This window comes from Miscanthus floridulus, unplaced genomic scaffold (genome assembly GCF_019320115.1).
Source record: "Miscanthus floridulus cultivar M001 unplaced genomic scaffold, ASM1932011v1 fs_784_1_2, whole genome shotgun sequence".
Lineage (NCBI taxonomy): Eukaryota > Viridiplantae > Streptophyta > Magnoliopsida > Poales > Poaceae > Miscanthus > Miscanthus floridulus.
In genome coordinates, this window is record NW_027097266.1 from 1 (window position 1) to 60,000 (window position 60,000).

At 43.4% G+C, this 60,000-nt stretch overlaps 1 protein-coding gene, 1 long non-coding RNA gene and 1 pseudogene across 6 annotated transcripts; 1 reads left to right on the forward strand and 2 right to left on the reverse strand.

The window, feature by feature from the left end:
- Positions 1 to 602: 602 nt before the first annotated feature.
- LOC136533082 (uncharacterized) lies at positions 603 to 7,764 on the reverse strand. 5 transcript variants are annotated; one of them, XR_010778371.1, is made up of 6 exons: positions 4,024 to 7,763; positions 3,446 to 3,582; positions 2,904 to 3,145; positions 1,482 to 1,621; positions 1,286 to 1,363; positions 603 to 936 (listed from the first exon to the last, which is right to left on the reverse strand). It is a non-coding gene; the product is annotated as an uncharacterized lncRNA (long non-coding RNA). The 5 variants fall into 5 exon arrangements; XR_010778372.1 differs by lacking the exons at positions 603 to 936; positions 1,286 to 1,363; positions 1,482 to 1,621 and adding an exon at positions 1,670 to 1,926 and having other exon boundaries at positions 4,024 to 5,845; positions 7,016 to 7,764; XR_010778374.1 differs by lacking the exons at positions 603 to 936; positions 1,286 to 1,363; positions 1,482 to 1,621 and adding an exon at positions 1,672 to 1,926 and having other exon boundaries at positions 4,024 to 4,726; positions 7,016 to 7,763.
- Positions 7,765 to 31,821: 24,057 nt separating this feature from the next.
- Positions 31,822 to 37,404, forward strand: LOC136533081 (protein DETOXIFICATION 16-like). The gene is made up of 8 exons (XM_066525652.1): positions 31,822 to 32,143; positions 35,283 to 35,812; positions 35,908 to 35,994; positions 36,081 to 36,137; positions 36,233 to 36,471; positions 36,605 to 36,723; positions 36,845 to 36,931; positions 37,223 to 37,404. Exons 1-8 carry the CDS (start codon positions 31,904 to 31,906, stop codon positions 37,280 to 37,282), a joined length of 1,419 nt encoding a protein of 472 aa, XP_066381749.1. The 5' UTR covers positions 31,822 to 31,903; the 3' UTR covers positions 37,283 to 37,404.
- A 4,111-nt stretch (positions 37,405 to 41,515) lies between these two features.
- Positions 41,516 to 47,308, reverse strand: LOC136533080 (serine/threonine-protein kinase TIO-like; annotated as a pseudogene).
- Positions 47,309 to 60,000: the final 12,692 nt, after the last annotated feature.

Sequence of the window (60,000 nt, forward strand, 5' to 3'; positions counted from 1 at the left end):
CGGTGTTGTCGATCTACTTCCCTTTGTAGCGGGGAAGCGGACGACGGGTTGTCGGCGTGGCTGGAGATGATGCGGGCGTGGTCGGAGCCAGATGTACCGTGGTCGGAGCCAGATCCACCGTGGTCGGAGCCGTATCCACCGTGGTCGGAGTCGTATCCACCGTGGTCGAAGCCGTATCCACCGTGGTCAGAGCCGTAGCCGATGCAGGTGAAGCAGCGGTCGACGCAGATTGAATCCACGCCTCCTCCGTGGTCATGTCGATGAAGTCGTCGGAGCCGGTGGTCTAGGTGATCTGACCGACGGTGAACGTGAGGCCGTTCGGTGTAGCCATGGAGCCAGGGATGATGACCATCTTGTTCGCTTGGAGAGCAGTACGCACACCCCCTACCTGGCGCGCCTCTATCGATGAAATATGATCAGCAGTCTACCTAGGGGTATGCCCAAGATAGTAGATTGTCGGTAGACAGATGCGCAAGCCACAAACAAGACGGTAACGCAAGACAGACACGAAGTTTTATCCAGGTTCGGCTGCCAAGAAGGCGTAATACCTACGTCCTGCGTCTGGTTGTATTGCTGTATGTCAATGAGAGATGTTTTTTAGAGGGGTCCCCTGCCCGCCTTATATAGTCCGGGGGACAGGGTTACAGATCTGAAAACTAATCCTAGCCAGTTACAATTACCATAGGTAGCCGGATAAGGACTCCTATTCTAACCAACCAAGATCTTGCTTGATCTCCAAATCTACCTTGACTCCTTGCGCAGGACTCCGAACAGGTTGGTCAGGCCGCGCGTCGTCTTCCAGTGGACCGGACCCCCTGATCCAGGCTGGCCCAAGCCTAGCCGTAAGGGTATAGGGGTCAATACCCCCACAAGCGGTAACAACCTTTTGCCGCTGAGACCTCATGGTTTGCCTAATCCCTCCGATGCACTCTTGTTCTTTTTTTTTATTATGAAAGGACAAGGACAACATTAGACAATATGATTTGTAGAAATACCATATATCTATCGTAACAACTGCACGCACGTGGTAACTAGTCAAAATAATACACAATACGGTTTGTAAAAATTTAACTTATTGCATATTATAACAACTACAATTGCAGTACTACATACTTGTAATTTACACTATTCCTAATTGCAACTATGATATTTGTGTTTTATTTATTTGTTTGTCATGAACAGGATAGTTCAAGAGCACTAGTGAACTACAACTGCTATGGACAAGAACAACAAAGAAAAGAAATGAATGTGAGTATCCAAAATTCTATGGACAAGTTTGGCTTACTTTGTCTTGCTTGAATATATCATTCCACTACTTTGTCTTTCTCTTTAACTCCTTGGCAAAATTCATTATAGGAAAGATCTATGTGCCACAATAAAGGAAGAAGCTTGTGACCATAATGAAGTGGCTGCAAAGTTGCATCCTTACACGGAACTAAGAGTTCATAGCACTAGGTAATAGATAAAATGGGTCTCCTTACAGTGTGTCCAAGCTCACAATGTGACCAAGCTCGGAGGGAATCTGGCCTTTGAAATTATTCGAATGAAGGTTCCTATAGTTTTTTAAGACGGAAGATGGAGTATCCAGAACACGAACTGCTCTCTTCAGAGCAGCAAGACCCTAATGTCATTGAAAATCAAAGTCACAATAAGTAAGCATTTTACAAAGAGTGACAAACACATCATACCTCAAAAGGATTTTTTCTCATATTTAGTATATATCCAGGGCACTTAGAAGTGTTGGTTTAACATCACTAATATCTGTAGGATGGTTTAACTCAAGAAAGAACATGATCTGGCGACTATCATATCATAACATATTAAAATAATAGAACAAGACAATGACATGTGCCCAATTTGTTTTGTAGTAGCATTTCTTGTTACAGCAAGGCTAAGGCCGATGTCTTTGGGAAAATCAATCAGGCCCTAGAACAACAAAGACATATAAAAATGGTCAACATAGGATAGTCTTGGACAAGCACAAAAAACATAGGATAGTCCCAGCAAATCGCTTGTGAGCATGAAAGTTTGCAACTCTTGTTCTACATCCAACATCCTTCATCTAACACAATCCCAAGCTAATCTTCTACCTCTAGCCTACTTCATATAACACAAACGTAGATTACATGAGACAATTACAATAGACAATTTTTCTATGAAAGAACAATAGACAAAATTTTCTCCCTAGACTAGCACAAGTACAAGCAAAGACGGGGAGGAGCAGCAATAACAAATACAATAGACAATTTTTTTTATGGAAGGACAATAGACAACATTTTCTCCCCAAACTAGCACAATTATAAGCAAAGATGGGGAGCAACAGCACAAAAACAATTACAATAGACAATTTTTTTCTATGGAAGGACAATAGACAAATATTGTGAAGAAATCAACACAATCACAAACATATATGGATAGGTAACCCACCATAGGTGGAGTTAAAAACTTTTAACAAACGAATAAACAATATAATATATGCATGCATATAAAAAACAATTTATTACAAAGCACCCATAAGTCCATAAGTAGCATGAAGAAGGTATAATAAAAGATTAAAGGCCTAAATATGGTCAGAAGAGATTGCCCAAAAATATAGAAAAACAAAAGTAAAAGTCAAATAATTGACCTGGACCCAAAAAAGACAGACTTTCCACTCATGGCCCAAATTTGCACAATAGACACATCAAAATTGCAGTTGTTTAACTTTGCAATTTAATGGTAACAAGTTTGAAATCAAGAAAATGGTGACTATGATGGACTACTCAAGCAACCTCATAATCACAAGTTTACACAAAGATTTGCTTAAGTTCACAAAAAAGTATTTCATAACAATATATAAGGCATTTCCATCAACTAACATATAAGGAGTGGTCATTAGGCAGTTAGGGGCTGCAACAACTCACCATAGAAAGAAAAACCCATGCATCCTCTTTACAACATCAGTAGCTTATGTGACATATTCAAAGACAACCCAAAGCTTGACCTTTATGCTTCAAAGTCTTGAAAGCAAGAACTTCAAGACTCTTCCAAAACTGGCAGAAAAAGGTGAAAAATAATAAACTCTTCTCCTTTGCTAGAATCAATTTTCCAAGCCATGATAGTACCATCAGAGTACATAATGTGTCTCCCTACCACGAACTGCAAACTATGAAGTAGACAATAAACAGAATTCAGTTATAAGCCTTGAAAAAGGGGAAAAAGAAACGACATTCATCCTAGCCCCGCATGCAATGCCCATTTGCTCTCAAAGATGTGATGTACAACATTAGAAACTACAACTAAAAGTTTATGCAATGCACAAAGATGTCATTACACTATTTGTAGATTAGATTTCATCTTTAAGAAGAGCGTGCACAGATTATTCTTGTATTCAATATTATATATAGTTACTTGAATATTCTTAAACTACTAAATTATGAATTAGGATAGGGGATCATACACATACCCACGAATTGTGTTGTGGACGTTGGTCACTGCTTACCGACTCATAGTGATACCGATCAGTAGGCCACCATTCTGATTCTTGGCAACAATGGAAAACGTTGTCCTCGCGCCTTTTGCATTTTCAATCACCTATGGTTTCTGCATAGCAAATTCATCCATCACTTACTAACTAACACCATCATAACTAACTACTAACTGAACGTGCACTCAAACTGCACCAATGCTAAGACATGACATTAAGTATATATTGATATACAACAGTTGAACTGAACCAAGTTTAGGATTTAGGCTTGATATCTACTATAGATGGATACAACAACCAATTTACAAATAACAGACTATGGCAAATTTCAGAGTGGACAAAAAATATGGCAACACACCTCAGGATCCTAATTTTCTGAGAACGAGTTACTGCTCCAATATAGGAGAACAGAGGTGGTCGCAAAAGCAGAGAACAGATCATCACATTGGATCAACCCAAACATCAAGCGCAACACCATAAGTTGGGCTTGACCAAGGGGCACGAACTACATGTAAAGATCAGGGCATCAGGCACATGGGAAAAGAAGTGACACAAACCTGAGCAACGACGGATGCGATGGTGTGGCCGGACCTGGCCTGCCTCCACGCGACGGACACGGAGGTTGGACGGCTCAACCTGATGTCTGAAGAGCCGGTTTCAGTACTGCTGCAGATTCTCCATAGCTTCATTGGCTTGACAGAGGAAGGCTTAGAGAACGCCACAAGCTGGACCTCCGCCTATTGGAGCCATCAGGACACGCATCGCTGATTTAAGCGGTGTCGCACGTCAAGTAGAATGTAGCATTGTCACATAATCCACCCCCCCTCCCCAAAAAACTGCACAAGGGAATTCCAGAAAGTTACATTCATGCATGAACTGGCTACAACAATGATCTGCAAAAAGTGACCAATGTCTAGTGAATCGAAATAAAAACTGGTTGCACATATTCTTGACCCAATATTTAAAACTGGACGTACTTTCACTACATAGTGTTAATGATTGACAATGACATAGCAGGAAGCAAATTACATCTATAGCATGATATTTTCTTTAGAATTAATAATTTGCAAATAAATAATGACACTTTAAATACTATAGTTTCCTAAATTGAGTGGCCTAAGCACAGGTTGGCTCAGAACTTGGCCATGGGATACTGTATCTGAAAATAATTTGTTAATAAAAGTATGTCCGCAACAAGAAACTACGTCCTACAATCCAATACTTGGCAAGGCACATGTCATCGAATTCCCCTTCCTGTTACTGCAGAAAATGCAAAACAAGCAGCCACTTAGATCATCTAGAAGAAAAAGACAAAACGACAAGTAAAATGGTCCAACACCAGCATATTGCATATATTCAAAACTAAAATTACGTGGTTGGATACTTGCAATTTACATTATTGCTTATTGCAATTATCTAACTAAACCTTCTATTTGATGAGTTTTCATGAAAGGTTAATAGGAACAAAGCAACACAACTACTATGAAGAAGAAATGAAGGAACACAAATTTTATTAGAGAACTAAATGAATAAGAGCACCTAAACTTACTCTGTTATGTTCAAATATCTAAATCTTTAGACTGATGAAATTAACACAACTACAAAAGAATAGTATACTGAACAGGAGTACAGGACAATCATGCCATGTTCAGATATAGTCAGAAATGATCCATTTTATAATCACACATGAGGTTCACAAAAAAAGGTATATAACAAATCATAAAAGCATTCAGCAGTTCAGCTTGACTAAGAGCATGTATTTTTCTAGCTCTACACTAGAACCACAAACAATCAGCCTACTCAGATTTATGAAAATCATGAAAAAAATCAGCATCAAGAAATGTTGCTTATCTCACACAACTTTTCCTTTGTACTAGAAAAATTCCATGGCTTTGATTTTTTCATCTGAATGCACACTTGTTTACTGAAATATACAGCTATATTGCCCTTATATGAAACTGTCGGATAGCTTGTTTAGTTCTCTGACTTGCTGCTAGAAACACCTTAATCATGGTTACTGATCCACACCCTGGGCTCAGTGGGCTAAATGCTCTAGTGCTTTATTGGAAGGGTACCTAAAAACTTCAGAGTAATGCCACATGGAATGTACCACAGATGCATAATCACACTTGTGTAAAAGAAAAGAGACAACTGCATCTCAACAGAAAATAGGAAATGTCACTAATATCGCTAGATTAAGTTAGCACAAACGTCACTCATATCGCTAGACTTTGAGTTGGTGGCCACAAATTATTCATATGCTAATCAGACTAAAAAACACATGTCTTCCAATAGTTCTACTAGATGTTACCTTGACAAAAACATGTCCCGGTCTCCAATATAGGCTTACAACAGAAAAACGTATATGCAATACTGACCCTGCTGACAACAACTATAATCTGAGTATATTTTGAGAAAGAACGGTAATTGGATGCTTGTTCAACAAAGGGGACTTTCTACCACTCAATCTGACTATGGCCAGACAACAAAACCATACTGACAAAAGACACAGCTCCAACATTTTCTATCAACCTAAACAATCGAAATGCAAGGACAAGGCAAATTTTATAATACTAAAAAGAAAACCTGAAGAATAGAAAAGCATTGTCAGAACATGCATGTGTCTGCATAGCATCAGGATATTTGGCACTAATTTATTTAATGAACCTTTGAAATCTAAACACCTGCCTTCCCAGTGCGTTAACAGACTTCTGAAAAAACAGGCCCAAGTATCCCATGTGTTCTTTGCATATGGTTTCTTTCTTTTTTCCACGGATACACTACCATACTCAAAGAAAGTCTACCCAAAATAAAGAACAACAAGCACCTCTACAATACAGAAAGGGGGTGAGAGGGGGGGAGTAACGCTCTCACCTCTCCCGGAGCAAACAGCAAGGAAACACATTAAAATAAGGGAATGCTTAATTTGCAGGCAACAACTTGATTTAGATCAGCTGAACAGTTAGCTATTCTTCAGCTTCGATCAAATGCCTTAGCTGTGAACGAAAATTAATTTACTAGCTATATACAGTAGCCACTCATCTTAATAGCACATTAGCATTCCCTTTTGTAATAGATTCAATACGAACACGCTTGTTTGAATGGAAACTACAATTTTAATCAAAGAAAATGAGGCACAACCATTTTAACTGTACAGCTCCACCTCTCTGCACAACATCAATCGGAGAAGCAAGCAAGGTAAATCAGGTCTAAACATGTACAAGCACCAAAATGAAAATATTTTGACATTTTAATGCACATGTCAGTGTTGCATATGTCTCTAGTGTGTGGCTCATACTTGCCTTGGGTTCCCGATAACAGTGGTGCGTTAGGATTCAAATCAAAGATACAATCCCTAACACGATGTTCATCACCATATCCTGTTTTCAGGCTACGCCCTGACCTTACCTTTTCCCACAAATCCCCACCCAGTCCTCAAATCAATCACAAAAATAATCCCAAATGAACTAGAAATCGAACACAAAACCCATCAATACTCACACAAAAGCATATCCTAAACAAATAGAGTCACGCAACAACAGAAATTACCTCAAAACGCCATGGGGGACAGATCGACGCCGTCAACAGCAGTAGTCATTCCGACGCCTAGAAGAGGTTCCCACCGCCAAAAGTGAGTGTATCCAGTAGCAAGGTCGACACCAGCACTTCATCTTCCCTCTACCTTGTCTCTCTCAGCAACAACATCCAAGACAATCCGGAGCCAAATACACTCAGAGTTAGGGGAGAGATGCAAGTTTCCACTCTACATTACCACTAGGCTCCCACGCCATTGTCCCCAATAGAAACATCACGCCACAGAATGCCGCCGACGTAGTAGCAGCTCCACTGCTAACACACACTCACCTCAGCGGCGCCGAGAGCAGCACAGGCCCGTTCCCCTGTCGCACCGGAGCTTGAATTTGGGCAAATCCAGCGGCGCGCGCACCTGGCCGAGACAGACGAGGGGAGCCACACGCAGGGCGCCCGCCATAGCACAGTACCAACAGCCGGTGGGTCGGCTCCCGGCTAGGGTTTAGCTCGCGGTGCGCGCCAGACTCAGAGGTCGCCGCGGCTCGCCCTCGTTCCCCACCATACAGAGAAGAGTAACGGGAGGAAACAATGGAAAACAACTATAGAAGGGCGGTGCGGGAGGGGACGGGGAGGGAGATGGCGGCGGCGGCGGAGGGGAATGAGGTGGAGCGGTGGGGCGTGAGGTGTGGGAGTGAGGTGGAGAACGCGGTGGCCGTCGCCATGGTGGTGGTGTGGGCGAGACGACGACGGACAGAGACGGGGAAATGGAGAATCAGGACAGAAGTGATTCCCAAATTGAAACAGTGACTCCCAGAGTGGGCCCAACAAATCAGCGGAAAAGGAAGCTGGACGCGAGGAGACGTCAATTGTTCATCCAACGGACACAAAATTCGTGTGATAAGAAGGAAAAAAACACACGTATGACATATAGCAATTCCCTTTCTGATTACATTGGCGTTTGCGTTACCGTTCCTAAACCAAACAGCACCTTAATGTTAATTAAATCTTCATAATTAATTTGTCTACGGGTTTATCCATACCCGCGTTGAGTCCAGCCCATGTACACAAAAATATTCTGGACCCAATCTACTACTGTCGTTTCGCCTATTCTTTCGCACGCGTGTTGAGCGATGTTGTAGCGCCATTTCATCCAACCAGATGGAGACAACCGAGGATGCACAGCGGTGCAAGCGGCAGGTGTGGCGGCAATTGCAGACGGAGCGTGCTGCGTGCGAGCAGCGCCCAGCAGCACGTCGCGGCGCTGAACCCGATCGGCCGCTGCGCGCGGCGCGCTCGCACCCTGCTATGGTCCGGTGTCTCCTAGCCGTGTGGCATGCCTACTACATACTCCCTCCATCCCACAAATCAGTTCGTTTTGGACATGATTTAGGATACCAAGGAGCAATTAAGTAGAGTGTATTTTTCCCTGTATGCCCTTATTAAATAGGGCTGTGGGTATCATTTATACACTAACCGTGCGTAGCTGGGGTGGTATGCACGCTGCCTCCTGATCTAGGAGGCCTCAGTTCGATCCCTACCACGCTCGGCATTTTTGCAAAGGTCACGAATTTTGCATGGCAATTGTGCACTCGGCCGCGTTTTTCGCCTTTGCACCGTCTTCTCCGACGCGACCTCCGCCGTCATCTTTTCCAGCGCGATGGACTCCGGCGCCGACGCGATCGAGGCGCGAGCTGCATCTGTTCAATGCACGTCCTCGTCTTGCATGCAGTCATGCGCTAGCGCCGCTCCGCGTTAATAACCCGTGCGGTAACCGAAGAGGCCGGGGCAAACTCGTCTACTTTAGCCGTGGTCCACTCAAAACGAACAGATATGTGAAAACTGATCTACAGCCCAGAACGAACTGATTTGTGGGATGGAGGGAGTAAGTTAACTTTAGGGCGGCTGCGTCAGCCATCCTTTTTAGGATGTTCCTACAGAGGGTGTCTCTGTAGGGGCGGTTTTTTGACCGCTCCTACAGTGTCCTCTGTAGGGACGGCTGGTATTTTTAGCCGCCCCTACAGTGCCCTCTGTTGGGGTGGCTGGTAATATCAGCCGCCCCTGTAGTGGACTTCTGTAAAGGCGACTGTATCACCAGTTACCCTTGTTGTATGTATTTGTAAGGGCGGTTCAATCAAGAACCGCCCCTACTGTGGATTTTTCAGCAAAAATAAATAAATAATTCAAATTCAAATCTGACCACATATATATATATATATATATATATATATATATATATATATATATATAAAATTCAAATTCGAATCTGACTGCCACAAATATACATATATACATCCACAAACACAAGACCATTATTTAGAACATCATCACAAGTCATAATTCACAAAAGTTCATCATTACAACATAGTCTATTATGAAGTCCATCATTATAACATAGTCGATTAAGAAATCCACAAGTCCACATGCAAAACAAAGTCCAAACTGTTCCAAAGTCTGATCCAAACCATACCACAAGTCTACATTTTTATCAATGGCCTAGGACTAGCCTATCAGTCTCACAAAGGTGTTGGTATAGAGGATTACTACCTAAGTCAGAAAGAAGATGATGGTAAGTGCCTTTATGGTACACAATCTGGTCCATTATGAAGTTGCAAAGGTCGCCGACCATCTCTAAGAGCTCGTCATCCTTATATGGGTTCCTTCTCGTGTCTTTATCTTTCTTCAACTACAAGAGAATAAGTTTAGGTTTACTATATCACAACATATGCGAACTTTTTATACTACGAGTGAAGAAGTTCAAACTTACTAGATTAGGGTTTCTGTTGTAGCCACCGATGGTACTCATCATAATACATGTGTAGTATCCACAATGTAGACTCCTAGGCTTCTGCTTAGGGCACTGTGTGTTTTGCATATGGAGATGTTAAGTAATGCTATTGACAGACACGTAATATATGGAGTACCAAAGTAAATGACACTTACCACACATAGAGTTTTGACATACAACTTTTTCTTCCTATTTGGATAATGCCTCCCCTTATTTTCTTAGACATAGTGTCTGAATGTCCTGTTTTAATGGTTTTAGTAAATGCAACTTGTTAGTATCCCACATTGAACCTTACAAGTATGTATACAAACATAGTAGCTAAAATAAGGATTGTCGATATGTATACGTCTTGACAATCGCTATGAAGTCTTTGTATGTCTCGACTGGAAAATCCGCTGAATCAAAGACCCATGCCATGCTATGTGAGAGCCAGACGCCTATGCAAATCCAGTGATCGCTGCATGAATTTAGTCATAGAAGGAACACATAAGCTCTTTTGCACCGAACAAAGTATATTGAACAAAGCTAAGTATACAGTCGAACTTACTTGAAGTGGTATGTTATCCATATATTATTGTGTTGTTGGAGATTTTTAAAACATAGGGCAATGTATGCCGCAACCTTGAGGGACTCTTCCAATATTTTCTTGTTCCTGATGTCCTCTTTCTCCTTAAGTGTCTTTCCACCTCTTAGTTCTTTGCAATCTAGTTTCCACTCTTTAGGGTAATTAAAATTTATTGATGCTATAGGTGAAGGGTCTATATACCCGTGTTTCAGAGCTTGCCTCTTTCTCACAAAGTCCGCTTGCATTCTACAAATCACGGCACGGGTTAGTTACAACAAAATTAAAAGATTACATTCATATCATATCGAGAGGGCAAGAACTTACAGGCACCACATGCGAATTAGATTTATTTCCATTCGTCCGAGGTGGAAGCATGCCTGGATATCCTTAAACTCAACGGCAATTTGCCCACCTAGGGCTCCAAATGTGCCGGCAGGGATTCATGCTTGTAAGATTTTTAGTTTTGTTATTTAAGCACGCAAGTACCAATCGTGGAACATTCTCATTCCACGTGGCAAGACTGTATGACTCGGTTTGGTAGGAAGTTCTTGCCTTTTTCATATTTATCCGGGCAATTATTTGACCATTTGAGGTTATCAACAGCTAGATACTAGTTAAACCCTTTGTGCAGTTTGCTAGTGGTGCCCTCCTCAGAAGCTGGTGCTCTGAATTCTTTTACTTGGTTCTTAGGCTTGAACTGGTCATGGGTCATCCACTTGTGCACTGACGAGACGTCATTAATGCCCATATACGATGGCCTTATCTTGATTGGGATTTTGTTTTGAGCTTCCCATTCGGGCACATCCTTGTCAACTTGTGCATCACCTGCTCCAGGGGCCACTTGTTCTTCACGTATTGGCTATTCACGAGGTAATTACTGTTCATGAGACACTTGTTGTTCATGTATCGGCTGCGCTTGTTGAGAAAGATGTTGCATCTCATCATGCCTTTGCTCGGTATGAGTTGGAGAAGGACGTGGCATGTCATCATGCCCATGCTCGGTACGAGGTGGAGAAGGACGTGGCATGTCATTATGCCCTTGCTCGGTACGAGGTGGAGAAGTCTCTAGCGTGTGGTGGTCATGGTCATGGGCCGGTGAGTATACCTCCCCGTCCTCGACGGGTCGCTCTAGAGGATGAACTTCAGTCGGAGTTGGTGAAGACTCGGTCAATACAATGTCCTGTCTGTGCCAGAGTATGAACTGGTTCATGACGTCTCTGAGTAACACGAGCCCCTCGGGAGTAGGGTGTTCTATCTTCCAAGTCATGAACTCAGGCTTCACGGTATGCACCTTGACCAGAGTGTAGTCCTATGGGATGTCCCTATTGTGCCACGTGCCGCCCGGAGGATGTGCCACGCCCGTTGCCACCTCAATGATCACGTTTTGCCTGCCCATCGGAACCACCAATTTGCAACTGGTTGGCGCCCGTATGCGATCGACGGGGGTTTCGATTGCATTGGAACCTTGACTGCTGGGAACATCCGGAGGGCTGCCAACTACCCTCAGTTCTCTAGGCGGCCCCATTAGTGTTTGTGGCTCCATCATAGACAGTCCTTTCTCCACCAACATCTTTTCAACTAGAGCCTTCACTTGGCGCTCAAGATTAGACTCTTGGTCTCTGCCATGTTTCTTGTACATGTGCCTCTTCTCTATGAATCCATGCTTCTAGGACATCCTCTTCCCTAGCCCCCTGGTGCGTCCTATGTGCTCGGGGTTTCCCAAGGCAACGGTAAGCTCGTCCCTCTCTCTAGAAGGGTTGAATGCGCCCTTCTCCTTGTCTTTAGCAAGTTTTAGTATCTTTGATACTACCTCTCCGGTCTTCGGCTTAGCAAACTTGAGGCTACTACCGGATGAATCCACTCTCCTCGCGTATATCCACTGTTTGAGGCGTGGCATCAACTTCGGCACTTCCGTATTCCCGGCAACTTTGGCCTCTGCGTCCATCTTCCTAAAGATCTCTTGCTTGCCAGTGTAGCCACTAGGGCCTAGATGAGGGTAGTGTTGGTTCTTCTTTGCCTGCTCGCTGTTACGGGCACTGAGGGCCAATGATGCCTCTGAAGTCTTCTCAGCCACGAGCTCCTTCCATTGACTAGGAGTTATGTTGCCATACTCATGGAAAGGAGTTAACTTCTGTTGGATAAAGTTCTTGTTCAGATCCGACCGCCAACATCAGAAGCTCTGCCCCATTATCTTAAAAGCATTTTCTTGTACCAACTCGTGTGTTCCCTCCGGTAACCTAAAGTTCTGCTTCAGCTTCTCCTATAGGTCTACCTTTTGGCTCATAGGTACAAGATTCCAACCATGGATTGATGGGTTCAACTTATCTCTAACTACAAACCCGATGTAATTACGAAATTTCGCCCTGTATGTATATGGCTAAAGGATCTGCCCATCTGGCCCGACCTCCGTTATCACATAGCATGCCTTGTCGTGATATTGGTTTGGCTTTCTAATCCCCCTCGTTTCCTCTTTGGCTAGGCAGTCTCAGTCATGGTTGTGTCCTGAGGTTGTGGAGCGGAGGCCTCATTGTGAGTATCTATGGCTCCTTCCTCTGATCTCCTTTGCCCCGCTACGTATTGTCCGGCAAGACGAGCTAGAGGCCGATGTCGTCTTTTTAGAGGTTGAGTAGGGACGACCTATGTATACGGTAGGTCAAAAGTGTTAGCAGAGGTAACATATAGCCATAGCATTAGCCAAATTTACAAGCTACTAAGGCTTTATCCGTACCTCGTCATTCGGATCAAAATCCTTGTCCAACTCATCCTCCGTTGGCCTCCGTCTAGGTTCTTGTGGGAAAGGATCCTCGGGACTTACATATCCCCTGATGAGGTATCATCATCCTCATCATCATCCCCTTCTTCTCCTTGGGCATCCTCTTCGCCTTCTCTTCCCTAGGCTCCCCCACTGGATCCTCATCATCGACAAGGTCCTCCTGAGTAAGTATCACTTCTAGACCCTTTTCTAACTCGTTATCGAACTGCTCCTGAGTAAGCTGGTCATCTAGTTCTTGCTCTCCATGGGATGGCTGCTCATCATTCATGAGGCATCGGGATGCACTCTTTGATGTTCGCGACATTTCGTGCCTTGTTCTAAGAGATGCAAGAAAAAAGTAGTATAAAGTAGTAGAAGTAGTAGTACTAGTGGTAGAAGTAGTAGTACTAGTAGTACAAGTAGTAGTACTAGTACTAGTAGTAGTACTAGTAGTAGTACTACTAGTAGTAGTAGTAGTAGTACTTATAGTAGTACTAGTAGTAGTAGTACTTGTAGTAGTAGTACTTGTAGTAGTAGTAGTCAAACAAAGAGAAAGCAGGACTAGCCCACTGCATATGCTGTATGACTCAAACAAGATGGACAGAAGAAAAGATAAGCAAAAAATTCACAGTTAGGCCAACCACTGCATATGCTGTATGACTCAAACAAGATGGACTACAAGGATGGACATAGACAAATATATGCCTACTACAAGATGGTACAGTTCATCATTTCTGCCAGAGATGAAAATGTAGAACATGACACCCAGCATCATTAATAAAATCTAAAATGAAAGGCAAAGGACTAGATATCACTATATCAGTGCATTAGAAACCTGAACATGCTTCTGTTGCTTAGTACAACAATAAGCACAGAGCTAATTCAATTTCAACATTTAAACAGTTGTTTACAAATCCAAAAGCAATTAATAAAAACATACTCCCATTGTCCCAATATATAAGACATGCATGTATTTCATGATCAAACTTTGTAATCTTTGACAACAATTAGTCTAACAATATGAAAACTTTGTGCTACATGAGTGGTTACATTGGACTTCGCGTTTAGAAATACCCTCTACTGACCAACCTTTTTTTGCCACGAAGTATAGATTATAAGAGAAATTAGCAGTCAAAGAGTGACCTCGGAGACCACACCAAATCAAACCGCGCCTTATATTTGGGAAGGAGGGGTCACTGTTTCTAGCAATGCTAGTAGTCATAGCCAGCACAATGTGTCACCAGGTTAATGTCTAGTTTGCTCTACTAAGTTTTAGCCCAGAGGACATGGTTCTATGCTAAAAATTATTATGATGGCATATTTGTGTGCCTTGATCTTGGCAACTCACTGCAAAGATAACAGAATAACTACTTCGGATTATGTTCCTGGATACCTGACAAATGGATATTGGTAATAATTATTATTCAGATTAATAGTGATAAATTTGTTTGACTATAGAATAGCATAGAACCATGTCCCCATGTGCTGATAATATTGTCATGGCCATAAAAGAATAGCAATGCTTGTCAAATAAATTTTCTGAGGGCCACTTGATGGGCTACTTGATATTCCAAGTATGGCATGCAAATTTCAAATATACTAAGATCTAGATTTTCATGAAATCAAGCTTCCTGTACGCATATAAATTCTAAGAATCATACAACATATGTAAAAAAAATTGAAAACACCACTGACCAGATCTAACTGGAGTGATATACCTGGAAAGGAAAAGAAGAGATGAAATTATATTACTAATAATAAGTAGAGAATATATACCATCATCTTTAGGAAATATTAAAGATGACGCCACATTTGAATCAAGAAAATTAATTGCTCTCCCAGATGCTGATGTTCATATTGTAATAGAATTCATCCAGAAGTTAAGCATATCTAAGCTTACCATGCAATTAATACGCTTACCTTTGAAGCCATGGGCTTAAAACAGAATATGTCAGCTCCAAATATGATAATTTCCAAATACACACACCATGATAATTAGAGTACTTATGCATATAAACAATCCTTACTTCATCACTTGGTTAAGTGCATGGTCTCAAATTCAAGTGATGAAGAGCAAAAGCTTGTCGTCACAAACTTGCATAACAGTAAGAGAAAATGTTATGTGCAGATTAAAGGCGTAGATTCTACCTCGATAAGTTCTGTACCATTACGATTTTTCCCAGTGCTATGTTCATTCTATTATTGGTACGTATGTTTAAAGTTCACATAATGGTCTAAATACATGGCAAAAATTGTTTAAAGCTAAAATCTGTGAGCACAGAAGCAGTTAGGTTAGACGGAAATCATTCATCCCATCTTTAATCTCTATATATAATACAATAGGGCCCCAGTGCCTGTTACCCCTTAACTGTTGGACTGTGCAATCAAGCGATCTGATCCGTCCAATGCAAGTCACTTCAGATCTCCTACCCGCTTTGTGGCTGACCTGAACCGCTGTGAACCTTCATGGGCTGCAAATTCCTATCCCGCTCCCCACGTCCCTGCTTGTGCCTCACCTGCTGCCGCTCCCCTGTGAGTCCACCTACTTCCCCACGGCACAGCCCCATGTAGGGTGTGGCGTGGAACGCCGACAGTGTGGAGTCTGTGCAGAGGGCACCGAGCTACAGAGCTCACAGCCACCCCTTGGCAAGTCATGCGATGACTAGATGTCATGGTGACGCAGGGCAGTTGAATGGGCTCATGGAAGGTGCAGGGGACCTTAGGAAGAGTGGCAGCATAGTGGCTCTCCTTGCCGCATCATCGAGGGCAGCATCATGGCCCTCATCACCTTGCAGCCGTTGCATTGGTCTTCTACATGAGGCTGTGAGGTGCTCTGCGTGGCCTAAGATGTCATGCAGCACGGGCAACTCATACATTTTTACTGATATTATCTGTTCTATGCTATGCACGAGCTCATCCAAGCATCTTCACTCCTCACTTGCCTCCCACAGCTAGGCAGCACTGATGGAGTTGACTGTGCTATCAAAACAGAGGTAAGAGGTTGTGCATCTGACAAACCACATTCAGTTTATTTTAGGAATGTACATAACCTAGATACAGTTATTAGTTATAGACATATAACTATTCTATTTGTAATTTTTGTGGTGAGTTCAACCAAATTCTTCTTGTTTATCCTTATCTAGTATTCCTATGTGTCTGCTGCATTGAAGTTCATATAGTAATAATTGCACGAATGTAAGTATTTCACAAATTTCGGTTGCGTAAAGTGATTGCCTACCACAGATTCTTGGTTAAACTGAGCCATCTCAAAGCACAAGCAAAGGAAAAGAATCAAGATCAAAAAATGGTATATATCTACCACATGCTTGACAAAAATGTATATTTCCTAGGGTATCTTTTTTTCCACAACGATCGAAACTGAATTTCATTAAGTACATAACAAAATTACACAGTTTAGAATGTAACGTAACAGTGAGATATGAAATACCGAAAAAGCTGTCCATGACTCTGATCACCAAGGGATCAGCCATCAAGGACCCAACCAAACTAACCAAAACAAAATGCACCTACCCCATGGAAAGAGCAACACAGTACAATGTCAAAACCTCCCCAATACAGGCCCAAGGTCCCCTCATCACGCAGGCTATGACTAAGCAAAACACAACGTTCTATCCGACATAGGGAATGATCTGACATTCATCTTGCACTGCCCCTGAGCCACATATGGGATGATTTCCTAGGGTATCTGATTAGATTAAGACTGATATAACATGGCATTTCTTTCCATTGGATATGGAGTTCATTATAATCTTGCATTGGTAATTAGGAATAATTTTCTAATTATATATTTTTACAGTAGAGGAGAAATTTCACAGACAACTATAGATATTGAAGAGATTAGTTGAAGTATCACTAATAGTGTCAGGTATGTTTTGTCCTAATGTGTAGCGTCTACCAGAGATTGGGTGTATGGTGAGAGCAGTCCTCCCTGAGCAAGAGGCTTTCTGCTAAGGTCTGACATTATTGCTGTTCATTGTTTTGGATCCTGACAATGTTATTGCAGTAACAGCTGATGGATAAATGGGAATGGTTTTGCAAATGGTGACACCATAGACATAATGAGAGCAACAAAAGGCAAATGATGACACCATAGGCAGAATGAGAGTGACAAAAAGAAGGATCTGAACCTTTTGAAATATGAAGTAGTATGGTTCCTTTCAAGTGTTCTATTTATAATCTTCTATCCATTGCTTACAAGGGTAAACACATATTCATCTACTGATACCCTTGATTTTAATTGCAGCTCAAGGATGAATTATTGTACTTGACCAAAGGAATTGGAACCACATGCCGCTTATACCATATCCTGGTCTTTTCTATCAAGGTACATCCACATTTTAAAAAATGTGGTTCATATATATAAAAACAAGGAACAAGTATAGGTTAGTGACTACAAGAATTGTATACTAGGCTGGTAATCCATGCGTATCACAAAGTATATGTATATCCTGGGCTGGCCAGCTCAATTGTGTGCTACATACATGCTAGAAGTCCTTAGCTCCTACTCAGGATGCAAGTAGGTTTCACAAATCCACAAATAGGTTTTATTTTGTATGTAGGTAACCTGCAAAACTAAATCTAATTGCCGGTTCAAGGACAAAACTGCGTGCATCTCTGCTCCTACTAGCTTTGTTACAAGCTGATAGAACGAGTAATCTCATAAAAAATCCCATAAAATCTAAGGCCAAAACAATAGGCATGCCGGAAGCTGATCATTTTGAGATGCTGAGATGCCAAACCACAGGCAGATTACGATATCTCGTATCTGGATGCAATTATCTTAAGCTGCTAGTGTTGCTGACCCCTACTTACTAATTACTATGATTGAATGATCAAAAAAAATTACTATGATTGTGGATTGGATCATGCAGGACTCCCGGACTCCCTAGGGAGTCACTAAGATTTGTGCATCAAGTGTAACACTAAGAAATGGATATCACTTACTTGAATGAAGTCTTTAAAAAATCAAAGATGGTCCAAGTGTAACACCAGGAAATAGAAAGGAGTACGAAATAAGGAACCAATACCTCAGCGCCAGTCAATCAGAGCCCGGGTGGCTCTCCACCCTGCACCGTGCCAGTAGAGAGGGCAGGGGCAGCGATGCTTCTCTTGACGGCAGTAGGGTACGACGGACCAGCGGAGGTTGCGTGGCTTGTTGAGGCGAGTCGAGTTGTCGGCGGTCCACGGGGGGGATAGAAGGGAGGAGGTCGAGGTCGGAGAGGACAGCAAGGACGAGGCACCGGCAGCTGCACGGCGAACCCTAGCCACACGCCATGGGGTGTCGAGGTCAGAGAGGATGGCGAGGATGGGGCAGGGCAGCCGCACGATGAACCCTAGCCGCGCGTCGTGGGAGCAGACGAACGGGCCGCGCCGAGGAGCGCTCCCAAACCCTAGCCGCCGTTGTGGCCTGGGGAACGGCGGTGGATGGGGCGGGGCGGCGATTGGGGTCAGGGAGACGGTGGAGGAGGCGGTGGAGGGGTCAGGGAGGGGCAGGCGACGGCGGTGTAGGTGCAGCTGTGCAGGCGACGAAATTGGGCAGCCTGACGGCACTGTAATATACCTCAGCGCCCAACACATAGCGCCCACGGGGTCGGCACTGTAATATACCTTAGCGCCACTGTAGGGGCGGCTGAGGTTATAAGCCGCCCCTACATAGACACTGTAGGGGCGGATAAGGATATAAGCCGCCCCTATAGTACCTCAGAGCCACTATAGGGGCGGCTGAGGTTATAAGCCACCCCTACAGTTGATTTTTTTCAAAATTCTAAATCAAAATAAATTATTCACATGTAAATAATAAATAATACAATACAAAAATTTATAATTATTTTTTATAGATATATTTATATATACAATAACTAAAACAACTACAACAGTTTAAAATTGCAAAATTGAACCTTTAAAAATAGGAAAAAATTTAAATTTTAAAAAATTAAAATCAAAACTACTAAAATAATTTTAGACACCAAATGATCTCAAATGAAAATTTGATAAACATCAAAGCTTGTAGAGGTAATGAAGATCTACAACTTTTATTTTGGTCATCTTGTCATTTGACAAAATTTGAATCCTTTCAAATTTAAAATTTTAAAAAATAACAAGTTCGAACCAAAATTTGAGACCCAAAATGATTTCAACATAAAAAGTGATGAATACCAAAGTTGTTCAACTCATTAATATCTACAACTTTTATTTTAGTCATCTTGGCATTTGACTAAAATTTGAACCTTTCAAATTTGAAATTTTGAAAAAAGATAGGTTCGAAACCAAAATTTGAGACCTAAATTAATTTCAACATAAAAATGATGAATACCAAAGTTGTTCAACTTATGAATGTATACAACTTTTATTTTGGTCATTTCTTCATTTGACAAATTCTTAGCACATATTGTTCACTAATCTTACACATGTCTCATATAGTTTATAAAACCTTATGAGAGATGTGTCACATTTGTGAACAATGTCATTACCACTTTGTCATATGAAGAAATGACCAATACAAAAGTTGTAGATCTTGATGAGTTATTCAACTTTGGTATTTATCACTTTTTCAGCTGAAATCATTTGGGGCACCAAAATCTTGTCTGAAAGTTGTATTTTTTTTGAAATTCAAAATTTTAAATTGCTCAAACTTTTCATATATATATATTGACAAAACCAACAAAATAAATTGATAGAGAATGATTTTAGAAAATTTTAGAAAAAAAAATCATTAGATTTGGAGTTAGTATGAGAAAGAAAAACTAGTTACAAAGTTGACCCACAGATTAAAAAAAGAAATCACACTGTTCACTATGATCATGTAAGGATCATCTAGAACAGTGTGATTTCTCTTTTTAATATGTGGGTACACTTTGTAACTAGTTGTTCTCCCATCATACTAACTCCAAATGTGATGGTTTTTTTTCCTAAAAAATTTCTAAAATCATGCTTCAGCATTTAAGTTTGATCAAACTTGGATGTGACATGTTTTACACATTTTAAAATTTGAAATTTGATAAGTTCAAACCAAATTTTCAAACCCTAAATGATTTCAGATGTAAAAGTGATGAATACAAAAGTTGTTCAACTCATCAAGATCTACAACTTTTATTTTGGTTATCTTATCATTTGACTAAATTTGAACCTTTCAAATTTTGAAATTTGAAAAAAGACAAGTTGAAACCATAATTTGGACCCCCAAATCATTTCAACTGAAAAAGTAATGAATACCAAAGTTGAATAACTCATGGAGATCTACAACTTTTATTTTGATAATTTCATAATTTGATAAATTCTTAGTACACATTGTTCACACAAACATACGTGAATGTAGTTTCAAACACACACACACATAAATGTAGTTTCAAACACACATACATAAATGTAGTCTTACATACATGAATGTAGTCTCACACACACATACATGAATGTAGTCTCACACACATACATAAATGTAGTCTCACACACACATACATGAATGTAGTCTCACACACACATACATAAATATAGTCTCACACACACATACATGAATGTAGTCTTACGAACACTAACACACTTACATAAACTAGCTAGCCCACCATGACAACTTTTCCCTTGACACCTTTTCATTCCCATGGCAATACATCTTTGGGCAGGTTCTTTTCCATAGCCTCGATCTTCTTACAAAAGTCTATGAATAGCGGCATCTCATCGCACTTATTTGTAAGCTTCAACATCGTCCACGCCATCAACTCCGATGATATGTTGTTTCCCAGAGGCCACCACATGCTTTGTCTTCTTCTTTGGGGGGAGGTTACTTTGTGGGTCGGGCATATAGAAGACTTGCACGACACGTTCAGCGAGCACCCAAGGGTCATCCTGGTAGCCTACATTCTAGAGGTCGATGACTCTCTGTCCGATCTCATTGAATTAATGTTGCTTGATCCAGCGGCATCAAAATAGGGCCACCTTTATATCCCTTCCATAGTCAAGTTCCCATATATCTTTAATTATGCCAAAGTACAGGACCTTTCGCCCCACTCCGTCGAGAGCCTCTTTTCGGACGCCACTATTCTGATTCACAGATTTCCTATCCTTTGTGTCGGTATAGTATGTGTACCCATTGATGTCATAAGCATTCCAAGACGTCACTTGTTTCGATGGCCCGGCCGCCAACCGACTGATGGTAATAGAATCTATGGTTTCTCCAGGCTGTATGTTATGGTCCTTCAACCATGATGTCAGGCGTTGCTTATGCTGTTTCATGACCCAATCATCTGAACGGCCATTCCTCTCAGCCATAATGATAGCCATGTGTTCATCAATGTACGATTGCATCACTGCCATACTCTACAAGACACTGTAATGCACCCGACTCACCTCTCTATAATCATTATCAAGGAGCACTTTCCTACCACTTGTGCCCTTCCCAGCTAGCCTTCCCTTGTGACGAGAATCGGGATTACCAATCCCTCTCTATACTTTTAGCCACTCTTGGCAGCACTCGACGACTTCTTCGGAATTGTAACCCTCTATCATGGAGCCCTCTGGGTGTGTTTGGTTATGCACGTATTGGCTTAGAACCGACATGAACTGCTCATAGGACCACATTTCATGCAAGAAGCTAGGTCCCAGCGCCTCGATCTGATGAACCAGGTGAATCATGATATGTACCATTATATCAAAAAAAGCAGGAGGTAAACACATCTCTAGCTGGTTCTGGGTCTCCACCATGAATTCATGTAGGTCACTCAGCTCTTGCCTGCGAATCGTCTTCTGTGAGATCTTCGAAAAGAAGTAGCACATGCGGGTGATGGCCATCTTTAGGAACTCTGGCTTTATAGCCCTGATTGCAATTGGTAGGAACACTGTCAGCATCACATGACAATCGTGAGCCTTGCAGTATGTTAATGATAGGTCCTTCATCGACACTAGCTTCTTCGGGTTCACCGAAAACCCAGTCGGCACTCTGACCCCCTAAGGAAATTGCATATAGCTCTCCTCTCCTCTAGGGTTAGGTTGAAGCTAGCTGCAGGAAGACTATACTTGCCATTATCCTACTGTACCGGCTAAAGCTCCCGCATCATGTTCAGCTACACCATATCTTTCTGTGATCTGAGACCATCCTTTGACTTGCCCGTGTGAAAGGTCCTAATGGCTAGAGGGGGGGTGAATAGCCTAATAAAATTTCTACAACAACACTTAACAAAAGGTTAGACAATTATGAGGCGAAGCAAGTGTTGCGCTAGCCTACTCAAAATGCAAGCCTCCTACCACAATTCTAGTTTAGATAGTGTCTATTCACACAATAGCAAAGACACTATCCTATGTTAGTGTGCTCTCAAAGACTAACTAAAGAGCCACACCAACCAAGCAAGCAAGCTCTCACAACTAGCTACACTAAAGAGCTTGTTAACTAGTTTGCGGTAAAGTAAAGAGAGTGATTAGGATAGTTATACCACCGTGTAGATGAAGAACCAATCAATCACAAAGATGAATAACAATGAAGACCAATCACCTCGGAATCAATGATGAACACAATGATTTTTACCGAGGTTCACTTGCTTGCCGGCAAGCTAGTCCTCGTTGTGGCGATTCACTCACTTGGAGGTTCACGCGCTAATTGGCTTCACACGCCAAACCCTCAATAGGGTGCCGCACAACCAATCACAAGATGAGGATCACACAAGCCACGAGCAATCCACTAGAGTACCTTTTGGCGCTCCACCGGGGAAAGGTCAAGAACCCCTCACAATCACCACAATCGGAGCTGGAGACAATCACCACCTCCGCTCGACGATCCTCGCTGCTCCAAGCCGTCTAGGTGGCGGCAACCACCAAGAGTAACAAGAGAAATCCGCAGCGAAACACGAACACTAAGTGCCTCTAGATGCAATCACTCAAGCAATGCACTTGGATCACTCCCAATCTCACTATGATGATGAATCAATGATGTAGATGAGTGGGAGTCGTTTGGCTAGGCTCACAAGGTTGCTATGTCAATGAAAATGTGCAAGAGAGCTCCCTTGAGCCGGCCATGGGGCTATATATAGAGCCCTAAACAAATAGAGCCGTTATACCCCTTCACTAGGCAAAACGCGCTCTGACCGGACGCTCCGGTCATACTGACCAGACGCTGGCCCTCAGCGTCCGGTCCACAGATGGACGCCATGTGTCATCGCCTTCAAACGTTGTTCGTCAGATTCCAATAGCTATGACGCTGACCGGATGCAGCAGCTTCAACTGACCGGACGCTGAACCCCCAGCGTCTGGTCGTTTCCAGTAAGGTACCGACCTCGACCGGACGCGTCCAGTTAAAACTGACCAGACGCTGGAACCTCAGCGTCCGGTCGAGTACAGTAAGGGTCGAAACCTGGTTTTCCTCGACCGGACGTGTCCGGTCCACCTCGACCGGACACAGCCAGCGTCCGGTGGTAAACCCTAGTTACTGTCCCGACAGTCAACGCGACCGGACACAGGCAGTCAGCGTCCGGTGCTTCTGGATCCAGCGTCCGGTCACTGGACCGACGCTGGCATCAGCTCTGTTCTCACTTCTATCTTTTCCACCCTTGCTCCAATGTGCCAACCACCAAGAATTTGCATCCGGCGCAATAGAAAATAGGCATTTCATTTTCCCGAAAGCGCCGAATCCCGCCGAGCAAGCTCGGCGGGAGGGAGAGAGGGACCCAAACCCATCTCAACCCTGCACACACCTTGTGCACAAGTGTTAGCATATTTTCACAAATATTATCAAGGGTGTTAGCACTCCACTAGATCCTAAATGCATATGCAATGAGTTAGAGCATCTAGTGGCACTTTGATAACCGCATTCCGATACGAGTTTCACCCCTCTTAATAGTACGGCTATCAAACCTAAATGTGATCACACTCTCTAAGTGTCTTGATCACTAAAACAAAATAGCTCCTATGGTTTATACCTTTGCCTTGAGCTTTTTGTTTTTCTCTTTCTTCATTTCAAGTTTAAGCCCTTGATCATCGCCATGCCATCACCATTGTCATGCTATGATCTTCATTAGCTTCTTCTACTTGAAGTGTGCTACCTATGTCATGATCACTTGATAAACTAGGTTAGCACTTAGGGTTTCATCAATTCACCAAAACCAAACTAGAGCTTTCACCGTGTCCATCAAGGTAGCCATGAGACTCTCAAAGACATTCTTCTACACGTGCATCACATCAATAGCATGGGGGACCTCCAAGTCTGGCCAATAAGGCAGGTACTGAAAGAAGATCGATTGCTTCTTGAATGGTACACCTTCGATGGGAGGTGTGCTTCTATCTCTAATCGTTCTATCTGGATTCTTTTTTCCATAGACGACGTGTATGTTTTGGACCATTCTGAACACATGTTCTCCATTACGACGTCTCTCTAGAGGGGGTTCATCCTCCGGGATGTTGTTATAGTATCTTAGGTACAATTTGCCACGGTACTTGTGACCTGTCTTTAAGAAGCGCCTGTTCCTTATGTAAACTATCTTTCTAGATCCATCTAGGAACACCCATTTAGTACCATCCAAACAGACTAAGCATCTAGTCTTGCCTTTGAACTATCCAGACAGGGCAAACAACACAGGGTAATTATTGTTAGTAACAAATATTATTGCTTTGCATATGAAGTCCTCCTGCCAAAATGCATCGTACATCGGCTCCCCATACCTCCATAGCCTCTCCATTTCTTGCATCAGAGGCTCCAAGAACACGTCTATATCAATGCCTGGTTGTTTGGGGCCGGAGATAAGAATGGTGAGGAGAAGGTACTTCCTCTTCTGACACAAATACGTTGGGAGGTTGTACATGGTCAAGATGACTAGCCATGTGCTGTGGTCGGTCATCCTCTCATTGAAGGGATTCATTCCATCAGTGCTCAAGCCGAACCATACATTCCGTGGGTCATCACTGAATTCTATTTTATACTTGGCATCGAACGCTTGCCACTAGCTATAATCGACCGGGTGTGCGATTGTATCATCATCCACCTTGTGCTCATAATCCCACCATGTCATCAGTGCGGCTTCCTTAGGGTTTAGGAACATACGCCTCAAGCGGTCGGTCACTGGCAAGTACCACATAACTAGGGCAGGAATTCTTCTCTTATTTGCATCGTTGCCTAATGGAGTTTCCTTTGGGGGCTGAGATTCTTGCACCACCTTCTTCCCACCCTTCTTCCTCTTTCCTGTGGAGGCTTCCACCCCACTTTGAAGGTCATTGTTCTTGTACCGACTAGCCCCACACCTAGGACATGTATCTAAAGTCTCGAATGATGTGCCATGCCAAAAAAGGATACAGTGGTTGGGCATGTATGGATTTTTTCAATCCCCAATGTGAGTGGACTTATAACCTTCTTCGCTTGGTATGTGTTGGCAGGAACTGTGTTCGGTCGTGGGAGCAACCATGACATGAGGCACAATAGATCATCAAAATTGTAGTCCAACCAGCCGTACTTAGCCTTCAGGATGAGTAGCTCAAGCACAAAATGTAGCAGTGTGAAGTATGTCGGACAACCCTTCTTAGCATCATACACAGTCTTCTTCAATGCTTTTGTCACCCTCTCAAGATTTTCTCGACCTCTCTTGCTCTTTTCTAATATTTCTGGTCCAAAGGCCCCCAAGCATTTCGTCCAAGTTGTCACCGTCATCTGCATCCCCCTCACGTGCTTTGCCATCATTGCTGGTACCACCAGCATCATCACCACCTTGTTCATTGCCAAAGCCACCACCTTGTTGATTGCCATAGTCACGATCCATTTGTTGCTCAAGATCGTCTGTGAATCAGGACAAGTATGCTTGGGTTTCAGCTTCATCAGCTAGATCATCGTCGCTGTCATCAACAACCACTGTTTCACCATGATGAATCCACACTGTATAGTTCGGAACAAATCCTCTTCTAATCAGATGTTCTTTGATGGTACTCAAATAATCGTGTCACTATTCTCTTTCAACGTCGCTGCATGCTTCTCTGCGGCTTTGATGAATTTGTCCACCTCATCACAGAAAAGAGCGTCGTGTCTTAACGAACCATACATCCAAGAGTTCTTATAGTCCATCTTATAGAAACAAAACAACCAAAGAAAGAATATTACTCGAGAATAATTGTATATACCTGAGACACGCACCATGGTAGTAGAGGATAGTTAATTAATTGACTATTAATGCATAAATATTTTAAAATATAAATTAGTTGGTTCAAATAAACAATTTGAAAGAAAACAATTAGCAACATTTAATATTTCATCTACTACCTTTCATGCAAACTCCATTCCAATTTCATGGTAGAGGATAATTAATTAATGGCCTATTTATCCATAACTAATTAAAAACACACATTATAGAAAGGAATCAAAATAAATATTAAATGATAATTAGTAGCCATGGTAGAGGATATTTTACACATTAGCAACAATTAAAATCTTACACATTCACCTACATGCAAACCCTAGTCACATAAAGAAAAAATTGAAAAAGAAAAAAAAACAAAATCCTAGATCTAGATCTAGATATAGGGTTTCATGATACATGCACCAAACTTCACTAATACTACACTAAAATCAACAAAGATGTACTAACAAAGGGTGCAATCTTACTTCCCTACCTAATTTACCCTAGTGTAGTGAAAATTAGGGTCTAATTTCACTCATAACTAGCTCAAGCTCCATGGAAGAGAGAGAAAACTAAAAATCAAATTACTCACTAACCAACGAATTAAACTTCAAATAAAGAGTTGGAGAAGCATTTCCTTACCTTTTAGAGCCTCTCCACCAAAGGATTTGAAATCAAAACCTCCCCCCTTAGTAGAGCAATTTTTAGGAGGAGCCTAAGGCCTCCCAACTTTTTTTATGTAGAAGAGTGTGTCCCGAGGTGGAAGAAGGGGGTGGCTACTATTTATTCGTGCGCCATCAGTAGGGGCGGCTGGTGATTCAGCCACCCCTACAGTGGAACAGCAGGGGCGGCTGGTGGTAGCCGCTCCTACAAATGGGCACTGTAGGGGCGGCTGGTGATTGAGCCGCCCCTACAGATCAGCCCCAACTGTAGGGGCGGCTCAGGTTACCAGCCGCCCCTACAGTGCCATCTGTAGGGGCGGCTGGGCTGCTGGGGCCTGAGAACACCCACTGTAGGGGTGCCCCCAACCCCAGCCACCCCTACAGTAAAAATGCCCCCGTTCCTACTGTGAGAATCTGGCGTAGTGTCAAAGATTTACGCAATAATCGTCTCGTCTGTTGTAATATGGTTTCAAATCAGATTCTGTACCGTGGCTAGACGCACGCTATTCTAATTCATACTAACACGTGTTATGGATAGAAAAGAAAGGTGCACGAGGGCATTGTGGAAAGTAGAATATGACTAACAGGTCTACTTCTAACTTTAATTTTAGAGATAGATAAATAAATATGTTCCTTGAATTTTCTTAATTAAGTCCATCTTTGGGCATTTTGGCAATCGCCCAATTCAACGAGATTGATTGTTTAAGATAAAGCATTCTTAATTTCCGTATGTTCGATCCAACACACCCAAACAATGACTCATGAACAATTGAGTATAGTAACTCTTTCCCTTTTGTCCAAAAAAATGACATTCTATTCTTTTCCAAGTCAAACTATGTTAGATTTGACAAAAAAAACTACAAAACAGTACAAATATTTATATTATTAAATAAGTGTTTATTAAAATGTAGTTTCATGATATGTGTTATAAATGTTTATGATTTTCTCTATAAATTTGGTCAAAAACTTACAACGGTTTGACTTAGAATAGAGTTAGAGTCATTCTTTTTGACTGGAGCACTACTACAGAAAGTTCATCAATGCCGGTTTCAAACCTTCCTTCACCGCCGTTTTTGGCCGTCGTTGGTGATAGTCGAAGGCGATCACCACTGGTTTCGAGCCAGTGGTGGTATTGTTCATCACCGCCGCATCAGTGTTCAATCTGACGGTCCGGTTGTTGCAATCACTATGGTGATCATGTAGACATCAATGCCGGTCCAGCGTACCATCCATTCGTGCTGATGTAGAGATCAACGCTGGACGAGCGTACCATCCGGCGGTGATGGTGCAGACATCAACGTCGGATAGGTGTTCCATCCAGCGGTGGTGGTGGAGACATCAAAGCCAAACCACGTACCATCTGGCGGTGATGATGGAGATATCAACGCCGTAGGGGCGTACCATCTGACGGTGATGATTGCGACTACGTTGGTCGGCCGTATCAATTGGTGGTGATGTAGGTACCAGTGCAGCTGGTCGGTGTTCCATCTAGCAGTGTTGAGAGCGGCATCACCACCGTCGTTAAGTTTGTTTCGGCAGTAATGTCTTGTCCATTATTGCCAGTGTCGGCACTGTAATAATGAAACAAATAATATTTGGCTTACATCACCATTAACATATATATACAGAGACAATATATCCAAACATACATCACCACTGAGACATAAATACATACAAAAAATCCAACCACAACATGTTTATGAGAACACAAACAAACAACAGATCGTCCACAATGAAACCGGCATTAAAGTGAGGAACATTAGCACCTTGATTAGATGAGAAAATGCTCTCCCTCCAGACTCATGACTTGGTCCATAATGAAACTAGCAAGCTCTTCTTGCAACCCAGATATGTCCAAATTGGTCAGCTCTGCTGTACATGCCCCTAGTTTCTGCAACACAAGACAAAGGTGAACCATAGTTAAGATGTGCATTACTATACACTCTAATTAGGTTGCTACATTGTTAATTGACTAAAGGGGCCAGGGAACAACCTCTGTGTTGGAGTAGACATCTTGGATGAGGGTCGCAAGAGAGTATTATTTTTACTAGTTATGCATTTCATAATTCCCCTTTCTAATTTGTGACATAGCTCCATAATGACATGTATTTTTGTGACAAATCAATTTATCTATTGTCTTGTACATACAAGTTATCGATCATCTATCAGTATAAGATTCATATACTGACGTGTCTATTGTATATTTTTAATTTTCAAAGTTACTATGGGAAGATCACAATGAATGCACAATACATCATGGCTAGTGCACTCTTTCATGGAAGAAATGGAAGTTACCATGGGAAGCTCACAATACATGCACAATACATCAAGGCTAGTGCACACAATGAATGCACAATACATCAAGGCTAGTACACTCTTTCATGGAAGAAGTGGCGAAGCTTGTTGACAACACCAAGAAACATGGTTTGAGTGAGAACCGAAATAGAATCATGTATGTTCATGCTCTAACTGCAGGAACAAGTCGACATTATATCATATGGCCCATAGGTGGCTAGATAGTGAAGTCAAATCTCACTTTCATGGAAGAAGTGGCGATGCTTGTTGACAACTCCAAGAAACATGGTTTGAGTGAGAACCGAAACGGAATCATGTATGTTCATGCTCTAACTGCAGGAACGAGTTGATATCATATCATATGACCCATAGGTGGCTAGATAGTGAAGTCAAATCTCACTTAGCCAGGTGGTTTCGTCTAGGGCCTTTTTATGGCAAGAGAGATACGACTGATACAACTGGAACATTAGTGTAGACAGACCAAGCGGTGAAGTCTCACTTACAGTCCGGTGATATCATATCATATCATAAATGACCCCTAGGTGTGGCTAGATATTTCACAGACGAAGTGTAACATCCCGCGTCCACAAACTGCATATATGTCCCAACTCCTCACAAGAAATGGGCCAGTCGATATCATATCATATGAACCATAGGTGGCTAGATAGTGAAGTCAAATCTCACTTAGTCAGGTGGTTTTGTCTAGGGCCTTTTTATGGTGAGAGATGGCTAGATAGTGAAGTCAAATCTCACTTAGTCAGGTGGTTTCGTCTGGGGCCTTTTTATGGTGAGAGAGATACGACTGATACAACTAGAACATTAGTGTAGACATACCAAGCGGTGAAGTCTCACTTATAGTCAGGTGATATCATATCATATCATATATGACCCCTAGGTGTGGCTAGATATTTCACAGATGAAGTGCAACATCCCGCGTCCAGAAACTGCATATATGGCCCAACTCCTCACAAGAAACGGCCAGTAGACACATAGCACCCCACTTACATTTTTATCATCGCTTCGGGTAAAAGGCTAACCTAGAGAGGTGCTACGATTGGAGCGACAAAGATTATAAGCTGGCCCTCATGTCCTAAACTTCCAATATGGTACTAAACCCATCAACTAGGCAACTACAACTTCTTATGTGCCACATGAGTTGCTAGTACTTGTATCTATATCTATATTTATATATAGCTAATAATAAAGAGGTTAAATTTCCACCTCTTTGGTCCCATTATTTTGGTTTGATCCTTCCTTAGCCAACTTCGTAAATGTGAAAATTATCTGTGTCTACCTCTCTATAACTCTCCTATTTTATAACCTAGATAGATAGATAGGAATTCTAATCCAAATAGATTCTTTCGATCCTGAGAACCCGAATAGGAATCCTAATCTAAATAGAAAAATATAAAAATAGAAATTAACCAAATCTTGGTTTGTTTTTATTTTCTGTTTTTTTATTTTATCCCGTATTCATCTGTCCGCTTTAATGTTTTGTACGTTTCCAATTGAGTTTATGCTCCATCTTTTCTTTTTTTTTCTTTTCTTTTTCTGCGCCTATCGATCGAGTCTGTCTCGCTCGATTGCCGATCTAGTTCGTGTTCCTCTCTGTACCTTTTTTTTTTCCTTGCTTTGCATCCGATTGGTGTTATGTACGCTTTTGTTTTTTTTCCTTCGGTTGTTCCCTGGGTTCCAGTTGTCTGTTTTTGTTTTGTTTTCTTGGTCTAATTCGGTCTTTTCTTTGTTCCATACCTACGAGTCCTAATCTGTTTACTAAAAATAGTAGTACATAATAAAGCAGAGATTAGAATCCTAATTGATTTATTGTCATATTCATGACTCAAACTTATAATATATATTCTCATATGAGTTAGAATAGCATACAATTCAATTAGGGTATATAGTCTAATTCCAAGCGATATTAGAATAAATGACATAAGAAGTAAATTTCAAGTATGTTTGCTAGCCTAATATTAAGGGCCTATTTAGTTGGTGCCATATTTTACCACGTCTAACCTTGGACAAACCATAGTTGCCACAGAAAGTATGACGAGCAAAATAAAAACTACAATTATGACAAATTTTGACACGAAGGAGAGCTTATGACATGTGAGACATGGTGCTTGGAAAGTGGGGCGTGATATAGTTGTGACAATGAACCAAACAACTCCCAAAAAAACTTTAGCATAACTAACCTTTAGCGTGGCAAATTTTAGTAAGGAACCAAACAAGCCCTAAAGAACAAAAGGATTCTTTTATCTGTCCTTTTCTCTTCTCAAAATGTCTCCATGCTTCTCATGATCTGTATTTGATAGACTCATAACTCGTTCATATGAGTTAGAAACACATGCATTGTGCGTTCAATGGCAATACGAAGTCTGATCCAATACATATTGAAACAGATGGCGTGATTGTTATATAAATCGCAGAGCAAAAAGTTGCCTAGGTGACTGCACAACAAGATATATGTTCCGTATGGACATATTTGCTAGTAATAATAATAGTTCGGATTTGTAACAGCAAACGTAAACTGTAAGCTAAGTCTAAATGAATATTTACACGAAAAGAACAGCTAAGTTCCCAAGATGCTCGTTGCGTGTCGCGGTGACATACTGACATGTCAGTGCAGTGCCTTTGCTGGTCTTGCTTTCATTCTCGCTGTCTCGCAAATCACAACACGTTAACAGAGGTTGAGAGGTAAATAAAGACAGAGAAGACGAGAGATCGAAAAGGGAGCCGCGCGCTCAACCATGAAGAAGGCGGGCGTCGACGAATCTCTCCTCGCCGCAGTCCAACCCGGGGAGAACCTGGGGGTGTGCGAGGAGGTGAAGAAGCAACTATGGCTAGCGGGGCCGCTGATCGCCGGCGCGCTGCTGCAGAACGTGATCCAGATGGTCTCCGTCATGTACGTGGGCCACCTCGGCGAGCTCCCTCTCGCGGGCGCCTCCATGGCCAACTCTTTCGCCACAGTCACCGGCTTAAGCGTGCTGGTAAAGTACATATCTACGTACTAATAACTTGGGTGACGTATACTTCCATGCCCCAATGAAATGCTTTAGGGTCTGTTTGGGTGGCTTCCCCACTGCGCCACAACTAGCCAAAAACATTTGGGCAGCTGTTTAGATTGCGTCTGTAACTTGCTGTAGGTTTGGCACGCCGAGTTTATTCTTCCTTTAGTTTACAGTTGATTTTTCCGCAATCAAATCTCTTGCGGCTGATTTATTCGCCGCGTTTTAGCGTGCTATAAGTACCTTGCGGCAAGGCGACGATACCTTCCAAGCATACCCTTAATACGCCCAAAATTAAATTTGAGATCATGCATGAAGTTCTTGGTATCTATTTAGTCATCTTTTTTTGTGGTTCACAGGCCCAGAACTAACTAATGGTGAATAGAGGGAGTACGTATTGATGAATGAACCAACTAATGTAGTGAAAAAAAAGAAAAGAACTAATTAATGGTGAATGGACGGACTACGTATTTAGTTTGACTCTAGACTGGTGACATTGATTGACTGCAATTATTGTTTTAGTGGAGATCGTTGTCTGCAGTGGTCCTCCGGTTTGCTGTCCGATATTGCATTCATCCTCATCTTTGTGCCATTGCTGATACTATTATCAGTCCGTTGCTATCTGAATGATTCCACCCTGTCCCTACTGAGTACTGACTCTAAGTCTTCTAGTAACATATTGTTAAGTATCTGTACCCTCTAGTAAATAAAATAAAATAACTACTCGTATAAATAAAAAACGTAAAAAGAAGAAATATTCGGCAAACGTGTACTGCTTCAGTTTTGTTTAGAACTTGTGGGGCATTTTTTCTCTCTCTTGCTGGTCCGTTTTAACATTTATGAGTATATAGGGATATGGGATGTAAATAGGTATCAACAATACCATCACTCTTTTTTTTTGGTATTTTGCTTGCATCCCTACTTATTATGATAATGCGGCTACCTCGCTGCCTCTGACTTAGGTAGTTGGTGAAGGACCCAAACAGCGACAGGACGTGAATGGAAGCACAATTTATTTTTTCCCGAGACTTACAGAGCTGCCGATATTCTGAATCAATCTATGAATCTCTATTCTCTGGAGCAATTCTAGCTAATATCTTATGGTAACAGCAAACTGTCCTAGAAATTACTAGGCTAGAAAAATACTACCTCGGAGGTGAAAAAAGACGAAATTGAACACCTTCAGCAAAAAACGGCCATTTCAGCCTGAAGTCTTATCAATGTCCAATCAAGCATGCTTTAAAATCCGTGAAACTTGGTGGAGGGGTTTATAACATCATGGAAAACATACCCATGAAAAATCACCTCACTTGAAGCAAGATGCATAAAGTTGCACGGACTAGTTTTGAAACCATCCTAAGCATGTTTTGTTGTTTTCACCGAGCTTCTCTCCAAGAAAAATTTCAAACTGAATCATGGAACTTTGACACACCTTGACCATCCAATTTTTGAATCTATCCCCAAGAGATCATGCCAAAAATATCAAAACTTGGCAGGGAATTTTGAAATCCCCTTCCCAAATTGGGGTTTTGTGAAAAAGGCTCAAAAGTGGGAATTGAGGGTCCGTTTGGGTGGGCTTTTGGCTTTGGCTTTTGGCTGGAGCCAAAAGCCCAACAAAAGGGGCTACTTTTAGAGGCTGCTTTTTCAGAAGCAGCTGCTTTTCCGTAGTACATTTTTTGAAAGTTGGTTTGATCCTACTTTTGGCTTTTGGCTTTCTGCTTTTCGAAATTGGTGGAATAAAAAGCTCTTTCATAGTTGTTTCAAGAGAGATAAAGATAGAAGGTATATTTTATATTTGTTTAATCAACCAGCTTTCAACTTTTCTACAGCTCACAGCCTACAACAGCTTCCCCACAGCTCACAGCCCACAATAGCTTTTTCCCACAGCCATAGCTCAACCAAACACACCCTGAAACTGCTAGTGGGAAATGTGTCGAAGGCACTTACTATGGGTGTCTCCGAAGGACAATAGCACCTATTAACCATTCAAGAACATCTCAAAAACTACAACACAAATATCTTCAAGAAAATTATCAAAGGAGGCAAGAAACGAGGGTTTTTGAAGGGAGGAACTTGGGAGATGAGAGCTAGGCTTCAAGCAATGACGAGACCAAGTTCCAAGTATCCAAAACCACTCAAGAAATGCCTAGGAAATCAGATCCAACATAGATTAACAAAATCAGCCAAGGAAATGACGAAAATTTACAAAACGAGAAAATCAGTGGATTTAAGAGGAGACAAGAGTGGTGAATTCCACATGATTTTCTTGAGGACTAAGAAATCATGAATTCACCTATAATTGGCCTAGCTCCCAACGTCCTCCCACTCATGTGAAGAAAAAGACTAAGAGATGGCTATATCTCCTATCTCTTGCCTTGCACTTGAACTCTTGGCTAACCATAGAAAATGAAAGAAGTGGATGGAGTGGCTGTCTTGGGCAGCCACTTCATTTATTTATAGAGCTATTTCACATTCTAAGAATGTCCCTACATTTAGATAAGAGTCACCGGCCACCAAAGACAAAATGGTCCAACTGGTCTTCCATGCATCACACCGCAACATGGTCTAGTTTCATTCTAAATCAACCACAATACCCGCAGCAGCGTGCATGCGGGGCATGCTTCTAGTTTATTAGTGTCACACCACCTCCATAGAAACCTTCCCAATTATTGAGTCTCTTCTCAAAGCATGCATCCACTCTACTCCAATTCTTAATTTCTCATAATGAATGAGAATATCTAAATACTAAATGATTGCAAAATTGCCCAATCTACAGCCAAAATGGCTCCTTGTATTGGCCTAATGCATTTTGGGCATCGGCAAAGTACTACAACATGTTTTATGAAAATTAATTTTAAGACATGACATCTGGTCAAACACACTAAGCAATAGCGTTTCAGATCAAGGGCTTTTTCTACATCATGGAAGGAGCGGTGGATGTTTGGCGACCTATGACCTTCCATATGTTCCAGTAGCGTACCCAACTTAATTAGTGTATTGTGTTCAAGTTGGGGCATGTTTTTTGTTCAACCAAAACTGAAGGAAAACTACAAATCAATTTCGTTTTCACGTACTACTAGATCCAAGTTGATCACCACACAGTTTTGCCTGTCCTGACCAGCTTGGCATGGCGAGCGCTTTGGACACCCTGTGCGGCCAAGCCTACGGAGGCAGGCGATACAATCTCCTGGGCATCTACAAGCAGCGCGCCATGCTGCTGCTCACCCTCGTCAGCCTCCCTCTGGCTGTCGTCTGGTTCTACACCGGCGAGATCCTTCTCCTGTTCGGCCAGGACGCGGACATCGCTGCGGAGGCCGGCACCTATGCCCGGTGGATGATCCCGGCGCTCTTCGCCTACGGCCTGCTGCAGTGCCACGTCCGGTTCCTGCAGACGCAGAACATCGTGCAACCAGTGATGGCAAGCGCCGGCGCCGCCGCGGCTTGCCACCTGGTGGTGTGCTGGGTGCTGGTGTACGCGCTCGGGATGGGCAGCAAGGGCGCCATCTCCTACTGGGTGAACGTGGCCGTGCTAGCCGTGTACGTGAGGGTTTCCGGCGCGTGCAAGGAGACGTGGACCGGCTTCTCCACGGAGGCCTTCCGTGACGCGCTCAGCTTCTTCAGGCTCGCGATCCCATCCGCTCTGATGGTCTGGTACGCGATCGATACATATGTATATGTTTGCATCGATCAGCCTCTACTGTGGTGTTGTAGATATGGCACTACTGACGGTGCAAATGTGATTGCAGCTTGGAAATGTGGTCGTTTGAGCTTGTTGTGCTCCTGTCAGGCCTCCTTCCAAATCCCAAGCTGGAGACGTCCGTCCTATCCATCAGGTTGAATATCCTCCTCTTCCTCTTGGTTACTGTATGCCATATCTCTTTACTGAACCTGCAGTACATGTGCGTCTTTTAATTTACAGCCTCAACACTTCTGCCTTCGTGTGGATGATCCCCTTTGGTCTTAGCTCCGCCATTAGGTACGTAGCCTTCTGATGAATGATGATGAACCAAAGCATTTGGGCCATGCCAATTGACTGTGCCCATCTTGATGCATGCATTGCTAAACCCGCAGCACTCGCGTCTCCAACGAGCTGGGCGCAGGGCGGCCCCAGGCTGCCCGGCTTGCGGTGCGTATTGTCCTGCTTTTGGCCGTCTCGGAAGGACTGATGGTGGGACTCATCCTGGTCTGCGTGCGCTACATCTGGGGCCACGCCTACAGCGACGTGGAGGAAGTGGTGAGCTATGTGGCCACGATGATGCTGGTCATCGCAGTGACCATATTCTTCGATGGAATCATGACTGTTCTTTCAGGTAACAGTAGATTAATTACCAAAACTTTTGCCACTGCATTCCTGCATACAGTATATGGAAAACTGTTCAGTTCCAATTGGACTGTAACAGGGGAAATTAAACACTCTCGAATAATGTTTTGATGCAATTGCAGGCGTGGCTAGAGGCTGTGGATGGCAGAAGATTGGTGCTTGCATTAACCTTGGCGCCTATTACATCGTCGGCATCCCGTCAGCTTACCTCTTAGGTTTCGTCTTGAGTCTCGGCGGCATGGTGCTCTTCTTTTCCCAGGAATCCGCAAAATTTTACTGTGCATGGTCAAGAGTGATCGAGTTTAAATTCCTTAAGTTTTTCACTGATCGATTTCAGTTTCTTGCATATTGCTGCCATGTAGGGTCTTTGGATGGGCATTAACTGCGGGCTCTTAGTACAACTCTTGTTACTCATGATCGTCACCTTGTGTACCAACTGGGATAAAGAGGTATGTGTTCTAAGATCAGTTATAATATTAAATTCTACAGATAACATTTCCATTCATTTTGGTTCGTGCATACTAAAATTTCTTCGTTTAGATACTACACTCCATGCTTCTATATATATTTATTAGAACTGAAGTTACTATCTGGGTATACAACTCTAATTTATTGCCTAAAGCTGAAAATGTTGTTTTACTTCTTAACAATAGTATGGATAATTGTTCTAACTCATTCGCCATTATAATATGTGCTCCTGGAAATAACATATATGCATGGTTGTAACTTTGAATTCACAGGTAGCAAAGACGAAGAACATAGTGTTCTGTTCTTCCATTCCTTCAGATAGCTTAACATGAAGAGGTTTGTAAAAAAAACAAGCTATGAAACTACACCAGTTGTAATGTAGATTTTTGAAGCCGGATGCATGTACCTTCGTTTGTCATGGCCACATACAATTAATGAATCACACAAGAACATATCCAATGCTCCAGGCCTGAAGTGTCACTACATGAAAAACAGTTTGTAGCAACATGGCTTTTTCTTTTTAGGGGTGGCTAGCATTGGAGCTACCCCTACAGTGACGTACTCGAACTCCAGCACAACAGCCGCCCCTACAAATGGCACAGTAGGGGAGGCTAGTAATACCAGCCGCCCCTATAAATCGAGTCTATTTTTAGGGGCGGCTCGTATTACTAGCCGCCCCTGCTATGTCCATTTGTAGGGGCGGCTGAATCATCAGCCGTCCCTACAAATACCCGTTATATATATAGCAACTCCATTCTTTCACGAGAAAAAAAAAAATCCAAACCCTACCTCCCTCTCGCGCATCCGCATCCGCATCCGCCTCTCCCTCTCCCTCTCCCTCTCCCTCCTCTCTCGGCGGCGGCTCCCTCTCTCTTGTCTCCGCTCTCCTCCCTCCCTCTTCTCTTAGCGCCACAGGAGGGCCTAGGCGCGGCGGCCCCAGTGTCATGGCCTACAGGCCCCCATGCGGAGGTGGCGCGGCGGCGCGGTGCTAGGTCTTCCTCCACTCACATCCGTCGCCACCCCGAGGGCTCCTCCGAGCTCGCACGCATGCTGCCGCCCCGAGGGCTCCTCCGAGTTCGCACCCACGCCGCCACCCCCAGCGCCCTCCCCGATGGCCACACTGCCTTCCCCGGGCCGTCCTCGAAGCCAAAGCCGCCGGTCCCGGGGACGTCCTGGACGCCTGCGCCGCCGCCCCCGAAGACCTCCACGACACCCGTGCCACCGCTCCGGAGCCCTTCCCGAAGCCCGCGCCGCCGCCACCAATAACCTCCTCGACGGCCGAGCCACCGCCCCCAAGGCCATCAGGACACCTGCGTCGCCCTAGTGTCCTCTCTGGCACCAGCACCCATGCCGCCACCACCGCACGGGGCCAAGCCGCACCAACCCGCCCGTATGACGAGGTGCCCTCTCTCTCTCTCTCCCCCAACCTCCCTTTCAGATCTGCTCTCCCAACCTCAAATCATATTTGCTAATTCTGGATGATATGCAAATTATTGCCTAGTTAGGTTTCTCACATGCTATAAAGCGTTGGTTCAACTGAAATTGAAATGGTGCAAATTATTGGCTAGTTAGGTTGGGGACGAACGCTGGCTGCAGGGCCATCATATAAGCATGTATCCAGACAGTCCAGATCGGAATGGAAGGAAGCAGTGAATTTACAGCTTGTCTGTCTCCTTCCCCTTGTTCCAAGTAGCTAATCAATATCTGTGTTTGATTTGGATCAGATCTGTTGCCAAGTAGTAGCAGCAATGGCATTCATTTTGAGTATGTTAGATTTGATTTTTTTTCTAATAATGTGATGATTTCAGTCCTATAGTCGTAGCAGAATTCATTAAGTTGAACCAAGACTGCAACCTTTTTGTTTATTTTTTTGTGCCACGAAACAGCATATGCTTGCTTGATTTGTTAGTGTGTTTTTGCAATGACAGAACAGCTAAAGGTGACTTGCTCATCATTTGTATGTGCCAGGATTGGTTAGTTGTTCTTTTGTTTTCGGGAGAATTTATTCAGTTTAGGCTTCAGAAAGATGTTATATGGAACGTTATGCAGGGTATAGCTGGGGCTTGGGAGTTTATTACAGTGAGTTGAAATGTGCAAATTGTGTAATACATGACACAGTAAAGGGCTGTCCTCCTGAAGTATGTAAATCACTACAGCTAGAGCTAGCTGTTAGTAGGATGGCTTACAGCCTTACCCAAGGGCAAAAAATGCTTGTGCAGAAATGATCGTTTTATGTAATTACTAACATATGTCCTCCGTCTTTTCTGAAGCATTATGCGCCGATTAACTCTGGGTCTGTCTTCATATATTATCAGTCCAGGTTTTCCTGCCTTTTTTTCCCCCACATGATCATGTCCTTATGTCAGGTGACGTGTGTTTCACCATGCTGCATTGCACAACTGTCAATTAACACATAATAATATATGTCATTGCATTTATTTTCTTTCTTGCTCTAGCTTCTTTCACTCTGCAGTTCATGCTTCACATATGTGATAATTTTCTCTTGATGATCACATTTTGTCATGTAATATGCAGTTATGCTTTTTTTTGCAAGAAATGCAGTTATGGTATATTAATACACCTGCCAGTAACATTCAATGATATGTTGCATTGCTCATTTTTATTTTGAAATCTAAGGATGCCTTACATTGCCCTTTTCCACTGAAACTATGTGTATTGATTATGGTGTGAAGCCACAAAGAAAGCAGTTAGCAATCATGTTCATGATTGTATTTTGTGAAGGCCCATAGCATCTGTTCCTTAATATGAAACTAGCCACTGCTGCCCGCGCTTCACTGCGGGTAATGTGCTCGGTATAGAAAAAATCTTGGAAAATATGGCTCATATGTCTAATATGTTTTCTCATCGCGTTGCTACGAAAGGTTAGTCTCTTTGGTACATTAAATGGGAAAATATGGGAAGGAACATTAATCTATATTTAAAGATATATAACATACAAAAAACACACTATAATTCTCTTATCAATTGATCAATATCACTGAAATTGTTGCTGAACCACTTCATGCAAGGAACATTATAGTTCATTTGTCACAAAAAAAAAATCATTGATGCATCCATCACAGTGAGCATGCTGCAACCAAGGAAATTGGCTTATAGGTGTCCATGTTGACCAATCCAACATCCTTGCAAAAAGCATGCAATTGTAAGATTTTTAGAGTGTTTGGCTGCCCTCCATGCCACTGGCTGCGGTATATAGCAGCCTGGCTAGCTGCTAAAGCAAGATGCTGGCCGCCAGGCTTCCATGCAGACTACTCCAATATCCTTCTGCCTGGAGTTAAGCAGGCTAAAAGGCTTCCATGCAGACTACTCCAGGCTTCCATGCAGACAACTACAACATCCTTGTAAGCATCAAATGCTAAGATTTTAACGCCTCTTAGCCTGCTTACATATCGTAAGTAAAAAACTTGAAAGACTATTGGTATGTGTAATAAGGGGGGAAAAAGTTATGTCTTGATGCCTTATAGATTTATTTACTTCAGATCTAGCTGAGCAGGAAGCATACAATCTAACCTGCACCACAAAAATACTAACACTTCAATGTCCTTTAGGCATACAAGAACACAATTTGCTAAGTAAAAAACCAAAGTACTATTGGCATGTTTAATAAGCAGAGATGTTTAATAGCCAGGATGGATATGACTATGATAAGACATAAGATGCATGCGCCCATGAAAATTGAATGTAAATTGAATTGTGTATAAAAAGAAGGCTTTAGAACATCCACGTTCTCCTTATATCTGATCTGATATGGTGTAGACTATTATTAATAGTGTGACAACTTTGCATATGCATATTAGAAAAAGGTATTAACGCCATAAAATCTACAGTTTAGTTTTAGAAGAACACACGATGATACTTAAACCATGCCAGTACAAATACTGAATGGATAAACACAACTCTGTATCTTTTTAACATTTCACTTGGCCTACAAAAACGATACATACTACCATGGGGAAGAAACATGTTGAAAAACTTATGGCTTCTAGTCAAACAACATCGGAGAATTACCTGAAGACAAGCATGAATAGCTGATTCTAGACCATTATGCAAGTAGTGGTAAACTGCAACCTGCATTGGTCGTGAGGCGAGAAATGATTTGACAAATATGTTAATCAGATTGGTAGAGTTTGAATCTGCCATTGAACCTTGCTCTTGCATTGAGTGTATTTGTCACCATGAATTAGCTAAGGGAAATGAAAAATGGTGTGCACCAATGGACATAATGTCAACAGCATGAGCTAGGTACCAAATAGCCTTGCATGCCTCATAAGTAGGGATGAAAACGGTACAGATATTTTACAACCGTATTCGAAACCGAATTCATTTAGAGGGGTTGAGATCTGTCCGTATCCGAGTCTGGATATTCAACATCTGATACCGTATCCGTATTCGAATACTCAAATCGCATATTTATGATGTCGATATTCAATCCTATCCTATCCGACATAGTTGACACTATCCGTATTCGAATCCGAATCCGGACAGAAATATAAAAACAAATGTAATATCGGTGATATCCGTCCGTATCCAATCTGTTTTCATCCCTACTCACAAGCAGCACGTACCATGTTTGTAGAACCTGATATTGTGTCTGAACCCGAAGCTATCAGACATTCACACAAGAGTTCAAGTAGTTGTGACGTCCTCGCATGATCAATGATCTTGAGGAGACTTTCTTCCACTGGCTTCGGGTCTTCAAATGACATGCTTGCCTTCAACCCAGAGATGACCCGAGATAACATCAAAGCAAGGCAGGCAGTTGACTCACGAGATATTCTCCCAGATGGATCCACCGTAGAAACCAGGATCTGCATATCAAAACTCATAATCAAGATAAAAGGGAAACATAACTGACAAAAAAACCCGAAGTTGGCATCAAAGCGTTACCTGTGAATAAAGCTTATATAGGGATAACCAATGTCTGTCATAAGATTTTAAAATAACTTCATCACTTGTATCAAGTAGTTTCCGTGCAATTGCCAGGCACTGCCAACAAAAAACATAGTTATACATTGCAAGTTATATCAAGACATCCCTAATAAAGTAAGAAATAATTTTCTCTTCCCAAAGAGAAGAGACGCTGCTTTCATTTGATCTGCTACTTTACTTGGATGTTGCAATATTTTTTATTGTGAACAAAAAAAAACACAGAATTACTGCCAAAAGTACCTTCACCACAAGTCCATAAGCATTTGAAAGCTTAGTTTTGATAATGAGATTTGTAAACTCAAGAAGCAAGCTTATGTCAATTGCCGCATACGATTGGCATGAACCGGCATCAATTAAATTTTTAATAATTCTGAGTGACTGATTTGCTCCATCAATATTCAATTCCCTGTAAAAGTTGAAGCAAGCATAGGTTGAAGTTAGAGACAAGGCTTGACAAAACTAGAAGAAAAACTTCTACTGAGTGGACGCTATATAGTTGTGTGGAGCAATGTTCCCATTCACATATTTTTTTAGCAGAAAATACAGCAGGGGAGGCCCCCACTGTAGAGATTATATTAAACAAAAACAAAGACTGTACAAAGAAGCCTCAGAAGAGAGGCAAAGAAAAACACCAAAAAACAAACCCAAGACAAAAAAAACTATACTAAGGCATCTATACACAACATGTATTCTGGGCACTTTTGCTCACTAAATCTGTGTGCTTGAAGATTAGCCTCTTCAAAGAAGGAACTTTTCTAGGAATCAAAAAAAGGACGACCTCTGTCAAAGATGAAATTATTTCTTTGCTTCCAGATTTGCCAAGCAACTATGATGAATATCTCCATAAAGACCATTCACATATTATATCTGTTATCACGCCTTTATACAACCCAAATGTTTTTTAGATAAGAAATTACTACTGACCTGATATAAAATTAGTAGAGTGCATACATGATACTATGATAGTGATACAGAGGAAACTCTAGAATTACTCTAGTACCCATGACTACAATACCCTTAACAATACACTAAAGGATAAACACCATGCATTGCAACCACGTTAATCTGCAATGACCATTTTTCCTTCATGTTTTCACTTTTCAGAAGATGAGAGCATCTGATCTGAACAGTTCGCAAGGACCGGAAAAGCTACGAATCTACCTGGGTGGACTTGGAGCATTAGTAAGCCAAATTTTGATAGGGCTAAGAACGGTTGACAGTGCTTCATTATCTTCAACAATGCTGTTTGCACCTTCTACTGTTTGTGAGGCTTTTTCCAGTTTATCCAAAGCAGTACACTCTGCAATGAAGTATTCAGAAAGATCACCTACTGTGTACTTTTAGGGAAGAAACCTGACTGTTATGATCAACACCACTGCCCAAATATACTACCAGAAGTCAGGATTTGGATATTAACTTGCCTGAGGGAAAACAGCTTTCAGGAACAGCACTAGTAGGTGAACCATGATGGTCCTGAGTTGCTTGCATAGGGCCATCCATTTTTCTATTACCTTTGGGTTTATCGGAATCATTATCCCTATTGGTAGTAGCAGTTCTACCTAACAAACATTAAAATCAGTTCAAGATATAGAACTTATGGGAAAATCCCTAAGAAAAAGGATATAAGTTTACTATTTAAATTGCCTACTTTGGGGGGCAGCTGGGGAAGGTTGGTTCTTTGATGGTTGTGTTTCTTCTGCTTTCCTAGTACCTTTAGACCATCTAGCTTCAAAAGGTGCAGGTCGAGACTCCTGAGTAATTTATGTGGTATTCAAGGCACTGATATCTTCAAAGACTAGGATTCCATAATTTACTTGAGCGCATAACTAATGATACTTACAACTGCCGGCCCCATTGAATCATCTTTGACAAATGGGTTCTCCAACAATGCTGGCCAGGTTAATCTACTTTGAGGCACCTATTACATACCACACAGCATTAGAAAAGAAAAGGCAAAGATGAACTCAGTAGATGGATTTGAGGGGGCAACGCCAGTTATGAGTTTATGACCTTGTTGAGTAAACCATTCAGGAAGCTCTAAGTTTGCGCTCATATTATCTGGATATTTTACAGAATCCTAGCAAATTGATGAAATCATATAAATCAGTTCCGACAACTAACAAATTCAAGGATAACAAATAAGATAACTAAGCCTGGTAACCTTGACAATGTGCTGGATAAGTGCATAGACCGAATTTGTATAAAAAGGGGGCTGTCCAACAAATAGTTCATACCTGGTCAACCAAACAATAAATTTAGCTTGATAGATAGATTATCAAACACAAAGTAGAGTAGATGGCACCAAGTTGAACCATGTGCCAAAGGCCAGCAATATATTAAGATTACAACTGCACAAAAGGAATGTGATACAATAGCATCTAGAATGTACTAGTATGAGAAGATTGCAAAAGTAACAAGGTCTAGATAGGAAAGCGAAGATGTACATACAAGATGACACCAAGGGACCATAAATCTGCTGTGTGGTTATACGGCTGTTCCCTCACCAGTTCTGGAGCCATATATAAAGGCGTCCCTGCATAGGAAAAGCAAGCCTAGTGAAATGAAAGTTTGGCAAATGGAGCTCATCACAATATATCCGTAAGATCAAGCAATATCAATAGAGCATATGCCGCAATGAGCTAAAAATCTACAATAAGGACCAGCAAAATTCAAAGGAGACAATTCCATTTAATGAAATACAGTGTACAACTAGTTGTCTTGGAATGTAGTCTGAGATAAACTGACGGAAAAAAAACTCCAAAATTTGAAGAAAACACAGAGAGAGTTTAGATTCATAAATGAATAATGCAACAAAATCATACAGATTTAAGAAAGATGACAAATATAACAGTACACCTTAAATGCTTAATCACATGACCATTAGAGTTTGGTAATTGCTATCACGTTAGTTTAGCGAATCAGAGTATCAGAATGTAGTAGATCTACCAACAGGTAAGATGTGGCTAATAGAAGGCTTTCTATGATCCAGAGATCTATGATTGATTATGAAATGAACTATTTAAATTGGCATATACATACTTTACCTACAGGCTACAATACATGGAAATTATTTGTTAAAATTTCAGCTACCAGTGAAGATGAAAAATAGATACCTTTAATGGAGCGTAATACATTAGACTATTATTAATAGAGCAGCCAAAAGTTATGACAGTTTTTCTCTAGAAGAATGCTGAAACAATCAAACTGAAAGTTCAAGTATCCATGTGGTAATGTCCATGCGGCAGCCACTATAAGTGCATTTTGTTTGTATATCACGCAGACGAAGAGGAAATGTATGTCATGATTATAGAGTGCACAGAATTATCTGATATGTCTTATGTAGTCGTGGTAAAATTTAAAGTTCAATAAAGAAACAATAAATATTGTGTGCGTAGGAACATCTTGTTACATGAACTGTGACCACAATTTGGGTTTAACATATCATTGTCTATCATATGGCTTGAAAATATACAAGCAACTTATACATGGTGACAAAGAATGAACAGAGCCAAATTCTCTTTAATCCAGAGCATCAAATTATACAAGAGAAGAACAACACCACCTGAAGGATAGGGGGTAATGTGATCATGACCAGCAGGTAAGAATCCATAGTCGCCAAAAGATTCTAGAATGATGGCAAGTCTCTGCATAAGGTGTATATTAGAAGCCATCACGGTCTGAAATGCTGAACCTTCTTAAAAAACACAAATTCACTACAACAGTGTAGATGTAGGTATCAGCTAAAGATCCAATGTAATGCGAATGCCTGATGCTAATGCTCTCTCAGGTGGACAGAAAGCCTAGAACTGAAGCATTCAACAAAATGATTTTTTACGCATAGGCAAAGGGGCGAGCCTGTGGACCGGCCCAAAGGTCTATATTGCATATAGAGAGTCTTCCTGAAAAGTTCATTGATCTTCTCCTATTCTTGGAGATCACCTTCAGCACATGAACCGCCACTTAGCCCTTATATTCTTTGGCTTCCTCCTATTACTGCAAGCATGCAAATATGCTCTTATTGATTCCATATAGTTTGATGGAAACAAATATTGATTTAAACAAAAACAGAAGCACTTGGTATGAAAGGGATGGAGATCATACCTGATGCATGCAACCATAAATCACAAATGCCTTCTCTTCGTACCTCAGCCATAACCTGTAGGAAACTAAGGGGTAATAGAACATTAAAAGAATAGTAAACGAAGAACTACCTAACCTTTCATAGCCAAGATTACAAACACATGGCGTGCAAGATCACATGCCAAATCGCATTATCCCAACAGATCGTGTTCGAATCACTTTTGTATGCCTGCAACATCCACTCATCCAAGGCCACAACATAGTATAGACCTTTTGCTTGAGGCCCCACTCTAGCCTCCACAAAGGTGTTGATCCTCTCCACCTTCCCATGCCGCTGCACCACTGCTAGGACTGGGAAACGATGGTGACCAGGGAGCCATTCGCCACCTGCATCATCAAAACCAAAATATCTTCTAGGAAGCAGGGCCGCGCGCTGGAGCTAGATCTTTATTCCTCACATCCATAGCTACAAGGAGCAATGCCACACGCATAGCTGCGACTTCCTATGGTCAATGCCATCGAGCACGGAACGGGAGGAGCCAGAGGAGGCACCGACGCGACGCCCACGCTCACACACCTACGGGCGATGAAACTTTTGTGGTGCGGGAGGCGGGGAGGGGACTCCCGGCCATCGACGCCACCGAGCATGAAGCGAGCGGAGGCGGTGACCCTCCATAGGAACCACACCTTCAAAAATTGAGTGACAACACACAAAGAAAGCAGGATTCAGAATAATCAATTGAACGACGAAACACAAAGAAAGTACGATTCAGAACAATCCTCTCCAAAAGAATAATGGCACAACCAAAGCACGATTTGCAACAATCAGACGCGCAAGATTATACAACTCAAACACAAATCACTACAATGGCATCTATTTTCTACACCCCCCTATCTCGCCACCGGTGCTCGACGCCCCGCGAAGCCTCCGCCCCAGTCCCAAGGAGCACGGCAGTATCTCTCATAGGACGGCTACCATCTCCGTGTAGTCTGCGGTGCTGGCGAGGCGCAACGCCAGTCTCCATGGGCAGCGGCGTCTACCTGCAAGGCAGATCCAGCCTCCCCGCCCCGGCCGGTGGACCTCCTTTTCAAAACACTCATACCTGCAAGGAGGCCCAGGCGGCACTCGCGGACAGGAGCCACTCCAGCAGCGCAGTGTCGTTGATGTCGGCGTCCAGCACCACCACACCGCGGGACACCAGTAGACGCTGTCGCGCACGCTTCAGGGATGGGTCGTAGTGGGCGTCGAAGTTGTCGAGGCCGCACTTGAGCACGCAGTCGCCACGAGTGCGGAGCGCCAGCGAGCAGTGCGCGCCCATGAAGCCCATGACGAGCACGGACAGCGCCCCATCCCGCCGTGGCTTCGCGCTGCGCCGCACCTCCCGCTCCCACGCCGCCCCCACCCGTACAACGACGATGTCCCCGAGGCTAGCAGACTCCGGTGCAAGTGTCGAGACCACGGCGAGGAGGAAGAGGAGGCACAAATCCCGGGTGCGCTCATGCTAGTAGGGGAGGGGTAGTGGTCGCGCCGTCGGGAGATGGAGGGGGAGGCGAGCGGGGAAGGGTGGCCGCCGACGTCGGAGAGACGACCGGCGGCTGCAGTGGTGACAGGGTCATGGAGCTCGTCGGGGCTAGGGTTGCAGGGGGAAGGAGGGAGGAGGAGAGGAGGGGGAGGCCGGTGGGGGAGGGACTAGTGCCGACGGCGAGGTGGAGCTCATTTGGCTAGGGTTGGAGGTAGAGCTCGTCTAGCTACGGTTGGAGGTGGCAGGGTCGCGTGCCTGTGTGACTGAGAAATGGAGATGGGGATGTGATGAGAACTGGAGATGGAGACAGGATGGGGCCAGGGTGCTGCATGAGCGCACCTGCACACACAAATGGACAAGTGATGCATGCATGCAAAGCAAGCAAGGCCCCTGCAGCATGCATGCACGCGTACTCACATGCATGCCGACCACCATGTTAATTAGGCACCGACCATGCATGTCAAGAATCCACCATTCCTGCTACGTGCCACCGTCCATTTGCGTGCCGTGTACAACCAGCAGGAAGCCGTACTTCATTTAATGCGTTCAATTGCTTGATCTATCTACTGTCGAATGCACGGAGGAAGACCGGTTGTGACGCGCTTCATTTGAGCCGTGGAATTTCAATCTAACGCACCAACTAAATAGAACGTACATGGACACCCTGGAAGGCCACCGATTCAGCGTGCCTTCATATTTTTAATGGAAATTGGACACCATCATCGACAGGTGCAAGGCAGCATGGGAGAACTTCAAAAGCTTCAACCATGATGCCACTACCTCCGCTGTGACCCATGCCCTAGCGGTGGTCCGGTCCCACTACCCCTCCAATGATCTGCAAGTGATAGGGGCCAGATTTGCTAGAGGGAAGGGCGTGACGAAGCTACGACAGCTGGAAGATGAGGTGGAGGACACAGCGAGGAGGATGGCCGACGATGTTGACCTATTCGGCGAGACGGATGGTGAAGGCCAAGCCCGATGACCTACTCAGAGAGTAATCTGTAACAACTGAAGAGGGTAGTTAAAACATGCGAGGGCGCAGATAAACACTTATGTATGTGTATAAATGTTATAAAGTGACATATGCATGTTTATGCAGTTTGCCAGTATTTTAGTGAAAAAATTATTGTAGTGTTAACCCTAATGTGATTATACGTAGTATAAGTAGCATCCGAGCAGTTAGTTCGTTACTGAGCTCTTGGCCTTGGCTAGCCCATATTCCATAACGTCGAGCGCAGAGCCCGTGCACATGTAGGAGGAACAGGCGTGACCAAGGAACCACAGCCGACCACCTATAACATAGAGCACGGAGCCCGTAGCACGTGTAGGGTGAGATCGAAGACTGGGTCTTCTCCAAAGAGCACAGAGCAGAATGTGTGCTGCTTAGCGGTTGGTGAAGTATCTTGGAGATAAGGAGAAATGTGGCGGAGCGGTTATGGTGATCACGAATTGGAGTTTGTGAAGGAGTAATTTAGAGCTGGCGACTGCAAATGGAGATTAATTCATAATGGAGAAATAATGGAGACAAATTATGGCGACCAAAACTTAATTCATTATAGAGTGGAGAATACATATCTGGAGCGTTTCAAGGATAGAAACATATAAGGTGCTTGATGTGCCATGAATTGGGGATATGGATTCTGTCTGAGTCACATAGCCAGTAAGACCCTGGTCGGGTAACCTCTTTGACCACGTAAGGCCCTTCCTAGGGGGATGAGAGCTTGTGCATCCCTTCGGTTTTATGTTTTCTACGAAGAACGAGGTCACCGACAGCAAATGAATGACCTTTGATGTTGCAGTTGTAGTATCTCCATAAGCCTTCTAGATATTTGGCTGTGCGGACGTAGGTGATTTGGTGTTCTTCTTCAGCCCTGTCGTCGTCCTCTGTCTAAAAAGCTGCAGCTTGCTCTTCATTATAATGTTCCACCCTTGGTGCTCGGAAGGCACTATCCGCTGGAAGTATGACCTCAGAGCCATAGACCAAAAAGTATGGAGATACACCTATGCTGCGACTAGCTTGAGTGCGGAGTCCCCAGACCACAGCTAGGAGCTCCTTGAGCCATTTGCCCGGATGCTTTTCCTCTTTCTGATATAGCCTCTTTTTGAGGGCATCGAGGATCATGCCGTTCGCCCGTTTGACCTGGCTATTGGCTCTAGAATGGGCAATGGAGACATATTTAATGGAGATGCATCGGTCTTCGCAGAAGTCCCAAAATGATGACCAATGAATGTAGTACTGAGGTCGGTGATAATGCTGTTCGAGAGACCAAATTTGTGGATGATATCTTCAAAGAGCTCGACTGCCTTCCTAGTAGTGTGTCCGAAACAAGCGGTTTGTATTCGATCCACTTGGAGAACTTGTCGGTGGTGACGTATACATACCAGAAACCACCTAGTGCTGGCTTGAAAGGCCCAATCATGTCCAGTCCCTAGTATGCAAAAGGACAGAAAGTTGGGATGGTCTGTAGTTCTTGTGTTGGTATGTGTATTTGCTTGGTGAAAAATTGGCATCCTTCACAATATCGGACGAGGTCTTCTGCATCAGTGATGGCCGTGGGCCAGTAAAAACCAGCTCGGAAAGCTTTGCCAACCAGGTTTCTTGAGGTCGTGTGGTTGCCATAGGAACCATAGTGAATTTTGAGAAGTAGTTTCACTCCCTCTTCTTGGGTGATGCATTTCTGCAGTATCCCTTCCTTGGCACTTTTTCTCATCAAGTTCTCGTCTACCAGCACGTAATGTTTGCTTTGATGGATTAGGCATTCAGTTTTAGTTTTGTTGGCGGGTATGTCGGCGCTGTTGAGGTACTTGATGAACTGTTTCCTCCAGTCGGTGGCTGGCAAAGGTACTGTAAGTACCAACTGCTCGGCGGGGGGAATTTCTTGAACTTCCTTCTCTTCCTTAATAGACGACATAAAGAGGTCTTGAACAAAGACCCCAGGTGGAATCATGGCACGAGAAGAGCCTATCTTAGATAGGTGGTCGGCGAGCTAATTTTGATCTTGTACCACATGGTGGTACTCGATACTGTAGAACTTCCCTTCAAGTTTCCTGATTTTAGTACAATATGCGTCCATCTTCTCACTGGAGCAGGACCAGTCTTTGTTGAGTTGATTGATGACCAGCGCAGAGTCTTCGTATACCATGAGGCATTTGACATCGAGCTTGACAGCTATATGGAGTTCGTGGAGACATGCTTTGTATTCGGCGGCATTGTTAGAGGCTGGAAAATGTATTCGAAGAACGTATCGGAGCTTGTCCTTGGTCAGCGTAATGAATAAAATGCCAGCACCAGCACCATTGATGTTGAGAGCATCGTCGAAGTACATCACCTAGTGCTCAGGGCAAGTAGCGGGGATGGGCTCTTGGATCTCGGTCCACTCAGCAATGAATTCAGCGAGCACCTATGACTTGATGGTGGGTTTGCTTCTGAATTCGATGGAGTAAGTGCCGAGCTCGACAACCCACTTGATGATGTGGCCGTTGGCCTCTTTGTTGTGGAGGATGTCCCCCAGAGGGAACTCGGTGACCACAATGATACTGTAATACTCGAAGTAATGGTGGAGCTCACATGACGTGATTAGAATAGCGTATAGCAATTTTTGAACTTGAGGGTAATGAGTTTGGGGCTCATTAAGGACCTCTATGATGAAGTAGACCGGATGTTGCACCTTATAGGTGTGCTCGGCCTCCTCACGTTAGACGATGATAGCTGTGCTAATGACGCAAGAAGTGGTGGCAATGTAGATTAGTAGAGTTTTGTCTGGTCAAGGCACAGTCATGATCGGAGGCTTTATTAGAAACAACTTGAGCTGCTCAAAAGTTGTGTTTGCCTCATCTGACCAGGAGAAGCACTCGATGGCCTTGAGGAGTTGGAAGAACGGTAATCCCTTTTTGCCAAGGCACGATATAAAGCAGCTGAGAGCAGCCATGCAGCCTGTAAGCTTCTATATGTCCATTACGCAAGTTGGCCATTTCATGTTGGTAATGGCGGAGACCTTGTTGGGGTTGGGCTCGATGCCACGGGCGCTGATGATGTAGCCTAGGAGTATGTCAGATGGAACTCCAAAGATGCACTTTGAAGAGTTCAACTTCCATCTATACCTTTTTAGGTTGGCGAACGTTTCTTTGAGGTCGGCGATGAGATTATCGGCGGTCTTGGACTTGACGACGACATCATCGATGTATGCTTCGACGTTGTGGCCGATCTGTTGATCAAGGCACATCTAGATGGCCCTATGGTAGGTCGCCCTGGCGTTCTTGAGTCCAAAGGACATGGTGGTATAGCAGTATGCACCAAAAGGCATGAGGAATGACGTCTTGATCTGGTCGTTTTCCTTGAGGGATATCTGGTGATAGCCAGAGTAACAATTGAGGAAGGAGAGTAGTTCGTAGCCGGTGGTGGAGTCTACAACCTCGTCTATCTGAGGTAGACTGAAGGGGTCTTTAGGGCAGTGTTTGTTGAGATCAGTGTAATCAACGCACATTCTCCATTCTTTATTCTTTTTTAAACAAGAATAGGGTTTGTTAACCACTAAGAATGATACACTTCTTTAATAAATCCGGTAGCTAGGAGCCTTTTTATTTCTACCCTAATAGCCTCCTTCTTGTTTAGCGTGAATCATCAGAGTTTCTGCTTGATCGGTTTGGCGGTCGGCGAGACGTTCAAGGAGTGCTTGATCTTCTCCCATGGTACCCCCGGCATGTCTATAGGTTTCCAAGCAAATACGTCGGCTTTGGCACATAGGAAGGAGACGAGTGTGCTTTCCTATTTGGGGTCGAGGTGAGCCCCAATCTTCATGGTCTTGGAGGGGTCATCGAGGCCGAGGCTGACCTCCTTTGTTTCCTTGGATTTAGCAGAGGCGCAAGGAGGCTCTAGCGCTAGGATGTCCATGTCGTCGGTGGGCACCATCTTGGCATCGGTGGCCACACTAGCCATTTGAATGGAGAGGTTGGTGGCTTCGGCGAGGGCGAGACTCTCTGTCTCATAGGCGCAGACGATGGAGAGGTTGGCCCGCTGGGCCAGGACTCCTGCAGGCAAAGGCATCTTTAGCACCAGATAGGCGTAGTGCGGTATGGCCATGAACTTGGCTAGAGCTGGCCGACCAAGTATGGTGTGGTAGGTGGAGTTGAAGTCAGCAACATAGAAGTTGATGTGCTCGATGTGGTAGTTGCTGGCCGAGCCGAACTATACTAGGAGGGTGATCTACCCAAGTAGTTTCAATGCCCTACCAAGTACCACACCCCAGAAGGAGTCGGAGGGTGTGAGGTCTCCTATCCCAAGGCCTAGCTCCTTTAGGGCTCCGACGAAGAGGTGGTTCAGAGCGCTCCCGCCATCAATGAACACTTTTTTGAAAAGCACTTTTTGGACGGTTGCATCAAGGATGAGGGGCAAACACCCTATGTAAGGGATGTCTATCCACTGGTCAGCCCTACTGAAGGTGATGTGGACCTCGGACTAGGGGCGATAGCTGGGGTTTGCGATGACGTCTTCCACATTGATAGCAAGCACCCAACGGGCGGTGAGCTTCTAATCTCTTCTGCTCTCGGCGGCACTGAGGCCCCCAAAGATGGTGGTGAGCACTTTATCATGATCCTAACAGGCATTGTTGTTGCCCCTAGGTGGTCGGCGATCTCTGGCTCCATCATTGTTGTTGTCGTCCATATTTTTACCCTAGAATTCCTTAGCCAAGCCAAGGTAGTCCTTCATCTTATGCTTGCTATTTTTATGGAGAGGGTAGGGGCCTTCGAGGATCTTCTTGTACTGCTCGTCATAGTTGTGCTTGGCGCGAGGTTCATCAACGGCGGCGACGATGTGGTCTGGTCGGCGATGGCGATATTGACTAGATTTGGACCCTTCTGGCCGATCACGGCCACTGTCTCGATGGTGACTATGATCGTCGTAGAGGCGATCGCTGTGGCATCAGTCGTCGGGTCGATCATCGCTGCGGTGAGTTGGGCGATGAGTGCCCGCATCCTCGTTAAAGCGTACTTCAGCCTCTTCGGTGTCGGCGTACTGATCGGCGGTTGTAATCATCTCACCAATCCCCTTAGGCGGCTTGCGATTAAACTTGGAGCGGAGGCCACGGTGATGGAGTCCTCGGATGAAGGTGGTGATGACCTCTGCTTCCGTGATGTTGGGAATAGAATTTCTCATCTCGGAAAAGTGTCTAATGTAGCTACAGAGGAGCTCGAACGGCTTCTGGTAAATGTGGTTCAGATTGTGCTTGGTGCCCGACCAAGTACATGTGGCCATGTAGATGTCGGTGAAGACCTTCTTCAGCTCTTCCTAGGATCTGATGGAGTTCGGGGCAAGGCTTGTGAACCAGTTCATCGTAGTTACCATGAGCATGATGGGAAGATAGTTAGCCATGATGCTGATATCTCCCCTGGCGGCGTGAACAGTAGTGGCATAAGCTTGTAGCCACTGTGTGGGGTTCATCCATCCTTCGTAGGGCTTGACCCTAGTGATTTTGAAACCAAGGGACCACTGGAGTGTCCGGAGTGCCCTTGTGAATGCTTGAGGCCCTCAAGGATCATCGCCGTCATGATCTGTGGCATTGTCGCCATTGAGTGGCTGGAGGGGTAAGTCTAGATTATCGAACTCTTGCTCGTACTCTTGACGGTAGCGTACTTCTTCTTCATGGCAAGAAAAACGGTGCTAGTCGATAAGTCGTCGCGCATCCCAGAGATTGTTGAGGTGTGCTCAGATGTCCTAGTTGACTTCCTGGTCGTGTTGGTAAGGGTGGTCGATGCGGTTGCCCCTGGCTCCCCACTAGAGAGGTTGTCCATCATCATGGTGCTGGTCAGCGAAATGACTTTGGCTAGGGCGGTGATTAGATCTTAGCGCGGCTAATCGGTGAATCAATCTCGTCGAGTAGGAAGGTTTCTGATCCTAGTGGATCTCATTGACCTAGGAGTGTGCCGCTTTAAGCATGGCGGTGACCTTGGTGACCTCCAGTGTCTACAGGAGCCGAGCGAGCTTATTGGCGGTCATGGCTAAGTTGGCGCTTGGGGTCTTGTAGACCACATGGCCGTCAACACGGACACATTCATCATTGAGGTTGTGTTGGAGTTGGCGTGGCCTTCCTTGTGAGTCGAGCTAATCATTATGAGCAGCTTCGGCTAGCACAAGGATCTTCATTTGCTCGGCGTTGAGCATGGTTGACATTCTAGTTGACACGAGCGGCATGATCCTCCTCGGTTTCTCCTTCCCGTGGGGGGCTGTCGACGCTGACATTGAAGATTGTGCCTCCACAGAAGGGAGGGAAAGGAGGTTGTTCGGTGGTGGTTTTGATGACACTCTCCATGGAGCCCTTGATCTCAGAGTCTGGATTCTCCTCTAGGACGGTTTGGAGGGATGCACCGGGGCGTCGGCAAACGTGTAGCATGTTGATAGCTGATGGGATCTGGTCAGCGATCTGGTCGGCGAGAGGATGGATATCTCCAACCTGTTCGGCAATTTTGCCCCTTAGGGCATCTTGATAGGCAGCGGCGACGCTGGTGAGCCCAAAGGGTAGGGTGTAACCCCTAGAGTTTCTTAATCTACCTCCAATAGATCTGAATTGGAGGGTGGTCGGCGCTGGACCAGAGTGGTCGGGCCAATTTTGCGATGGAGGGGCAATTGGCGAGCTTCTAGCCATCCTGATCGATGGATGTGATCAGATTGTCATTGTTGATTTGCTTCCTTGGGTAGCGACAGAGCGACCGATGAATTCTCAGCAAAAGCGACCTCGGAGGTGGTTCCGAGATTGGATCTACAGTCACGGGTGTTGGGGTGATCAGCACAGTATTGATCTACATCGGCTCGATGAGCTCTCCGACTCCGTCAGCGTTGATGATCCATGAGATCGATCCGACCGTGAAGATCTAGCCGAGCTATGGGAGGGACGAAGAGCCTACAAGACGTACCATATTGTTCCCATGGAAACAGCACGCACACCCCTACTTAGCACTCCAACTATCGACATAATATCGTCGGCAGTCCTTTGAGGGGTATCCCACAAAGGTAGATTAATCGGCAGAGATGCGTGTAATCGAGAACAAGAAGGCAATAGAGACACAAGAGTTAGATAGGTTTGGGCTATCGATGTGACATAATACCCTGCTCCTATGGTATGTTGGATTGTGTTGGCTATCGTATGAGATTGTGTGTGTTTGGAGAGGGTCCCTGCCCGCCTTATATAGTTTGGCGGGTAGGGTTACAAGTCAGTTAGATCTAGAAGATAACCAGAAAGTAATAACATATTATAGGAATCATGAGATCATACGTATCCTAATAGATCTCATTGTATCTTCAGGATATCTTCCTGGTGTTTTGCGGGACGCACCAAGCAGCGCCGTGCCCCGCAAGGCTTTGTCTTGTGGGTTGGGCCACCCCTAGGGGCGCAGCCCATGTGGTCTGCCTTGGGTATCCGGGGTCGTACCCCCCACACCGAGCCTCTTTGGCCATGGCGCCACCGTGCACAACGCCGCTCCGGCGACCTCCGTTCCCCGATCTGATTTGCACCGCCCGATTTGAGATCAACGGCCTAGATTAGAAGATACACTTTCGTGTGTCATTTTACAAAAAGGCCCTTACAATTATTTGGATCTTAACCCGCCATCCCTGAACTTTTGTTAAAGAGCCCCTGTCTTTTCTTCAAATTGTGGCTGCAGTCTCTGGTTCGGTTTAAAATCAGATTTTAATTATTTTATATTCAAAAATCAAGTTTCATCTATTTACAAAACTGCCACTGCCTTCTGTAGGCCATAAAATCTTCGTTTTAACTCCAATTTGATCCGTTCAACTTGCGTTAGGTTCATAATTCTATAATCTACATGTTCATACTACTATTAAGAATATTTTCAACTTTAAAAATTCAAGGATAGATTTAATCATTTATTTTACTAAAGGAAATCTTGTTTAATTCATAACTTCTTCGTTTTAGCTCTAATTTTTGTGATCTTCGCGTCTGTGTGTTCATAGCGCAACGTAGATTCATTTTACAAACATTTCACCTTGATTTTATGCTATTGGTGTACTATTCTAATCTATAGTTTTTGTTTGCTATGCATGATTGCTTCTGGATGCTTGTATCTTGTTGTGATTATCGAGTATAGACGGTGAGCAATATGTGGGTGACCAAGAGTATTACTTTGACGAGCAGGATCAGTTGGAGCACTTTGTTCAAGGAAAGTATGGCATGGGATCATCTTTGTTTCCTATCAACTTTAATACATTTAATTCATGTTGCATGTGTCACCATGATAGGGATTCCCTAGCATTGAACTTATACCTTGTCTCCAACGGGATATGCATTGGGTAGCTTTGCTAGTGCTCAATTAAACCATGCTCTTGTAACTTGACTAATAGCATATGCAACAAACATTAAAACATGACTTTTTAGCAACTTGGAAGCAGGGGGTTGGAGTATTTAGCTACTTTCTAAATGCTTCAGATTCCTCTCCCTAAGGACTTATCTATAAGCGAATATCTAGGACTTATAGTATAGCGGTGAGGGCTACATGGCTCTAACTTTAGCTAAGTATGAGGACCTTTTCTAGCTTGTTAGAGGTTACCTTTATTGGTGTAAGATTGGCTTGATGACTCAGGTATAGTGCGGCCTCTGTTCCCATGTGTATAGGCTACGCATCAATGTGCCATCGGGAAGGGGGGCTCTACATCTATTTGTCGAGTGAATCTAATGGCCCTAACTTGTTAGACGAACCTTTGATAGGCTTCATTGTGACCCCTACCTGCTCACCTTGGAAGTGTTTTGGGAGTAATTAACCCAGGCATATGGGTGTCATGACTCACAGTGAAAGTGTACAACCTCTGTAGAGTGTAAAACTGATATATCAACCATGCTCACAGTCACGAGCGGCCTTGGACCCTTATGGAATAGATGATCACTAAGAATTATCCATTTATGCTATTTGTTATTCTTGTTTACATTGATCATGTGTTTTACTATGGGATTTAAAATAACTTGTTGCTACTCTTATGCTAAAATTGTGACAACTAAAAGTTGAATGCTATGAAACCTATGTCAAGCCTTTTGAGCCTCATGAACCCCATGTTACACTTGTTGAGTACGACATGTACTTATGCTTGTTTATTTTCATTATTTGGATAAAAATCTCGGATGGGTAACAGATGGCTATGGTAATGACGATTTTCCTAAGGATTACTAGACTTGTGGTCAACCAGTTGACGTCCCTGTTATATAGAGCTTCCTCAAGAGATTTATCTTTATACTTTCGCTATATTTATGTGAAGACTCTGTCTTATTATTTGTGATGTAATAAATACTTGTGATGATACTATTTATAATTTGTCAGCTTATGTGTGTGACTGATCTTTGGGCGCATATAAGATTTTGCATTCCATTTTATCTTTAAAATTGGGTGTGACAGATTGGTATCAGAGCCGTGTTGACTGTAGGACGTAAGCCTAGTTAGCAATGGTCATTTTAGCCTCTTTTGCTTCACTCACTTCATGCTTCCCATCTCACTCTTGTTATTTGCTAAATGTTATGCTTCTTTGGCCTCACTCTATTATGAAAATTATTACTTCTAATCTAACTAAATCTAATTCTGTTGATGCCTCATGCCAATAAGACCGCTCGCATCAGCACCGGAGGCTACTATCCGCCTCATGGCTTGTATGAGTCCATGGATCCACATGAGGAGGAGGAACCCCAAGAGCAAGAAGTTGATTCGCCAGCACCTACACCTATGCCGGAGCCATTCTAGGAAGAGCCTGAAGAAGAACCCGAAGAAGTGGAGGTTGTTGCATTGTCTGATGATGAGGAGGATGACGCCATTCAAGAGGATGAGCTGATCCCTCCCCTGGGATGGACTACTAAGGTTTGGTACAAGCCAGGGTGTGAATCCTCCACCTCGTACCACCAACTTATGGGGATTCTTTAGACCTACTACGCTGATTAGGACGCAACTATGGAGTACGTCTGCAATGAGCATACGCATCCTCTGGAGGACACTTATTAGAAGACCAGGGTGTGCATCTCCATCAAGGATGAACAGAAGGATGCATACCAGCTGGACTCAAACTATGCGCATCATGCTCACTATGCCACCATGGAAGATAGCATAGAAGATGTAGCCGTTGTAGCCTGCATGGGTCTCTGTGGTCGTTGTTTTGATGATATGAAGGAAGATCAATATCGCTTCCTCCCTCGCCAACACCCTAACTTGGGATGGGCAATAATGATCCCCTGAAGGCACGGATCCAACTACTCAAGTGATGGTGAACTATGCCTATGAATTAGTAGACAAGAATCGATGGCTAGAAGATCAGTTGAAGGCATAGGAGGCGACCCTTAAGAGATACCGACAAGTGATAGATGAGCAAAGGGTGTGTCTCAACTGCCAAGGATGTACGAGGAGCTACCCCATAAATTTCACCCATATGAGTTGGAGTCCTTTTTATGTAATAAGACGATAGTAGTACGGGTCAAGTTGAGTCAAGTCGAGTCTAGAAGTGCGGTGTGAACTTTGGTGTGCCTAGTTGATTTATTATTATGTTCATGTGTGAGTTGGATTTTTGTAATGAGTGATGGAACTTTGTGAGCATATCCACAAGTTCCATAGTTAAGAATATTAAAGTTTGAGTCAATAAATAAATAGTTGGGTTTGGTACATCTTGTTCTTTCAGATCTATTTTTGGAGCAGTCTGCCCTTATCTCAATGCCAATCTAAATATACTCGACCAAAAATTATGAAATTTTTATGGGAATAACTAGACTTAAGTATCTTTCTAATGCCTCTGTAATCACCCCTATACCTGATCTTGTTTGAGAGATTGTTGATGTTTGACCATCGATAGCCTGCCACGGGGGTCCCTGGGGCAGTATGTTTAGGCTTCAGTGTATGCAGAACTCGACGGTAAACACAAGAGACAATCGATTTATCCTGTTTCGGACCCTCGATCTCTGATCGAGTAATAGCCCTACGTCTAGTCAGCGTTTGCCTTTCCATTGGATTGATTGTCAAATGTTGTGTCATACAATTGTTCTCTGAACTCCCGATCCAAGGAGCCCTGCCCTCCTTTATATAGAAAGGAGGCCAGAGTCCTAGTCGGTTTACAATGAGAGTTCCTAGTAGGATTATAGAGTAATACTGCTACTAAGAGTACAGGGGAACTATCCTAATTAGACTAGGTCTTCTCCCTTCCTTGCGGGGTATCCCATGGGTCCTGTACCGACAAGCCCCCAAGCACTTCATGGTTGAGTTCTAGAAGCCTCGTCTTGTTCCTTCAAGTTTTGTCGAGCAGGAACAAGCGTCGTCCGAGTGCTTTCTTGAGCGAAACTGTGTAGCGCTTTGTGAGATCTTTGCGTGGTGTGTACCTTTTTTGAAGAAAAAAAGTACTCCCATTTGGATGTAGCCCCTGAGCCTCTTGCTGTTTGGCACAAAGAGCTTGAGGGTCTTTTCTTGAGATCGTCCTGATTCTTCATCGAAGGGCTCCCGAGCATATACCCGGGTTCTTTTTGTCGTAT

What these genes read in the sequence shown, in the direction of transcription:
- LOC136533081 (XM_066525652.1), top strand. Translation starts at nt 31,904, where the DNA reads ATGAAGAAGGCGGGCGTCGACGAATCTCTCCTCGCCGCAGTCCAACCC. An exon ending in ACGTCCGTCCTATCCATCAG is followed by an intron (nt 35,995 to 36,080) that starts GTTGAATATCCT and finishes TTTAATTTACAG; the next exon opens with CCTCAACACTTCTGCCTTCG. An exon ending in GTACCAACTGGGATAAAGAG is followed by an intron (nt 36,932 to 37,222) that starts GTATGTGTTCTA and finishes TTGAATTCACAG; the next exon opens with GTAGCAAAGACGAAGAACAT.